A 72,089-nucleotide genomic window follows, 5' to 3' on the forward strand; every position below is an offset into this window, starting at 1 on the left:
ATATCCTGTGAGCATCTAGCCTAAAAGCCTCATAATAGTCATTCAATTGTTTTCCATTTTCATTACTTAAAGCTTGAAGCTTTGTTGAATCATTTCGCTTTTCTTCTATTCAAGTTGTGTTATCTTGCTTTTCATAACAATAGTTCATCAAAATATCTTGTAAATCATCATTTACCCAACCAAAGTTGGTTATACTCATTTGAATCAATCAAATGAGTATAACTTGCTTACCAAGTTATCTTTTTCATATCAAGTTCTTCATGTTTTTCATACCAAAACAACACTTATTTCTATGCTTTCATAATCAAAACAATAATAGCTAGTTCTCAACATTATTATACATCAAAAATCATACCAAAAACAATAGAGGATGAACAACTTCAAAACCCCAACTCACCACTAATCTCAACATTTCACTAATGCAAGCTCACACGTGCAATCAACCAAGTGTGTTTGCATTCTTTCAATCAATCAAGTTTTTTCCATTCATTCTAAGGCAGCTTCAAACGAAGATGTATTCCATCAAGTGTTTTGCATTCATTCTAATGCAATCTCGCACGTAGATGCATCCAATCAAGTGTTTTGCTTTTATTCTAATGCAAGCTCAAACGTGATGCATTCAATCAAGTGTTTTGCATTCATTCTAATGCAAGCTCGCTTGTTGATGCGTTAATTCAATCAATCAAGTGTTTTGCATTCATTCTAATGCAAGCTCACTAATAGATAGATTCAATCAAGTCTTTTGCATTCATTCATCAGTAAAGTGTTTTGCATTCATTCTAATTAATCAATCCCCAAATATGCATTTTTATCCTCTTATAATGATTCAATCATGTCAAATTATAAAATCAATAATGTACAAAACTCATGTTCTAATCGCTTTTTCAGGATACAAGCCTATTCTGGACCAAGTACAGCAAATGACTTGATCTAGAGCCAAAATGAGCCAAAAAGGGACCTTATGGGACAACTGAGAAAAAGTGTCAAAAAGTCAACGGCCGAAGTCAACTCAAGGGATCAAAAACTCGAAAGCTCAAGAAAAACTCCAAGGCTTCAAGGACCAAGGACCCAACCCTTTGCAAGACAAGGACTCATCACAAAAGTCTCAAAATACCAGAGGATCAAATTCCCATAGACATGGGCTTGGGCCCAAAAGGCTTGACGCTATCCACTCAAAGAAGGAACAAGAAACTTTTACATTAGGTTACTTGTTGGATAAGATTAGAGGAGGGCAGCCATGTATATCTCTACACATATATAAGTGTAGAGATTCTGCCCATAAAATAAGGAAGTTGGTTAACTAATAGCTACACTCTAGCAGGAGTAGGCGATAAGAATTAGTTAATTGTTTTTATTTATTTTTAATTCAATTGTTTTCCATTTTCATTACATAAAGCTTGAAGGTTTGTTGAATCATTTCGTTTTTCTTCCATTCAAGTTGTGTTATCTTGATTTTCATAAAAATAGTTCATCAAAATAGCTTGTAAATCATCATTTACCCAACCAAAGTTGGTTATGCTCATTTGAATCAATCAAATGAGTAAAACTTGCTTACCAAGTTACCTTTTTCATGTCAAGTTCTTCTTGTTTTTCATACCAAAACAACACTTATTTCTATGCTTTCATTATCAAAACTACTAGGTAGTTTCTCAACATCATTATACATCAAAAACCATCCCAAAAACAATAGAGGATGAACAACTTCAAAACCGCAATTCAACACGAATCTCAACATACCACTAATGCAAGATCACACGTAGATGCATTCAACCAAGTGTGTTTGCATTCATTCAATCAATCAAGTGTTTTCTATTCATTCTAATGCAAGCTCAAACGAAGATGCATTCAATCAAGTGTTTTGCATTAATTCTAATGCAAGCTCGCTTGTAGGTGCATTCTAATCAATCAAGTGTTTTGCATTCTTTCTAATGCAATCTCACACGTAGAAGCTTTCAATCAAGTGTTTTGCATTTATTCTAATGCAAGCTCAAATGTAGATGCATTCAATCTAATGCAAGCTCGCTTGTAGATGTGTTAATTCAATCAATCAAGTGTTTTGCATCCATTTTAATGCAAGCACACAAATAGATGAATTCAATAAAGTGTTTTGCAATCATTCAATCAATCAAGAATTTTGCATTCATTATAATTGGTCAGTCCCCAAATATGCATTTTTATCCTCTTATAATGATTCAATTATGTCAATTTATATAATCAATAATGTACAAAACTCATGTTCTTATCGTTTTTTCAGGAAACAAGCTTATTCCTGACCAAGTAGATCTAAATATGTGATCTAGAGCCAAAAGGCGCCTAAGAGGGACCGTATGGGACAACTAAGAAAAAGTGCTGAAAAGTCAACAATCAAAGTCACAGTCAAACTTGTTAATTGTTAATTGTTTTTATTTACTTTTAATCCAATTGTTTTTTTTTTTTTTTTTTTTTTTTTATCAGCAAGCGAGGTTGTTAACGGGACCCTCTACTACTTCTCATTAATAATAAAATATAGTGAATTGTTTTCCATTTTCATTACTTAAAGCTTGAAGCTTTGTTGAATTGTGTAGCTTTTCTTTCATTCAAGTTGTGTTATCTTGCTTTTCAAAACAATAATTCTTCAAAACATCTTCTAAATCATCATTTACCCAAGCAGAGTTAGTTATACTCATTTGAATCAATCAAATGAGTATAACTTGCTAACCAAGTTACCTTTTTCATATCAAGTTCTTCATGTGTTTTCATACCAAAACAACATTTATTTCTAAGTTTTCATTATCAAAACAATAATAGCTTGTTCTAAACATCATTATATATCAAAAACCATAGAGGATGAACAACTTCAAAACCCCAACTCACCACTAATCTCAACATGTCACTAATGCAAGCTCACACGTAGATGCATTCAACCAAATGTGTTAACATTCATTCAATCAATCAAGTTTTTTCCATTCATTCTAAGGAAAGTTCAAACAAAGATGCATTCAATCAAGTGTTTTGCATTCATTCTAATGCAATCTCGCATGTAGATGCATCCAATCAAGTGTTTTGCTTCTATTCTAATGCAAGCTCAAATGTGATGCATTCAATCAAGTGTTTTGCATTCGTTCTAATGCAAGCTCGCTTGTTGATGCATTAATTCAATCAATCAAGTGTTTTGCATTCATTCTAATGCAAGCTCACAAATAGATACATTCAATAAAGTGTTTTGCATTCATTCATTAGTAAAGTGTTTTGCATTCATTCTAATTAATTTTTTTTTATAGGTATTCATTCTAATTAATCAATCCCCAAATATGCATTTTTATCCTCTTTTAATGATTCAACTGTGTCAAATTAACTTATTTTTATTATTAATAAAATGGGTAGGGGGACCTCTATTAAAACCTCGCTTACCGATAAAAAAAAAACTATGTTAAATTATATAATCAATAATGTACAAAACTCATGTTCTTATCGCTTTTTCAGGATACAAGCCTATTCTGAACCAAGTACATCAAATGACGTGATCTAGAGCCAAAAGGAGCCTTAAAGGGACATTATGGGACAACTGAGAAAAAGTGCCAAAAGGTCAACGTTTGAAGTCAACTCAATGGATCAAAAACTCGAAAGCTCAAGAAAAACTCCAAGGCTTCAAGGACCAAGGACTCAACCCTTTGCAAGACAAGGACTCATCACAAAAGTCTCAAAATACCAATTAATCAAATTCCCAAAGACATGGGCTTGGGCCCAAAAGGCTTGACACTATCCACTCAATGAAGGAACAAGAAACTTTTAGATTAGGTTACTTGTTGGATAAGATTAGAGGAGGGTAGACATGTATATCTCTACACATATATAAGTGTAGAGATTCTGCCCACAAAATAAGGGAGCTGGTTAACTAATAGCTACACTCTAGCAGGAATAGGCGATAAGAATTAGTTAATTGTTTTTATTTATTTTTATTTTAATTGTTTTCCATTTTCATTACATAAAGCTTGAAGCTTTGTTGAATCATTTCGCTTTCTTCCATTCAAGTTGTGTTATCTTGCTTTTCATAACAATAGTTCATCAAAATATCTTGTAAATCATCATTTACCGAACCAAAGTTGGTTATACTCATTTGAATCAATCATTTGAATAAAACTTGCTTACCAACTTACCTTTTTCATATCAAGTTCTTCATGTTTTTCATACCAAAACAACACTTATTTCTATGCTTTAAATATCAAAACAATAATAGCTAGTTCTCAACATCATTATATATAAAAAACCATCCCAAAAACAATAGAGGACGAATAACTTAAAAACTGCAACTCAACACGAATCTCAACATACCACTAATGCAAGCTCACACGTAGATGCATTCAACCAAGTGTGTTTGCATTCATTCAATCAATTAAGTGTTTTCCATTCATTCTAATACAAGCTCAAACGAAGATGCATTCAATCAAGTGTTTTGCTTTAATTCTAATGCAAGCTCGCTTGTAGGCGCGTTAATTCAATCAATCAAGTATTTTGCATTCTTTCTAATGCAATCTCGCACGTAGAAGCATTCAATCAAGTGTTTTGCATTTATTCTAATGCAAGCTCAAATGTAGATGCATTCAATCTAATGCAAGCTCGCTCGTAGATGCGTTAATTCAATCAATCAAGTGTTTTGCATCCATTCTAATGCAAGCACGCAAGTAGATGCATTCAATAAAGTGTTTCGCATTCATTCAATCAATCAAGTGTTTTACATTCATTATAATTGATCAGTCCCCAAATATGCATTTTTATTCTCTTATAATGATTAAATTATGCCAATTTATATAATCACTAATGTACAAAACTCATGTTCTTATCGCTTTTTCAGGATACAAGCTTATTGTTGACAAAGTAGATCAAATGACGTTATCTAGAGCCAAAAGGAGCCAAAGAGGGACCGTATGGGACAACTGCGAAAAAGTGTCGAAAAGTCAACGCTCAAAGTCATAGTCAAACTTGTTAATTGTTAATTGTTTTTATTTACTTTTAATCCAATTGTTTTCCATTTTCATTACTTAAGGCTTGAAGCTTTGTTGAATCATGTAGCTTTTCTTCCATTCAAGTTGTGTTATCTTTCTTTTCAAAACAATAGTTCTTCAAAACATCTTCGAAATCATCATTTACCGAAGCACAGTTTGTTATACTCATTTGAATCAATCAAATGAGTATAACTTGCTTACCAAGTTACCTTTTTCATATCAAGTTCTTCATGTTTTTCATACCAAAACTACACTTATTTCTATGTTTTCAATATCAAAACAATAATAGCTTATTCTCAAAATCATTATACATCAAAAACCATCCCAAAAACAATAGAGGATGAACAACTTCAAAACCGCAACTCAACACGAATCTCAACATGCCACTAATGCAAGCTCACACGTAGATGCATTCAACCAAGTGTGCTTGCATTCATTCAATCAATCAAGTGTTTTCCATTCATTCTAATGCAAGCTCAATCGAAGATCCATTCAATCAAGTGTTTTGCATTAATTCTAATTCAAGCTCGCTTGTAGGCATGTTCATTCAATCAATCAAGTATTTTGCATTCTTTCTAATGCAATCTCGCACATAGAAACATTCAATCAAGTGTTTTGCATTTATTATAATGCAAGCTCAAATGTAGATGCATTCAATCTAATGCAAGCTCGCTTGTAGATGCGTTAATTCAATCAATTAAGTGTTTTGCATCCATTCTAATGCAAGCACACAAGTACATGCATTCAAGAAAGTGGTTTGCATTCATTCAATCAATCAAGTGTTTTGCATTCATTCTAATTGATCAGTTCTCAAATATGCGCTTTTATCCTCTTATAATGATTCAATTATGTCAATTTATATAATCAATAATGTACAAAACTCATGTTCTTATCGCTTTTTCAGGATATAATTTTATTCTTGACCAAGTAGATCAAATGACGTGATCTAAAGCCAAAAGGAGCCTAAGAGGGACCGTATGGGATAACTGAGAAAAAGTGTAGAAAAGTCAACGATCAAAGTCACAGTCAAACTTGTTAATTGTTAATTGTTTTTATTTACTTTTAATCCAATTTTTTCCGTTTTCATTACTTAAACCTTGAAGCTTTGTTGAATCGTGTAGCTTTTCTTCCATTCAAGTTAAGTTATCTTGCTTTTCAAAACAGTAGTTCTTCAAAACATCTTCTAAATCATCATTTACCCAAGCACAGTCAGTTATACTCATTTGAATCAATCAAATGAATATAACTTGCTAACCAAGTTACTTTTTTCATATCAAGTTCTTCATGTTTTTCATACCAAAACAACACTTATTTCTATGCTTTCATTATCAAAACAATAATAGCTAGTTCTCAGATAATTATACATCAAAAACCATCCCAAAAATAATAGAGGATGAACAACTTCAAAACCGCAACTCAACATGAATCTCAACATACCACTAATGCAAGCTCACACGTACATGCATTCAAACAAGTGTGTTTGCATTCATTCAATCAATCAAGTGTTTTCCATTCATTCTAATGCAAGCTCAAATGAAAATGCAAGTAATCAAGTGTTTTGCATTCTTTCTAATGCAATATTGCACGTAGAAGCATTCAATCAAGTGTTTTGCATTTATTCTAATGCAAACTCAAATGTAGATGCATTCAATCTAATACAAGCTCACTTGTAGATGCATTCAATTTAATACAAGCTCGCTTGTAGATGCATTAATTCAATCAATCAAGTGTTTTGCATCCATTTCTAATGCAAGCACACAAGTAGATGCATTCAATAGAGTGTTTTGCATTCATTCAATCAATAAAGTGTTTTGCATTCATTATAATTGATCGGACCCCACCCCAAATATGCGTTTTTATCCTTTTATAATGATTCAATTATGTCAATTTATATAATCAATAATGTACAAAACTCATGTTCTTATCGCTTTTTCAGGACACAAGCTTATTCTTAACCAAGTAGATCTAAAGACGTGATCTAGAGCCAAAAGGATCCTAAGAGGGGCCGTACGGGACAATTGAGAAAATGTGCCAAAAAGTCAACAATAAAAGTCACAGTCAAAATTGTTAATTGTTAATTGTTAATTGTTTTTATTTACTTTTAATCCAATTGTTTTCCGTTTTCATTACTTAAAGCTTGAAGCTTTGTTGAATCGTGTAGCTTTTCTTCCATTCAAGTTGTGTTTTCTTACTTTTCAAAACAATAGTTCTTCAAAACATCTTTTTATAAATCATCATTTACCCAAGCACAGTTAGTTATACTCATTTGAATCAATCAAATAAGTATAACTTCATAACCAAGTTACCTTTTTCATATCAAGCTCTTCATGTTTTTCATACCAAAACAACATTTATTTCTATGTTTTCATTATGAAAACAATAATAGCATGTTCTTGATTATACATCAAAAACCATCCCAAAAACAATAGAGGGAGAACAACTTCAAAACCCCAACTCACCACTAATCTCAGCATGTCACTAATGCAAGCTCAGACGTAGATACATTCAACCAGCTGTGTTTCCATTCATTCAATCAATCAAGTTTTTTCCATTCATTCTAAGGCAACTTCAAACGAAGATGCATTCAATCAAGTGTTTTGCATTCATTCTAATGCAATCTCGCACGTAGATGCATCCAATCAAGTGTTTTGCTTTTATTCTAATGCAAGCTCAAATGTGATGCATTCAATCAAGTGTTTTGCATTCATTCTAATGCAAGCTTGCTTGTTGATGCGTTAATTCAACCAATCAAGTGTTTTGCATTCATTCTAATGCAAGCTCACAAATAGATACATTCAATCAAGTGTTTTGCATTCATTCATCAGTAAAGTGTTTTGCATTCTTTCTAATTAATCAGTCCCTAAATATGCATATTTATCCTCTTATAATGATTTAATTATGTTAAATTATATAATCAATAATGTACAAAACTCATGTTTTTATCGCTTTTTCAGGATACAAGCCTATTCTGGACCAAGTATATCAAATGACGTGATCTAGAGCCAAAAGGAGCCTAAAAGGGACCTTATGGGACAACTGAGAAAAAGTGCCAAAAAGTCAACGGTTGAAGTCAACTCAAGGGATAAAAAACTCGAAAGCTCATGAAAAACTCCAAGGCTTCAAGGACCAAAGACTCAACCCTTTGCAAGACAAGGACTCATCACAAAAGTCTCAAAATACCAAAGGATCAAATTCCCAAACACATGGGCTTGGGCCCAAAAGGCTTTACGCTATCCACTCAAAGAAGGAACAAGAAACTTTTGGATTAGGTTACTTGTTAGATAAGATTAGAGGAGGGCAGACATGTATATCTCTACATATATATAAGTGTAGAGATTCTGCCCACAAAATAAGGGAGCTGGTTAACTAATAGCTACACTCTAACAGGAGTAGGCGATAAGAATTAGTTAATTGTTTTTATTTATTTTTAATTCAATTGTTTTCCATTTTCATTAAATAAAGCTTGAAGCTTTGTTGAATCATTTCGCTTTTTTTCCATTCAAGTTGTGTTATCTTGCTTTTCATAACAGTAGTTCATTAAAATATCTTGTAAATCATCATTTACCCAATCAAAGTTGGTTATACTCATTTGAATCAATCAAATGAGTAAAACTTGCTTACCAAGTTACCTTTTTCATATCAACTTCTTCATGTTTTTCATACCAAAATAACACTTATTTCTATGCTTTCATTATCCAAACGATAATAGCTAATTCTCTACATCATTATACATAAAAAAAACCATCCCAAAAACAATAGAGGATGAACAACTTCAAAACCGCAACTCAACATGAATCTCAACATACCAGTAATGCAAGCTCACACGTAGATGCATTCAACCAAGTGTGTTTGCATTCATTCAATAAATCTAGTGTTTTCCATTCATTTTAATGCAAGCTCAAACGAAGATGCATTCAATCAAGTGTTTTGCATTAATTCTAAAGCAAGCTCGCTTGTAGGCGCTTTCATTCAATCAATCAAGTGTTTTGCATTCTTTCTAATACAATCTCGCACGTAGAAGCATTCAATCAAGTGTTTTGCATTTATTCTAATGTAAGCTGATAAGAGCCCAAAACTGTAGTTTTAACTCATTAACAATAATACTTTTAGACCAATTATGTGAGTAATACATAAGAGTTAATGCTAATTACGGACTTTTATGTATTCCAGGCCTTGAAGTCAATTATGTGCAGAAATGTGCCACTTTGGCGATATAAAGGAGCAAGGGTTGGTTGCTAAGAAGTTTTGTGATTAAAGGCCAAAATTCAAGGAGAAAAAGCCTTTGTAAAGCCCGGTCAGAAGCTGAAACGTCAGAGTCATTGCGGGCAGAAACAACACACAAAAGTTAGCAGAACTTCCGAAGATTGTATCTTTGGACTCAGGCCTTGGAGTTGGGTGTACCTTATGTCAAAACGACCAGCTCGGAAAGAGATTTCCAATGGTCCTAACTTTGACCCAATCAGAGGAGCAGAATTGGATGAAAAGCCTGTTGAAGTCAAATCCAGCAGAAAAGGGCCCTATAGACTGAAGAAATTGGGCTTTGGGCTCGATTTTCCGGCCCAAAACATGGACCCTCAGCCCATGCACGAAAATGTGGATCTGGTTTTCTCCATTTCCACACATAAGACTGAGCTCTTAAGGATCAATTAGCTTAGGTTAGAAGGGAGCCATTAGAGTAGCCATTAAAAAGTTTAGTTCTAGATCTAGTTTTTTGGATTTAATTAATTAGTTTCCATTCCATTAATTAGTTTCATTCATTGTTTTAGATTAGTTATTTGAATCATTGAATATCATTCATTAGATAAATAAAATAATTAGTTCTTGTTAAATTCGATCTTGTTATTTAATGATTGTTTAGATTAATTTAGATTATTGTTTGGTTAAATTTAATAAAGTTAGAATTTTGATATTATGACTTATTCAATTTCATTTGGAAATGATAGTTTGATGAATCGAGGCTAAACCTCAATTAGAGGGGTTTGATGAAGCCTTGATGAAAACTTGATTTTGTTAGCTTAGAATGGTTGTAAGAGTCTATTCCACTCTAGAAGGTCGTTGATTCTCCATGAGAATGGGTGGACGTCCTCACATGCTAGTTATGAATTGGTAGAGATTCCATGTATAATTAGGGATTAGAACGACCAATTCTTACGTAAGAATTGGATTACAACAATCTATGCTAGTTTCTTAAGTTGGATTCGAGGTGGATTCAATTCCCCCCTAATTCTTATTCTAGATTCAAACCTTAGTATTCCGTAGCATTTCGTAGTATAATTCGTAATTCTCTCATTGACTTTGGTAGGATTGATAGTCGTAGGAAACTTAAATGCTAAAGAACTAAGAATGGAACGGATCTTCTATTCCATCTCTACTTCAATAGTATCGAGAGTAGAAATCTTTGATAAGTCTAGTATAAGTTTAGTTTTAGTTTTACTTGCGTTTAGAGTTTCATCACTTTATTCATTAGTAAAACTATCATTTTTACGATTATCAAATGGCGCCGCTGCCATCTTAGTTGCCTTTAGCATTGTTTTCTTTAGAATTGTAAATTTTCAAAGTCCCATAACCCACCCACCCTTGTTTGATTCTCACTGTGGTTGTCTGTTTCAGAACTGAAAATTTTCCTAAAAAAATTACGCGGAGCGCGACCCGCGTCCTGGATAGGCATAATTGGAGCGCCACCCGCGCCTAAGCGCCTGGAACTCCACTATTTGGTTGAGCGCGACCCGCACCTTGCCAAGGCAAAACACAAGCGCCCCCCGCGCTGAAGCGCCTGGACCTTGAGGTTTTCCCTGAGCGCTACCTGCGCCTTACCAAGGCTAAATTGGAGTGTGCCCTGAGCCCAAGAGCCTGGAACTCCAGCTCGAACCTGAATGCTACCTGCACCCTACTTAGGCCTATTTTGAGCGCTACCTGCGCCCTCTGCTGAAGTTGCCCGATTTCCACAGGTTTGTTTCAATTTCCATTTCTTCATAGTTTTTACTGTTTTAACTTGTTATACACACTGAGCACGCGTAGACAAGACACTATTTATAAGTGAAGCAAGGAGGCATTCAGGTACTCTTTTCTTCCACACCTCGCATCTCCTGTTAGAGGTTCATACTAGCATATCAGGATTGTTTGGAGTGTTGTTGTTTCATTAAGATTATCTTAGCCTTGCATGAAATTAAGGTCAGGCCGAACAAAAACGCCTAACGTAATCAACCGGCAACGTCAACAAACACGCCTTTCTAGTATACCACCGACTACACCTCTAACTAATATACCACACACACCACTTGAAGTAATGGCTGAAGAAAGAGAGTCTCCTCTCTCTGACTTTTACAAAGCCTTGAACGATAGCCCTAAATCTTGCAACGTTCTATCAGACCCAGTGGGGGATTTCCGAATCCCCCCAAATATATTTAATTTGCTACCCGTTTTTCATGGGTTAGACCATGAAAAGCCTTATTAGCACATGCGTAGGATTGACCAAGTCCTTACTACATTCCACCATCCTACAGTTGGTGTTGAATAAATTAAACTGAGGGTATTTCCCTTCACTTTAGCCGATAAGGCGGCGTCTTGGTTAATTGCCCAAGCGCCAAATTCTGTGGACTCGTGGGCTAAACTTGTTCAACTGTTTATGGAACATTTTTACCCACCACAGAAGACCGATGAAATGCTTTCCAAGATTCATTTCTTTCGACAGAATCCTCATGAATCATTTTTAAAGGCTTGGAATCGTTTCACCGATCTACTTATAAAGTGTCCACACTATAACATCGCGAAAGACACATTAGTTCGTGCCTTTTTCAAGGGACTGTTACACCACCACAAGGAGGTGCTTGACATAATGAATGGGGTAGTTTCTTAAGTAAGGGAGCCTCAGAGGCTTATAAATTTTTAGAAGATCAAACTAAGCATAATAATAACTGGGGGGGGGGGGGGGTAGTGACGATATCTCCCACAACACTAGTTCTTCTACAACAGTAAAGGCCGCCAGTATGTTTGAGATGAAACCCGATCCAAAACTTAAAAATTTAATTGAATCTCTAACTAAAAAGGTAGAGGCTATTTCTGTTCAACAAACGCCTATCCCGGTCATGAATGTCAACTCCAATCCATGTAATTTTTGTTTGAGTCAAGAGCATCCCGATTCCTATTGTCCTTTCGCCTATGAACAACAACAATCACAACAAGATAATGTTTGTTCCATTAATAGCGAACCTAACGCAGCTTGGCGACAAAATCCCAACTTCGGTTAGCCAAATAATCAACAACCTCCAAGGTTGTTTAACCTAAATGTTAGGCCAACAAACAATTACAACCAAGGTCCACCAAGGCAAGGACAAGGTCAGGGTAATTATAATTATAACAACCAAGCTCAAACACAACAAGGACAAGGTCAGGGTAATTATAATAATTATAACAATAATAATTATAATATGAATAGAGGTATCGTTCCGGTAAATAATAACTATCAAAATCCACCCATTAATAATCAACGTGACATAGTTCTTGTCACACAACCAGTAGCAAATACTACTCCACAACCGGATCGTTTTGATACCTTTATGCAATCTCAACAACATATTTTACAAGCCATCAAACTTTCCTTACAACAGTTAACTCAAGAGAAAGTGCAACCCAAAGGTGTGTTTCCAGGACAAGCGATACCTAATCCTAAAACACCAAACACAGCCTTTAAGGTAAATGGTAATACTAGTAATGAAAATACAAACGTAGGTGAGATAAATTCCATCACCACTCTCCGTTTAGGCAGAGTGGTGGATAACAAAATAACTATGTCTATAGTTACCCCACCAGTAGTCCCTACACTAGATACCGAAACAGAAATTGAAGATCCTACTCCTGTAGAGGTACCAGTTAAACCACAACCTAAGAAATAGAAAGCAAAGGTTAGACATCCAGTTGATCCATACGCTAAATATAGAGAGAAACCATCGTTTCCTCATAAATTAGCTATGTTAAACAAGGATATAAATTTTGACGAGATTAGGGAAGTTTTTAAAAATCTAACAATAAACTTACCTTTTCTTGAAGCGATTAAAAAGTTACCTCACCATGCTAAGTTTCTTAAAGAGTTGTGCACTACTAGGCGTAAGACAAAGATTCCTAAAGACGCCTTTTTAACCGAACAATTTCCAATTTTAACGGAACACAATAGAATAGTTAAGTACAAGGACCCTGGTCGTCCTACTGTACAATGCACCTTAGGAGATACTCACACGACCACTACTTTATTAGACCTCGGGGCGAGTGTTAATTTATTCCCTTATTATTTATATAAATAAATAAGTCTACATGAAATACAACCTACAACAATGACGTTGCAACTAGCTGATAGGTCTATCAAGTATCCTAAGGGTGTAGTGAAAAACGTGTTGGTTAAGGTTCAGGATTTCTACTATCCTACGGATTTTGTTATCCTCGATACAGAAGTCGCTAACGATTCTGTTCCAATCATTTTAGGATGCCCTTTCTTGGCAACTGCCAACGTGCTTATAAACTGTCGCGATGGTTCGATGTCCTTATCTTTTGGCCATCTTTCCGTTGCGGTTAATGTTTTTAAGTTGATCAAACAATTGCCTTATACAAATATCGATGGAGAGATTAGCATGATCGAGAGCTTAGCTCATGATTATTTCAAAACCACGCTTTCGAATGACCAGATGCACAAATTCCTTTCCTTTGGAAGTTCTAACTTCGACAAATACTCCTTGGACGTAGAGGAAATTGAGGAAGATTTCCTTCAACTTTTTTGCAACTCTTCCCTGCCACCTCGCGAGTCCCACCCTGCCAACATCTATTTATCCCTTGACGCTATGACGAAAGATGAATTTTTCATCCTCTATCCCAGTGATTCTTTTGACCCACCTATTGAGGAATGTTTGACATATCTTAAGGCTTCTAATGATCTAGACCTGAGAGTTCTAGCTGACACTAATTCATCTTCCTTCACCAATATTCCCCACCTTCCACCCTTTCAAAGGAACCTGGAGTTTGCGCTTGTTTCTTCTGTACTTAATGATTTTCTAAATCCTCTTCATACAGAAATAATTCCCAAGGGAAAGTCACTTGCCACCTTCATTTTTCAGAATTGAGACAGTTCCCACCTACACTATAAATGAATTTTGTGCCAAACCTACATTCTCATTTCTTCCATTCTTTACGTCTAAAATTCATCCATATCCATCATATCTTCCACAAACATCCATTTTCTCAAGACCATTCACTTGGACACACTCTCGTTCAAAGGCAAAAAAGAAGGTGCATGCGCGGTTACATTCTAGATCCATCAGATTTCGCTTTCATTACAATAAGTTGGGTCGTAGAGAATCTTGGTGCTTGATTCTATTTGGGGGTTCATTCCATGTTATTTATTTATGGAAAGACCCCCAACTCTTTAGACTGTTGATATATGAAAAACTGAAGTGTATATATATATATCCAGTTATTTGTTAAAGTCTCGAGTATCTGACAATAAACAGCTCATTTTGTTGTTTGGTGTACTTCCTTTCGTTTCCATATATTGGTAAGTGCACCATTTAGGTAACCAGGCTCTCCTTATGGAGTGTGTGGCTATAAGTGCAGGATCCTAAGTCCACGTTAAAAATAATTCATATTTTCCACTCTTGCATGTTTTCTCAGATTTTTAGTCATGTTCTTTTATGGTGTGAATTATGCATTTATTGCTTTATTGTTTTTCTTATATTAAACCTTATTCATAAAAAATAAAAATTGTTAAAATCATACAAAATAGTAATTTAGGAAGTCTTGGGAATCTGACTTTAAAATATCTGTTTTTAAAACAAATTTTCTAAACTTTGTTGCCAAAAATTTGTTTGGGGGTGGAGTGTTCGTTTCTATACTGGATTATTCAACTTTCCATTTGTGTTGCTTAGGCCGTTTAATTGTATTTCGATTTGGGTTGACTTTATCTATGAAATTAGAATTCATTCGTTCGCATACCTTACGTCACGCACGCACTTCGAGGCATTTTCCATCTTCTTATATGTCATCCACGGTCAGAATAGAGTGTTTTATGGGTCATTGGATTGGAAATTCTCTCCTGATCATTTCCATAGCTCATTCGCAAAAATTGGACCGGTAACAAAGCAACAAATTTAGTTTGAAGTTGTGCGAAAAAAAAACGAATAATTCGAAAAATCAAATTGGGCTTGGGCCCAATCCCGCGCACACGTGCATCGCCATCCTCAACACAACAGTCGCGTTCCTCTTCCAAAACCGCCATTACCAAATTCAAAACCATAACCTAAAATAATAATAATAAAAAAAAAAAGAAACCTAAATATAACCACGCCCAAATTCAAAACCTTAACCAAAACACTCCCACCACCATCCCCAACACCGGCAATTACATAAAAACCGAAAAATATTTGAACTGCCGCGCCACAACTGTCCTACCACCATCATTTTTTTTTATTAAGTAGGGTTGTTTCACATCGTTTCATACACCACATACAAACCCCCAAATCAGTTCAAACCTATTAATGGCACTAAGATGAAGAATCCTGCCAGAACAAGCTTTTACGGCCGACCGCTTCGCGCCGTTTTTTCGTGACGAGATGATTAGGAGGAATTGGAATAGGTTGTGGTACTCAACAAATAATTTCTACCACTCCGATTTGGTCGTACAATTCTATAAGAAGAGAGAGTTGGATGGTCGGAAAGTTTTTATGAAGATGGCTGGGGTTATGAGAGAATTATCGAGAGAGAAGTTGGCTGAGATTCTAGGCATTACGCCTGAACACCACCTCGACGCCACCGTGCAGGAATCCCAGTATACTAGAGTTCCTGCATTGATGAACGACACTCTCATGGAAGGTCAATACAATACGAATTCTCATTGTGCTCGACAGTCATCTCTGCTAACCAACCAACTGGCTGTAGCTCAGTGGATTGGTAAGAACATCATTGGGAAAGAGAAAGTGAGCGACATCGGTTTGACATGTCTGCACGTTATCTGGATATTGCAAGAGAAGAGGTATGAATTCTGTATCCTCGAGTTCTTGATAAATATGATTAGAGGAGTTGGGAAAAGTATTGCACCATTCCCTGCTTTAATTACGAAGATAATGTTGTCTTGGGGGGGGGGGGGAAACCAAGAACTGAGAGGACTATGTTAAAATTGCATTCAAACGAAATTATTTATACAGAGTGTATCCAAAAGACTTGGATATTGTCGGAGGACAGGATGGTTGATTCAGATGAGGAAAGGGAGGACATGACATGTTTGGAAGAAGATGCCTTGGAGAAGTGTATGTCTGATTCAGAACGCATGTCAGTGTTGCATACTGGCGTGCATTGCATTTATGCTATTTGTGAAGATATACGAGATAGGCAGATTAAAATCCGAACGAAACAAAATACCCTTTAGACGAATTTTGAAATGCTCGACAAGAGCCAGTCGGATCTCCATTATAACATGGAGACAGTCCTACAACGCCAGGTTGCGAATTATACAGAGATGAAGGGAGAAATGGAAGCACAGCGCCTGTTCCGAGTAGAGATTCTACGACGCATGCCACCCCTGGAGGTTTCTGTTTCAGATGAGTATGAGAGGCATGAGCGTCGTCGTCAAAGGACGGATGGCTCGGGCCCTTCTTAATCCCAGGCCCAATCTCCATCTCAGGGTCCATCTTCATCACGTGGCTAGGTTTTCTAAAAATATGTGGTTCCGAGGTTATTTAGTTGTTTTAATTGTTTTCCTTAGTTCGGATATTAAGTTATTTAAATTCAGTAGTTAAATTTAAATTCGGTAGTTAATTGTATTTGAATTTCCGTTTTAATATAATCCGGTTCTTTTTAAATTGTGCATTGTTTTTATCATTAATCCCACCTTTCCGAATTGTTTGGGGGTGGTATTATGTATTCTAGCATGATTTTTGATATGATCCTCCGGTTTAGAATTTGTGTTGGAGTGAGGGTTGAGAATATTGCTGATATGGGCATCACTATGAATAGATATTGTAATAGGATGAAATCTCGATGAATTAGGCAGTATCTATCCTAAATTCAACCTAAAAGATATTAGGTTTGTTTTAGAATAGAGAATATGGGTTGTTTCCGTTTTCGGGTTTGAATTTTTTTTTGTTTCCGGCAATTGCCTTAAAACTTTTTGGTAACTTCCCGATTCGTTTTAGCAACTTAAAACCTATAAAAACTTCATTCATTCTACACTCACAACCCACACTACACCTCACTTTCATCTCTCACCTTTCACTCCCACTATTCCTATCTTCTTATCCATTTTAGCACTATCAGCAGCTCAGAGCGCGCCTGCGCCCCAGTGGAGCGCGACCTGCGCCCTAGACACTCTCTGACAGAATTTCATCAGAGCGCGACCTGTGCCCTACCAAGCCCTGAGTGGAGCGCGACCTGCGCCCATCCCAGGCATAAAGTGAGCGCGCCCTGCGCCCAAGTGCCTGGAACTCGAAAATCACCAAGGCGCACCCCGCGCCCTATCCAAGCATAGGTGGAGCGCACCCTGCGCCCAGAACCCTGTGGGCAAGAAAAATTCCAATTTTCTGTGGGTTGTTCCAGGATCGTTGCAGCAGTTCTAAACAGTAGTTTTGTGATCTCCTATAGTAATACCGGAGCAGCCTTTCAAACACTTGTTGGGGAGCGAGACTTATGGACATTGGTTCCGCGAAAGGATCATGCAGTTCGGATGGAGGCATCTTCTGGTAAGTGAAGACGACTCGTATTCACCTAAGCTTACTGAATTTTTTTACAATAATGTTAAGTTCTATTGTAACCAAGATGGAGAACAAGAATTCTCTGTCACGGTTAATGACACACCACTAGAATTCAATAAGTATGTAGTAGCATTAGTTTCGGGAATACAAATACATGATCCTATTCACACGTGAGGATATATGACCGACAATGCATACCTCTATGACTATACATATTTCCATGAGTATTATGGGGGAAGGGTATTTCGTATAATGGACCAAGGGCGTTACAACATAGCCCTTGGTAGCCTGTCCCTAAATGTAGGCACCACTATGTTATTCATCCCGATGAATATTTTAGGGATTGCGGTTTAGCTCGAAAATAAATAGTACCCACGTGAGGTTTTCCTTGCTTTAGCTGAGGGACGTCGCCGATATGACATTCCCCGAGTATTAGTGGCTTGTCTTAAGAGAGCCCAAAGCATGCGACATAAGTATCTTCTTATGCCTATTTTTGGTTTGCCGCATCATGCTCAGTTGTCTACCTGAATTCTGTACCCAATTCACGGATTGGAAAAGGGTTGAAGTCATGAGACCCACCAATTGGGTGGTTCACTCATTTCGAGTAATGACTTGGCCGGGATGGAAGGTGCAACCTCATTTGGTTGCTCCTTACAACCTATCAGACATAGTAACACTAGACAGGTTAGCACAAGTTGACGACACACGGCGGCGGGCTTGGCAAGTTATCATGGCATGGCAGGATGTGAAGGAACCTCCTCTCTTTGGAGAGGGAAATGAGGAAATTGCTTAAACGGGAGTTAAGGTTAGTTTTTATTTTAGTTAGTGTCTGCTTATGTCCCAAGCAATCTATTTCTCATTAACCCCATAACGAGTGGAACTCTTATAGAGTTGCGTTAGTTTTTCTTTTCTATATTAGTATGTTTAACCTTATTTTGCAGATGCTCCAGAATTTCACGCGTTTCAATGGTATTTCTCTACCCTAGTTATTTAAATACTTTATGGACAAAACATGCTTCTTGTCTGAGGGGGGGGGGGCATAGAAACACGTGCAATTAAGACATCTGTTAGGATGTAGATATGTATAATATGCACTTGTTTTCTAGTTAATTTTTTTTTTTAAAATATAAATAAAAAGTATGATATACACTTAGGAATATTGGTATTGTTTTCTTTCTCTATGCTCTAAATAATCTAGAACTCTCACGTAGCTTTTGCATTAGAATAGTTTTTAGAAACTTAGGCTAATATGTAGGTAATAATCCTTGCATCTATCTATAAATATGTTACATGAGTATCTATGATTTTTGGTAGTAAGTTTTTGAAATCTAGGTTAGAGTACTTATTCTACAAATCCTGTGAGAATATAGCCTAAAGCCTCATATGAGTGAACATTTGAGAAATGACACAGGGAGAAGTGAAATCCGGATAGAGAAATCACACGTCCACTTGCTTGATTACTATACCATATCCTAAGCGAGAATTTAGGACTTCTTTAGATCGATATAGCCAGAAATTCAAACCTATGAATTATTTTCCGCTAGTCGCCCCTCTGAGCCTTTCTTGAGCCTTTCATAAACCGCAAATCCTTTACCCTGTTACAAAACAAAACAAAATAAAAAATCAACCTACCCAATTCTTTGAATAAGTCTGAGAATAGAGATGAAGAATAGAAAAGAGAAGAACCTTTGAAATCAAGAATTCGTTAGTCGCTTCAGATGAGAAAACTAAGTTTCCATCCAAATAAAAAAGAAAATAAAATAAAAAATAAAAGAAAATAAAGAGTTAGAACTCCAAAAATAGAATCAAGGAGTCAAAAGCCAAAGAAAAAGAAAAAAAATATGGCTAAGGATGGAAACAAAGTGTAGAAGCACAAGTAAAGAATAAGGGTTTTTCTAGTTGCATAATATGAAGCCTATATTATCTCAGACTTGTTCTCTTTGAATATCCATTTCCTTCCTTCTTAAACCATCTCCTAATCCCCGCAACACCTAATAAAGACCTCTAGCTTAATTAGGAATAGGTTAGTGTAATAGTGAGTGGAAGTTGTGTTTGATCGACTCCGGCTTCCTTGTGTGTCATTGAGATTGTAAGGTAAAGTGTGCCCATTGCACACTGGAGTAGCGAAACTTGAGCGGAAAAATCAGAGTGGTTTTTGTCTTGACATTTATGTGAGGACCTACTTAAGGACGCTATTCCGAGTTTTCAGAAACAGACCTGCTATTTCATCTTATAGTATTACTCATTGTATATATGTTTATTCGTAGATAATTGATTATTATACATATATTAGCTTAGGTTTCGACTGGATTATTCTATATTCATTGCTAGTGAGATGTATAGATAATTGAGACATAGATAAGGAAACAATAGTTTTATGTCTGAGTCGTTGTAGTATAGATGAAGTTTATGAGTACCTTCACTGGAAAACTCTCATGAGGCTATAACTCGTCCACTAGGGAATTCCTAGTGGTTTAAGGCCTTGTTGCATATGGTCAATGCAATCGCACTCGGTGAAACAAGATTAGTTAGAACTCCATTTTTGGTCACTTATGCTAATTTCTCATATTTGTTTGAGGACAAGCAAAATGCTGTTTGGGGGTGGTTTGATAAGAGCGTAAAACTGTAATTTTAACCCCTTAACAATAATACTTTTAGACCAATTATGCGAGTAATAAATAAGAGTTAATGCTAATTACGTGCTTTTATGTATTCCAGGCATTAAAGTCAATTATGTGTAGAAATGTGCCACTTTGGCGATAGAAAGGAGCAAGGGTTGGTTGATAAGAAGTTTTGTGATTAAAGGCCAAGATTCAAGGAGAAAAAGCCTTTGTAAAGCCCGGTCAGAGTGAACGCGGGCAGAAACAGCACACAAAAGTCAGCAGAACCTCCAAAGATCGTATCTTTGAACTCAAGCCTCGGAATTGGGTGTACCTTATGTCAAAACGACCAGCTCGGAAAGAGCTTTCCAATGGTCCAAACGTTGATCCAATCAGAGGAGCAGAAGTGGACGAAAAGCCTATTGAAGTCAAAGCCAGCTGAAAAGGGCCCTGTGGACTGAAGAAATCGAGCATTGGGCTCGATTTTCCGGCCCAAAACATGGACCCTCAGCCCATGCACGAAAAAGTGGATCTGGTTTCCTCCATTTCCACACACAAGACTGAGCTCTTAAGGATCAATTAGCTTAGGTTAGAAGGGAGCCATTAGAGTAGCCATTAAAAAGCTTAGTTCTAAATCTAGTTTTTAGGATTTAATTAATTAGTTTCTATTCCATTAATTAGTTTCATTCCTTGTTTTAGATTAGTTATTTGATTCATTGAATATCATTCATTAGATAAATAAAATAGTTAGTTCTTGTTAAATTCGATCTTGTTATTTAATGATTGTTTAGATTAATTTTGATTATTGTTTGGTTAAATTTAATAAAGTTAGAATTTTTATATTATGACTTATTCAATTTCATTTGGAAATGATAGTTTGATGAATCGAGGCTAAACCTCCATTAGAGGGGTTTGATGAAGTCTTGATGAAAACTTGATTTTGTTAGCTTAGAATAGTTGTAAAAGTCTATTCCACTCTAGAAGTTCGTTGATTCGCCATGAGAATGGGTGGACGTCCTCACATGCTAGTTATGAATTGGTAGAGATGTCATGTATAATTAGGGATTAGAACGACTAATTCTTACAATAAGAACGTAAGAATTGGATTACAACAATCTATGTTAGTTTCTTAAGTTGAATTCGAGGTGGATTCAATTCCCCCCTAATTCTTATTTTAGATTCAAACCTTAGTATTCCGTAGCATTTCGTAGTATAATTCGTAATTCTCTCATTGACTTTGGTAGGATTGATAGTCATAGGAAACTTAAATGCTAAAGAACTAAGAGTGGAACGAATCTTCTATTACATCTCTAATTCAATAGTATCAAGAGTAGAAATCTTTGATAAGTCTAGTATAAATTCAGTTTTAGTTTTACTTGCGTTTAGAGTTTCATCGCTTTATTCATTAGTAAAACTATCATTTTTACGATTATCACAAGCTCAAATGTAGATGCATTCAATCTAATGCAAGCTCGCTTGTAGATGTGTTAAATCAATCAATCAAGTATGTTGCATCCATTCTAATACAAGCACACAAGTAGATGCATTCAATAAAGTGTTTTGCATTCATTCAATCAATCAAGTGTTTTGCATTCATTCTAATTGATCGGTCCTCAAATATGCGTTTTTATCCTCTTATAATGATTCAATTATGTCCATTTATATAATCAATAAAGTATAAAACTCATGTTCTTATCGCTTTTTCAGGATACAAGCTTATTCTTGACCAAGTAGATCTAAAGACGTGATCTAGAGCCAAAAGGAGCCTAAGAGGGACCGTATGGGACAACTTAGAAAAAGTGCCGAAAAGTCAACGATCAAAGTCATAGTCAAACTTGTTAATTGTTAATTGTTTTTATTTACTTTTAATCCAATTGTTTTCCCTTTTCATTACTTAAAGCTTGAAGCTTTGTTGAATCGTGTAGCATTTCTTCCATTCAAGTTGTGTTATCTTGCTTTTCAAAACAATAGTTCTTCAAAACATCCTCTAAATCATCATTTACCCAAGCACAGTTAGTTATACTCAATCAAATGAGTATAACTTGCTAACCAAGTTACCTTTTTCATATCAAGTTCTTCATGTTTTTCATACCAAAACAACATTTATTTCTATGTTTTCATCATCAAAACAATAATAGCTTGTTCTCAACATCATTATACATCAAAAACCATCCCAAAAACAATAGAGGATGAACAACTTCAAAACCCCAACTCACCATAAATCTCAACATCTCACTAATGCAGTAGATGCATTCAACCAAGTGTGCTTGCATTCATTCTAATGCAATCTCGGATGTAGATGCATCCAATCAAGTGTTTTGCTTTTATTCTAATGCAAGCTTAAATGTGATGCATTCAATCAAGTGTTTTGAATTCATTCTAATGCAAGCTCACAAATAGATACATTCAGTCGAGCGTTTTGCATTCATTCATCAGTAAAGTGTTTTGCATTCATTCAATCAATCAAGTTTTTTCCATTCATTCTAAGGCAAGTTCAAATGAAGATGCATTCAATCAAGTGTCTTGCATTCATTCTAATGCAATCTCGGACGTAGATGCATCCAATCAAGTGTTTTGCTTTTATTCTAATGCAAGCTTAAATGTGATGCATTCAATCAAGTGTTTTGTATTTATTCTAATGCAAGCTCACAAATAGATACATTCAGTCGAGCGTTTTGCATTCATTCATCAGTAAAGTGTTTTGCATTCATTATAATTAATCAGTCCCCAAATATGCATTTTTATCCTCTTATAATGATTCAATTATGTTAAATTATATAATCAATAATGTACAAAACTCATGTTCTTATGGCTTTTTCAGGATACAAGCCTATTCTGGACAAAGTACATCAAATGACGTGATCTAAAGCCAAAAGGAGCCTAAAAGGGACCTTATGGGACAACTGAGAAAAAGTGCCAAAAAGTCAACGGTCGAAGTCAAATCAAGGGATCAAAAACTCGAAAGCTCGAGAAAAACTCCAAGGCTTCAAGGATCAAGGACTCAACCCTTTGCAAGACAAGGACTCATCACAAAAGTCTCAAAATACCAAAGGATCAAATTCCCAAAGACATGGGATTAGGCCCAAAAGACTTGACGCTATCCACTCAAAGAAGAAACAAGAAACTTTTGGATTAGTGTTACTTGTTGGATAAGATTTGAAGAGGGCAGACATGTATATCTATACACATATATAAGTGTTGAGATTCTGCCCACAAAATAAGGGAGCTGGTTAACTAATAGCTACACTCTAGCGGGAGTAGGCGATAAGAATTAGTTAATTGTTTTTATTTATTTTTAATTCAATTGTTTTCCATTTTCATTAAATAAAGCTTGAAGTTTTGTTGAATCATTTCGCTTTTCTTCCATTCAAGTTGTGTTATCTTGCTTTTCATAACAATAGTTCATCAAAATATCTTGTAAATCATCATTTACCCAACCAAAGTTGGTTATACTCATTTGAATCAATCAAATGAGTAAAACTTGCTTACCAAGTTACCTTTCTCATATCAAGTTCTTCATGTTTTTCATACCAAAACAACACTTATTTCAATGCTTTCATTATCCAAACAATAATAGCTAGTTCTCTGCATCATTCTACATAAAAAAAACCATCCCAAAAATAATAGAGGATGAACAACTTCAAAACCGCAACTCAACACGAATCTCAACATACCACTAATGCAAGCTCACACGTAGATGCATTCAACCAAGTGTGTTTCGATTCATTCAATCAATCAAGTGTTTTCCATTCATTCTAATGCAAGCTCAAACGAAGATGCATTCAATCAATTGTTTTGCATTAATTCTAATACAAGCTCGATTGTAGGCGCATTTATTCAATCAATCAAGTGTTTTGCATTCTTTCTAATGCAAGCTCAAACGTAGATGCATTCAATCTAATACAAGCTCACTTGTAGATGCGTTAATTCAATCAATCAAGTATTTTGCATCCATTCTAATACAAGCACACAAGTAGATGCATTCAATAAAGTGTTTTGCATTCATTCAATCAATCAAGTGTTTTGCAATAATTATAATTGATCGGTCCCCAAATATGCATTTTTACTCTCTTATAATGATTCAATTATGTCAATTTATATAATCAATAATGTACAAAACTCATGTTCTTATCGCTTTTTCAGGATACAAACTTATTCTTGTCCAAGTAGATCTAAAGGTGTGATCTAGAGCCAAAAGGAGCCTAAGAGGGACCGTATGGGACAACTGAGAAAAAGTGCCAAAAAGTCAACAATCAAATTCACAGTCGAACTTGTTAATTGTTTTTATTTACTTTTAATCCAATTGTTTTCCGTTTTCATTACTTAAAGCTTGAAGCTTGTTGAATCGTGTAGCTTTTCTTCCATTCAAGTTATGTTATCTTGCTTTTCAAAACAATAGTTCTTCAAAACATCTTCTAAATCATCATTTACCCAAGCACAGTTAGTCATACTCATTTGAATCAATCAAATGAGTATAACTTGCTAACCAAGTTACCTTTTTCATATCAAAGTTCTTCATGTTTTTCATACCAAAACTACATTTATTTCTATGTTTTCATTATCAAAACAATAATAGGTAGTTCTCAACATCATTATACATAAAAAACCATCCCAAAAACAATAGAGGATTAACAACTTCAAAACCGCAACTCAACATGAATCTCAACATGCCACTAATGCAAGCTCACACGTAGATGCGTTCAACCAAGTGTGTTTGCATTCATTCAATCAATCAAGTGTTTTCCATTCATTCTAATGCAAGCTCAAACAATGATTCATTCAATCATGTGTTTTGCATTAATTCTAATGCAAGCTCGCTTGTAGGTGTGTTCTTTCAATCAATCAAGTGTTTTGCATTCTTTCTAATGCAATCTCGCACGTAGAAGCATTCAATCAAGTGTTTTGCATTTATTCTAATGCAAGCTCAAATGTAGATGCATTCAATCTAATGCAAGCTCGCTTGTAGATGCGTTAATTCAATCAATCAAGTGTTTTGCATCCATTCTAATGCAAGCACACAAGTAGATGCATTCAATAAAGTGTTTTGCATTCATTCAATCAATCAAGTATTTTGCATTCATTCTAATTGATCTGTTCTCAAATATGCGTTTTTATCCTCTTATAATGATTCAATTATGTCAATTTATATAATCAATAATGTACAAAACTCTTGTTCTTATCACTTTTTCAGGATACAAGCTTATTCTTGACCAAGTAGATCTAAAGACGTGATCTAGAGCCAAAAGGCGCCTAAGAGGGACCGTGTGGGACAACTGAGAAAAAATACCGAAAAGTCAACGATCAAAGTCATAGTCAAACTTGTTAATTGTTAATTATTAATTGTTTTTATTTACTTTTAATCCAATTGTTTTCCGTTTTCATTACTTAAAGGTTGAAGCTTTGTTGAATTGTGTAGCTTTTCATCCATTCAAGTTGTGTTATCTTGCTTGTTAAAACAATAGTTCTTCAAAACATCTTCTAAATCATCATTTACCCAAGCACAGTTAGTTATACTCATTTGAATAAATTAAATGAGTATAACTTGCTAACCAAGTTACCTTTTTCGTATCAAGTTCTTCCTATTTTTCATACCAAAACAACATTTATTTCTATATATTCATTATCAAAACAATAATAGCTTGTTCTCAACATCATTATACATAAAAAACCATCCCAAAAACAATAGAGAATGAACAACTTCAAAACCCCAACTCACCACTAATCTCAACATGTCACTAATGCAAGCTTTTTTTTATTTATCATGAAGCGAGGTTGTTAACGGGCCCCCTACCCTTTCTCATTAATAAAAAAATATGGTGAGTTATAATCGAATATAAGTTTTTCCCATAGCATCGTCGTATACAATTTTCTTTATATCCTCAGAAAATGAGCTAGGGATAACTTCTATGAAATTAACTGAAGGAATATTATAAGCTAAAGCATCCGCTAACTTATTACATTCGCTATAGGTATGCTTTATAGGAAACATTTCCAAACGGTCTATTATTTCGAACACATCTGCTAACAGCTTCCTTCCTGGCCACGACACTTTACTTCGCTTTTGTATAAGCGAAATAACATTAGTCGAGTTTGTCCTAGCTTCCACCTTGCTACAGTGATGCTGCCTCGCTAGCTTTAGTCCCTTGTAAACTCCCTCTAGTTCTATAAGAACAATGGTATTGAACCTTTATTGCCTGCCCTTTTGTTGCTACCCTGACATTGCCCTAATGATCTCGAAGTGTTGCTGCCCACCCTCCGTTAATCCCCTGAAGCGTACCATCAGAGTTCAGCGCTGTAACGCCTTCACAAGGGCGTTCCCACTTGCACCTTATCAGTTCCTTCGACTGACTTGGACATGCAGAATCCACTATTCTATAAACCTGATTCTATCGGCCCCATCCTCCATTACCAGTTCCAAGCTTTGCAGCTTCACCTTAACATCGCACACTATCAGCACCACAAGCTGCTGACCAATTCTGTACTTGTTCTCAAAGATTCGCGCATTGCGCTCATTCCAAACCCAATAAAAAAACGCATTTATACACAACCGGATCGCATCTTTTTTACATCCCTTTCCTTTACTCAATCCCATTATCCATTCCAACTCATCCTCCCATTCAACAGCCACCATTCTACAACATCCAGCTCTCTTCAACATTTTGTTCCACACATAGCACGCGAACCAACATTCGTAGAACAGATGACGTTCAGTTTCATCCTTCTGTCCACAAATTCCACACAAAGCCGACTCAACAACCTTATACCTCTTTAATTTAACCAAAGTCTTTATCCCATCTTGGAACAACATCTAGCTAATAAAAGAGTGCCTAGGTATATTGTTAGGGAACCATACCAGTTTTGTCCACAATAAGGTTTGGTGCTTTCTCCTGAGACAGTGATAAGTTTCCTTTAGTTCGAATTCTCCATGGACTGTAGGAGTCCAAACCACTCTGTCTTCTCCCCCCATTACTTCGACTTCATCTTCTGCCTGTTTTATAATCTCTGGCATATGTCTCTGCAGTGTGTTCGGCACTTGCCATTCCCCATTTTGTATCAGTCCCTGAAGATTTGCACTTAGACTCACATTAGAAACATAAGTGAGCCCAGCAGAGAAATAAGGTTTCAGAATTCCTACTGGATGCCAAGGGTCCATCCATAAGTTTATATCTCTGCCGGTCCCAACTTGATAACAAACTAACTCCTTAGCATCCTCTCTCCCTAACAGTATACTCTTCCAGCTCCACGAGCAATCGTTAGGAATACTCATGTCCCAAAAAAACTTATTTTTGATCAAGTTCTTCCACACCCACTTAGTCCATAGGGTATCTTTCCTACTCACTATATTCCAAACATGCTTCATATTTGTTGCTCTGTTCATTACCTCCAGATTCCTTATTCCTAGTCCTCCCTCGTCATATGGATAGCATAAATCATTCCACCCAATCAGAGCATGTGTTGTAGTACAATCCGGCCCTTTCCACAAGAAGTTTCGCAACAACTTTTGAATCTCGTCCACAATTCCTTTAGGCAGCCTAAAGGATGATATCCTGTAAATATTCAAGTTACTCAACACAGCCTTGATCAACTAGACTCTTCCCACATATGACAAACTTTTCCCTTTCCAACTCTGTATTTTTTTTTTTGATGGGTAAGCTGGGTTTTTTAATTAAGAGGTCCCCTACCCCTTCCTCATAAAGGAAAAAAAAATTGAGTTATTACAATCTTAGATACTGTTTACCACTAGCATCTTCAAATATAATTTTCTTTACATCCTCAGAAAATGAACTTGGAACTAAATCTATATAACTAACAGTAGGGATGTTCCTAGCTAATGCATCCGCTAACTGCTTCGCTTTCCTCAGATACATGAGTAATGTGAAAGTGCTCGAACCGTTCCTTCAAGTTTTGATACTCCGGATCATTGCTTCTGCTGCCCAAGGGTACTTACTATTCCTGTTTAGAAATGATATTACATTTGTGGAATCAGTTTGTATCTCAATCTTATTGATGCCCTTTCGTCTTTTGCCATTCCCACTTTTTTGGGATGACTTGTAGCTCTATCGGTTGCAATCTCTTTCATACTTGACTTGCCGTGACTTGTAGCTATGACATCTCCTTGATCATTTCAGTAATGCTTTCTGCCCAACCAGCTTCATTTCCTTGCAGAGTCCCGGCCCGTGTTGAGGTTCCATATATCAAGACTGCTTGCACCCACTTACAATATTCAAATTTTTTCTGTTTGGCGCCAATATCTATATTCCACTTTTCCATGAAGTTTTGAGCCTCAGGTTCTGTCTCCATTTGAATGTTCATCCCCAACAATTTGGTTCTAGTGTCTCTGAACACTTCGTCAATCACTTGATGTGCATCAGCGTATTTGTTGTTGAAGATGCGGTCATTTCTTGCCTTCCAAATCTTATACATGAACGCATTCCACAACAATCTATATCCATCTTGTTCCTAACCTTTACCTCGTGTTATAGATTCCACCCACTAAATCTCACCTTGCCATGTATTCATAACCACTCTCACAAAACCCATTTTCTGAATTATCGCAATCCATACTATACGCGTGAAGCTGCAGCTGTGAAAGAGGTGCTCCTCTGTTTCAATGCCTTGCCAACAGAGTACACATGTGTCTGTTGGCACTTTGTTCCATTCCTTCAGTCTCTGCAGAGTCTTTAGTCCCCCCTTTAAGGCCATCCAACTGATAAAAGAGTGCCTAGGAACTCTATTAGGGGACCAGACTAACTTACCCCATCGAACTATTGGCTTGACACTCCTCAGGCTTTCATAAGTCTCTTTCATGCAATATTCTCCATGTAATGATGCCGTCCAAACCATTTTATCTTCCATCCCTATAATTTCCACCTGCTGTATTTCCCTACTAAACTTCAAGAAAGTGTTCGAGAATATCTTTGTGGAATACTCCATTTCCTCCCTCTATGAAATCGATACCCCATTTGTTCACATGACATGTGTTGTCATACAATAAGGCCTGCGGAAATTTTGCTCTTAGAATCCCAGACGCACACCATGGTTCATTCTAGAAGCTTGTCTCACGTCCATTCCCAATTTGATGGCTAACTATTTTCGCTGCCTCCTTTCTTATCTTTAGGATATTGCGCCAACTCCACGAACAATCTTGTGGTATTTTTATTAGCCAGAAGCTTCTATCCTTGATGAAGTTCTTATAAACCCACTTCACCCATAAGTTTTCTGCCCTTGTAACTATCTTCCAGACATGTTTCATAGATGCTGCTTTACTCACCGTGGCTAAGTTTCGAATACCCAAACCTCCCTCTTCATAAGGATGGCAGAGGTTATCCCACCCTATCAGTGCATGAGATTGCACAAGACAATCTGGTCCTGTCCATAGGAAATTCCTACACAACCTATTAATATCATCAAAGGTCTTCTGGGGTATAGTGAACGAGGCCAGCCAATATACACTCAGGTTGTTTAACACTGCCTTAATTAGCTGTAGCCTTCCTGCATAAGAGAGCAGCTTTCCCTTCCAGCTCTGGATTCTTTTAGCCACTTTCATAAGTAAAGGACAACAGTCAGTCGACCTTAGCCTTGTAGTGATTAAGGGTAAGCCCAAGTATTTCACCGGCAAGTCCCCTCTTTCGAACTGCAAGATTTGCTCAATTTCCATGCAGGTGGCATCATCCACTCCCGCATAGAAAATATTACTCTTTTATAGATTAACTTCTAGCCTTGACGCTATCTTAAAAACTTGAAGATTCTGCTTTAGCTGAGTAGCAGCCAAAACATTTCCATGCATAAATGTCATCAGATCATCTGCAAAGGACAAGTGTGTAATAATGGGATCTACACACTTGTAATGTAGTTTGTACTGGCCATGGCTCACACTATGCATCATGATATCAGAAAATAAGTCCATGACGAGTAAAAAAATGTAAGGGGAGATGGGGTCACCTTGTCGAATCCCTCTGCTTCCTCTGAAATATCCATAAGATGATCCATTTATCATGATGGAATACGACGCTGTTTCCACACAAGTTTTAACCCAGGCAATGAATCTCTCTGGTATACCCACTCTTCTCATGGCAAATTCTACTGCTTCCCATCTCACCGAATCATAGGCCTTTTTCAAATCCACTTTTACAGCACATCTTGGTGGGTGGTGATCACGATGATAATTGTGCATAATTTCATGAGATAACAAGATATTGTCCTGTATGCTCCTCCCAGTAATAAAGGCTGATTTGGTTTGGATTAATCACCTTAGGCATCATTTCTTTCATTCTTTTTGTCATAACCTTGGTGATACATTTATACATCACACCACAAAGAAGCAATGGGTCCGACTCTCCCCGAAGTAGGTATATGCACTTTCGAATAAGAGTAATACCGGTGGAGTTTACCTCATTCAAAGATTTGGTTAGAGTGGAAGAAATTCTTTGCTTCCCTTATAAAATCTTCGCCAATGATTCTCCAGGTGCATTTATAGAAAAAGGATGAGAAACCATCACTTCCCGGTGCCTTATCATTGCCAATGTCTGCAAGGGCTTCTATAATCACATCTCGAGTCACCTCTTTCTGTAATTGTTCACACTCTGCTGTTTCAAGCTGTTGCTTAGGTTCCATCTGTTGAAAAACATTGAAATCCACTTCTTGCATGTTATTTGGACTATATAGCGCTGTATAGAAGGCCACACATGCATCCCCAATAGCATTACTATCCTGGACCACATCCCCATTGCCGTCTTTTATGCATGATATCTTGTTTGTTACTCTTCTGGCTTGCATCGATTTGAAAAAATATTTTGTGTTGTTATCTCCCAACACAATGACTTGATCCCTCGATTTCTGCCTATACATATCCTCCTCTGAGATAACTGCTTTGACATGTGTTGTGATAGCTTCTTTTTCTTTTCTTATAAGTGCTCGATCTAGTGGTTGCGCTTGTAAATCAGTTTGCACCAAGTCCATTGCTTCCTTTGAGTCTTTAACTCTATTGACCACGTTTCCTACTCTTTCTCTGTTCCATTGTATGAGTGCAGTCTTAGTTAGCTTGAGTTTCTTCATGAAAACGAACATTGGGTTACCCATCACTGCACTTTGCCATGCTCTATCTACTGTACGCATAAAGTCTCTCTCCTTGTACCAGAAATTGAAGAACCTGAACGCCTTCCTTTTCTGATTTCTTTGAGCTATCGATCTCACAACTACAGCCAAGTGGTCTAACACTGCTCCTGGGTTCAAAAACTCAGCCTCATAATCCCCATATTCACCTACCCACTTCGCATTAGCCATCACTCTATCGAGTTTGCTACTAATTCTGACCTCTTGTTTGTTAGACCATGTAAGGAAATTACCCTTACTTTTGATATCCACCAATCCCGTGACACTAACACAATCGAAAAGATATGCAAAGTGATATGGTCTGACTTCTATCCCTCCTACCTTTTCTTGGGCACTTAAAATTGAATTAAAGTCACCCATTACTACCCACGGCTTCTGAATGGTGCAAGAGAGTTCAATGATGGTCCTCCATAGCTGCCTCCTTGTGCCCATATCAAGATCGCCATACACTCATCACACTATAAACTCTTCCCCGAATTGTTGCCATTTCCATTGTGATTTGTTGTTCATCTTTTGCCATCAACTTGGCATCACACTCTCTCGGGTTCCAGCATACCCATATATTTCCCAAGTCATCACCATTGTCATTACATTCCATTTTCCATTCTGTAAATATTTTGTTAAAAACTTTATCTCGATTTTTTGGCTTTACTTGTGTTTCAACTAAACCCATTAGACTTATATCAAACTTCCTCACCATATCTCGGACTTCAACCTGCTTAAAAGCTTTGTTTAGTCCCCTCATGTTCCAACATGCTTTACTTATCATTTAAAGGTTTAGGCGAGACTAGAAGACTAGAGATAGCCTTTTCTTTGCTGCTCCTTCCATTCCCCTCACTTTTATATGCTGCCTTGGTTGCCTCTTTTTTCATTTCTTTGATCTCTTGTATAACTGTTGTGTGTTCTCCACTGAGTTCATTTTCAAAAAGTTGTTTGAATCATTGTCTCCCTCGCCAGAATGAGAATGGCCTCCTTTTAATGTTCTCTTCAGTTTCTGAAAACTTGTTTTGTACCTCTCGATCAGCTTGATGACTACTCTCCTCTGAACCCCTCATGCCATCGCTCTCTGAACTGTTCATGGCCTCATTGCTTTTAGCCTTGCATCTGTGTTTCTTTCCTGGTGATTCCCAGCCCCCTTCATCTGTTACTTGCTCGACCTCTTGCACTTCTGCTTCTTCTGCTGCCGTGCTCTCTTTGCTGTTTTCTGCTATTGCTATTATCTTACTTTGTTCAGCCTTTCCTTCTAACTCTTTGGTAACCTCATTCATCTTTGAATCCTTTTTCAGCCAAACTGTTTTCCCTCCACTCTCTGTCTTTGGGTTATCTGCCTTGTGCTTTTTTGGGCAGCTCTGTATCGTGTGGCCAAACACCTTGCATGCCTGAGAACTTGGAGGTTTCCAGTTGTATTCAAAATCCACCTTGTATGCCCTTCTTTGGTCTAAAACCACAGGAATGTTATCTGGGTATGGGCATTGTGTATCGATCTCTACACATACTCTTGCGTAGGATGTTCTTGACATGTTTTCTGTTAATCGGTCCGTGAACATGGGTATTCCAACCACGCTTCCTACTTGACTGAATCCATCTGTCACAACCCGAATTTCTAAACAATTAAAAAAAATGAATAATTGAAATATAAATATCTCAACCATCACTTGGTTCAATTGTCTAAAAACCCAGGCTATGACGGGGGGATACAACACATGTCAAAACCTAAAACCCACATCACAACAGGATCAACTTAACAACAAAAATCTCCAAATTCCTCAACTATCACTTTATTAAAAACTTTCTTCCATCCCAATACAAACATAAACAAACTTTAAGAATAACAGGTCTTCAACATCGTATTCTCATGTCATATAAAAAATGTAACCTACGTTATTACATCCGTCCAATAAAAATAAACTCCCGGACTGCTCCAGGCAAGAATCCAAATCACACGCCGCGGTTCCACTGCCTTCCACCTATGTTCCCAAGAACACACCCACGTTGCCAAAACAAAGCAAACATGAGTCAGCAAATTGAATTTGCTGGTATGAGTAGACTAACCACATAAAACCATTATCATACTTTTCTTATCCAACTAACACTTTAACTCTATCATAACCTAATCATTCACAGCTTGGAAGACAGGTAGTTCCGTCATTTCAACCGGCATAGCTTCTTCCCAAGCAAAACTTCCATTATATAACTCATTATAATAACTCGTTTTAATATCTAAACCATTGAATTTAAAACTTACCGATATCCACTGCTGTATAAGGGTAGGACCGCGTCCCTGCACAAAAATATTATTAAGTCCTACCCTCCTGCAAAAGAAAGTTAGCAATTTTATATAAGATGTGTAGATATCCTATAGGTATTCCAATGCAAGCCCAAATACACTCGCATAATCAAATTAATTTATCTTATTAATTAATCAATTACTTTTCTTATACACATATTTCACAACCTATGTACCTTAGGTCATTCCCGCCACATTCAAGGAATACCCAACCTTACATTCCCGTACACTCAAGGAATACAACTAACCCGCAAGGCGAATACCTTAGTTCCTCTCTAGGGTAGTCCAAACAATCTGGTCATTCATGGCACATTCAATGAATACCCGGGTCATTCATGGCACATTCAATGAATACCCATAGATAACGCTAACGGGCCATTTATGGCACATTCAATAAATGCCCACCTAACATATGACATCAACAGTCATAAAACTTAATTCTAAAAATTGAGACGTGGAGAGTTCTAAAAGAGTGCGGTAAATTTATTTACGCATTATTGAACTTTATTTTATATATCATTTCAGAGAACGAATGAGTAGCTTAATAAATGTATTTTTGGTTTACGCGTTATTAGTTTCATGGATGTCTAAGTGTCAACGTTGTATATCATAAAATACTGCACAATCACATATTAGTTAATACCCGTACACACGTTAATAGTCCATGAAAGGTCTTAGCCTAAAGCCAAGCACGTTAATAGTCCTAGACTTATCCTATTAGACCGAATCATAATTTTAGGAAAAAGTCAAATTTTCGGGTCAACTGGTCAAAGTCAACCCTAGTCAAAGTCAAAGTCAACTCTGGTCAAAGTCGAGTCCACTCTCATCAATAGTCAAAGTCAGAGTCCACAAACTCTTCTAACCCAAAGGCCCAAAGTCTAAAGCCCATAGTCTAACTTAAGCCCAAAAACTAAAATCCAAAAGTAAAAAGATAAAAGCCCATCCCGATTTGGCCCAAGCCCAAATCAGAAGGCACCGCTTCATCTCCTTCCTCACCACAACTTCCACCAGCCGACCACCCAAACCCACCAATCCATCTCCAATTTAAATCCCACGGTTGGATTCATCACAAAACCCAATCCACCGATACCCTCAAATCTCAATTCCATTATATTTGCGAAAAATCGCGTTTCTACGCCATTAATGGCTTCTCTTGAGCTTCAACAGACCCCAACCCCTATGAAATCAATTCTCATTTCACCAACACAGTTCTATACTAAAACCACAGTATAACCCATCAAAACACACAACAAAATTAAATAGTATGGATTCCGGATCGCTACTCCATTAACGCCATTAACCACCATCCGACCGCTTCACAAGATCCAAACAAACCACCAACCTCTACCCATCACTTTCGATATCAAGTGACCACCCCTTCAACCAACCAAAAGGGTTGGTTCTCCCAACCAAAACAACCGGCGAGATAAAACATGTGGAAAACTCACTCACTATAATCTAACAATTTTCGACAAGATGTAATCATGTGATTAGAGTTAATACTTCAATTATTATAAACACACTTTGTTCAATCAAGCAAAACAAATTGATTGCGCATAATTTTTCTGTTGTTAAAATCAATTGCATAAACATATAGCGCATAAGTTTTTCTGTTGTTCAATCATCTGCGTAGACATATCAGCCTTGACAAGTTTACAGAGCATGCATAGAACGCACGTAACCGGCAGATGACGGAAGTTTATAAAATTTAGAAAGACAATAGTAACGAAGAAAATCCATGAGTTAAACAAAAATATCTACTCACCCGTGATTAGCTCCCCACCGTCGACTAGCTATCCGTAGATTTCTATAAAAACTTCCTTTTCCTCTCTCAAGAAAATTCTCCCTTTTTCTCGCTTTTAAAACTCTCGTGTTTTCCTAACTCTCCGCGTGCAAACTCCTTTTTGTTTTAAACCCCCGCGAAAAACAAGGAAGGAAGGTTTATCTCCTAACCTACGGGGTTTCCTATCCTTAACAGAGTTTATCCTATTTTTTTGTTTTAATTATTATTATTATTATTATTATTTTATACTAGGAAAACAAAAGAAAAAGCCGGGGTGTTATACCATCCTTATTCCACATTTCCATTGGTAGTCCCTTTACCACTACCCAAATAGGAATCGTTCGTAACTCTCGCGTTTCTGCCTCCACAAAGAGTCTCCACGGCCTAACAACAAACAACTTGCTCGCAATATGAAAAGACCCAATATCTAGAGCTGCCTTTCGATCATCATCTTTCTCAAACTGAAATGTAAACATCGTATCTCCATAAGGCTTCATTATAAAAAATTTCAACCGCCATGTCCTACTAACTATCTCCTTAACATAGTTGTAGTTCATCCTCTTCCCCACAAAAGAACCCACAATCAGATTTTCAAATTTCTTGTTAAACCCCCCAAACTGCGAGCTTTGTACATGGATTATCGGTTTGCCGTTAACAAAGGTTGGCGGCACATATCGCAATTCCTCTTTCCCTGCTGCCGTCTTTCCAATCACTTCTGCCCAAGTGCTTTTTGGCATTTCGACACCATTGTTCAGTTTTTGAGTCTCAGTAGAAGCAAATGTTCCTCGCTTTTTCCGTATTACTTGCATGGTTTGTAATGCGTTTTTTCCTCGATCCTTTGCTTTGGTTCCGTAGTATTCAACATCTTGCTGGAGTTTGAGCATTGTCTCTTGATTGCTTGTTGAGTGACCCCCACTTCCGAAGTCTTCAACTGTTTTCCTTTCTCACGCATGATTTTTGTTTCGGGCTCAAAGTTTTCTTTGCATCAACACTTCCTTCTTTCTCGAAGTTCGTTTCTCTCTTTCTAAGTCATTCAAAGTCTTGTTACCTTGTATATCACCTAACATTGCAATACTGGGCTGGATGGCAATCAGAGCCCTCGTGGCTTTAAAATATCGCTCCACTTCATTCTGTAGATTTACAAGTTTTTCTTTGTTAAATGGCGATGCAGTATCCAGTGCTTCACTTTCACTACCTTCCTCTGCATGGATCTTCAATGCTATATCCAAAGCAAAATCATCTATCTTGCTGCTTTCATTATATCTAGATCCATAATTTTCGCGATTCAATCTTTGCCTATACCTCTCCAACGAACCCACTCCATACCTTTTTCTGAGCACAGAAGTCATTAGCTCCATGTCTGCTTCCTCATTCTGCAGTGTTTCTTGGTCATAATCATCTTCTTCCTTACGAACCTTAGTTGGTGTACTAGGGTTTACTGCCTCTAAACTACCTAAACCATGTGGTTTTTGCATGATTTTCTAAAATTTAATGTAAATGTCCTAAATACCCCTAAGGTGTAAAATCACCCCTTAGAAGTCCCCATTATTATTTCCCTTCCCTTTCTTTTTGTTTTGTACATTAACTCTGTATTCTCTTAGCCACTTTAGTGACCAGTGGTAAACAATCAGCATATGACAACTTCGTTGTTATAAGGGGTAACCCAAGGTACTTCACTGCTAAAGTACCTACTAATACTGTAGCACTCCCTTAACTTCCTCACTCACCTCCTCACTCATTCCTGCCAAAAACAGCTGACTCTTGCCCACATTGACTTCAAGCCCTGAACAAGCTCTGAACTTCCCCAGAGAATTTACTAGACTTGTAACAGTAGCTACATCCCCATTCATAAACGCAATCAGGTCATCCGCAAATGAATGATGTGTTATAACCGGCTCCTTACACTTATAATGCAATCTAAACTCACCCCTTATAGCAGCCTGCCTCATAATGTCAGAAAACAATTCCATTACGAAGACAAACAAGTAAGGAGATATAGGGTCCCCCTACCTTATTTCTCTCTTCCCCTTAAAATACCCATACGGAGTACCATTCACCATAATCGAAAAGGAAGCAGTTCCTATACATTCTTTCACCCAGCCTATAAATTTCTTCGGTAACCCAATTCTTCTCGTTTTAAATTCAACTACCTCCCATCTCACTGAGTCATATGCCTTTTTTAGATCAATCTTAGCCGCACATCGTGGTGGATAAGCATCTCTGTGATAATTGTGAAGCAATTCCTAAGACAATAATATATTATCCTGAATGCTCCTACCTGGTATAAAAGCTAACTGATTAAGCGACACCACCTCATGCATGATAGGTTTCAATCTCAGCGTCATAATCTTAGTGATACACTTGTACATCACATTGCAACAAGAAATAGGCCTATAATCATTCAAACTTGTCGGGGTCTGTATCTTAGGCACTAGTGATATACAAGTAGAATTTACTTCTTTGAGCATCCCTACACGCCCTGAAGTAATTCTGTACCGCCCTAACAAAATCATCTCCTACAATTCGCCAGGCAGCCTTAAAGAACAATGAGGAGAATCCATCATTCCCTGAGGACTTATCACTATCTATACACGACAAAGCCTCAATAATCTCATCTCTAGAAATCACTGCTACCAACCGTTCCCTAGTGTCATTACTGATAACTTTTTGCGGTTGTATAGAATCAAAGCAACTAAAGTCTAGTTCTTGTAGGTTATCTGGCGCATAGAGTTCCTTGTAAAATTGCACACATTCAGCTCCTATCTCATCCAAATCCTCTTTTATACTTCCAAGCCCATCCCTCAGACATGTTATCTTATTCACTGCCCTCTTAGCTCGAACTGACTTATAAAAATACTCTGTATTATTGTCCCCCACTATAATCACCTGATCTCGCGACTTCTGCCTCACACACTCTTCTTCTGATTTCGCACACTTGCCATACTCTTTGATACATATCCTCTCTTCATCAATCCATTCTCTGTTCAAAGGCCCTGTTTGCAGTTTTGTTTGAATAAGATCCATCTCTTCCTTTTTCGTTTGTGCTCTTGTCTTGACATTCCCAGTCCTTTCTCTATTCCATTCAATCAAAGCCCCCTTCACAATTTTCAGTTTTCTCATAAATATATACATCGGATTTCCTACAACCTCAATCCCCCAAGCTTGTTGGACTATTTCCACAAACCCATCCTCACGAGTCCAGAAATTAAAGAACCTAAAGGACTTCTTATTCTGACCCTTTTGTTTTGAAGAATAAGTTACCATAGATGAATGGTCTGATACAGTACCCGAATTCAAGAATTCAGCTTGGACATCCTCAAACTCATCAAGCCATTCTGCATTCACAAGCACTCTGTCAAGCTTTTGCCAAATTCTAACCCCTCTCCTATTGTTCCATGTTAATACATTCCCCTTGTATTTCATATCTGTGAGACCCGCCATAGTAAAACATTGTAGGAAATCAGTGTAATGAATTGGATGTGTTGGTCTCCCTCTAACTCTTTCCTCTGAGCTCAAAACTGAATTGAAATCTCCTAATATCACCCATGGCCCATGATATGCGCACGAGAAGTTAACTAACCTGTTCCACAGCTCTCTCCTTATAACCAAGTCAGTACTCGCATATATAACCGTTACCATGAACACCTTACCACTAGTAAGAGTTACCTCCACCGTTATATACTGCAGGTCCCTCTCTATAACTTTCATCTTGCACATGCTTGCATCCAAGCATACCCAGATCTTTCCTTTATCACTATACATATAGTTATTCTCCACATTCCATCCCTCACAACACTTTCTAACAGTTTTATCTATATTTTTTTGCTGAACTTTTGTCTCCACCAAACCCATAAGACTAAGTTTATGCTTTTTAATTATCTCTCTGACTTCTATCTGTTTAAATCCCACATTTAGCCCCCGCATGTTTCAACATCCAATCCGTATCATTTAAATAAATGATGGTGTATTAATTAGCCAGCCTTTGCCAATTCTTTGCTACCATTCAGTTTTATACCCTTGATACTCTGTACTTCCACCTCCTGAGTCTTGTCTGTACTCCCTGACCCACTGGCATCCAAATTCGTTCTCATAGGAATTTTTCTGTATCTTTTCGCCTTTGGACTCACACTTGTGCTTCCTTTGTTCATATTTCCTTCACTAACATTTTCAATATCAGCCCCACTTGCTCATGCTCTTACATTGTGTCTCCGTGAAGGTGTTTCCCAACCTTCTTTTTCTCCATCTTGAACGATAACCACTTCTTGCACATCTTGAATAGCCCCCACTTTTTGCACATCTTCAGTTCTTTTATTGCTCTCTTCTATATGATCTTGTAATTGTTTAATCTTAGTATTCTCCTCCCTTTCCGTTTCTGTTTTATCATCAGCCCCTATCTTTTCCTTACCCTTATTCACACTCTTCTTATCAACAACAGCCACTTCCTTCTTCTGAATCCACACCCCTTGTTTTGGATCTATTTCCTTTTTTACATTATAAGAGCATGTCGTGTCTGTATGACCAAACACTTGACAGTGGGAACATTTGGCAGGCCTCCAATTATACTCGAACTTTACTTCAAAAGCTCTTCTTTGGTCAAGTACTACAGGCACACTCTCTGGGTACTTACAAGTCGCTTTAATCTCAATACACACCCTGGCATAAGATGTTCGCGATATATTCTCTATTGGTTTGTCCGTAAACAGGGGGTTACCAACAACACTTGCAACTTGACTAAACCCTTCTTTTGTCCACATCTCCATTGGAAAATTCTTCATGATCACCCAAATAGGAATTGTCTTCAGTTCTCTCGTCTCTGATTCAACAAAGAGTTTCCATGGCCTGACTACAGAAAGATGACTGGCAATATGGAATGAGCCAATGTTCAGCACTGTATGCCTATCATCCTCATTGCTTATCTGAAACATAAACATGTTATCTCCATATGGCTTCATTATGAACTAATTCTTCAGCCTCCAAGTCCTTGACACCATCTCCTTAACATAAGGGAAACTCAGTTTCTTCCCGACAAAGCAGCCCACAATGACATTCTCAAACTTTTCCTTTATCTTTGCAAATTGGCACGACTTCACATGAATCACAGGCCTGCCATCAGCAATGGTGGGTGGCACATAAGATAAGGGCTCTTGTCCTACAACTTTCCAATTCAGCATTGTTGCCCAAGTACCCTTCTTCACCTCTCCTTCTTCAGCAGTATCAGCTTCTTTCCCAACTCCCCCCTCAGGCTTCTCACACACCTTATTTAGAATTGCCTGTGGTTTCACACTCTCCATATTCAGCTTTGCCTTTAGTACCGTCTCTTCAAATCCTTCTGTTTTGATACTTCTTCCAGATCCACTTTTTTAGGACTCTCCTTTTTTGAGGACTTATCACTCGCAGTCATAGTAACTTGCTTAAAGATAAATCCACCATCATCACCTACCCTAGCAATCCTTGATCCACCTTGTGTATACTCAGGCCCTTTAAAGTGTACCAAATCAGTACCAGCTTCATGTTCTTGAAGCTCTTTGACCGCCTCCAGTAGTCTTTTAGCCTCTCTAAGCAAACCTTCTTTCGTTTGGCTTGATGTAGAACTCTTTGGTGAACTCTCTGTTGAGTCGTCCCTCACTTCCGGTGCTTTCAGATTGGCTCCAAACTCCTCCAGCAGCTTCCTTTTATATCTTTCAACAAATCCCTCTCCAAACCTTGCCTTTATTTCACTCTCAAAACTCTTAACCTCTAACTCTAACTCTTCTGATGATGATTCCGCAGCATCACCAGTTGGTGTGCTAGGGTTCGCGACTTCTAAAACTCTAAACTCTTGCATATTTTGCATGTTTTTTTTTCTAATTTATGTAAAAAGACTAAAATACCCCTAAAGGAAAAATCGCCCCTTAGAAGTCCCCATTTTTTCTAAATGGCAAGCCTATTTTAATGCAAGTTTCACTAATGCAAGCTCACACGTAGATGCATTCAACCAAGTGTGTTTGCATTCATTCAATCAATCAAGTTTTTTTTATTCATTCTAAGGCAAGTTCAAATGAAGATGCATTCAATCAAGTGTTTTGCATTCATTCTAAAGCAATCTCGCACGTAGATGCATCCAATCAAGTGTTTTGCTTTTATTCTAATGCAATCTCAAACGTGATGCATTCAATCAAGTCTTTTGCATTCATTCTAATGCAAGCTCGCTTGTTGATGCGTTAATTCAATCAATCAAGTGTTTTGCATTCATTCTAATGCAAGCTCACAAATAGATACATTCAATCAAGTGTTTTGTGTTCATTCATCAGTAACGTATTTTGCATTCATTCTAATTAATCAGTCCCCAAATATGCATTTTTATCCTCTTATAATGATTCAATTATATCAAATTATATAATCAATAATGTACAAAACTCATGTTCTTATCGCTTTTTCAGGATACAAGTCTATTCTGGACCAAGTACATCAAATGACGTGATCTAGAGCCTGATAAGAGCCCAAAATTGTAGTTTTAACCCCTTAAAAATACTGCTGTTAGACCAATTATGTGATTAATAATATAGGTTTATCACTAATTAGGTGCTTTTGAGTATTCCAAGCTTTGAAGTTGAATAAATATAAATTCGTTACTAATTAGGCGCTAAAAGGAGCTAAAGGGATTTCTATGAAAGTTCTATGAAGAAAGCCCAAGTTTCATGGAGAAAAATCCCTTAAAAAGCCCAAGTTAAAGCTGTTAAGTGAAAGTCAAACTGGATTAGAAAGCTAAAGAAAAGTCAACAGAACTTTAAAAGGCCATATCTTTGAACTCAGACCTCGGATTTGGGCCCATTTTATATCAAAATGACCGGCTCAGAAATCTCTTTCCAATGGTCTAGACTTTGTCTCGATCATAGTAGTATAAGTTGGTGAAAACTCGTGCTATAGTAACACGACCAGAATGGGAAGTCTTGGATTCAACAAATTGAGTTTTGGGCTCGATTTTTCGGCCCAAAACATGACTCCTCAACCCATGCACGAATTTGGTGATCTAGCTCTTCTATATCAAGAGACAAAAGCTTAGCTCTTAAGCTATCTAGATCTAAACCTAGTTCTAGTTCATAAAATTTAGTTTTTTGTAATATAGAATTAGTTTTAATTCATTAAATTAGTTTATATATATTAATCTAGTTAGTTGTCAATTTTATTAGTTGTTAGAACAAGTTTTGAATCTTAAAATAAAATAGTTAGTTTATATTTCAATCTTTAATTTCAAATTCAATCTTGCATTCATAGATTTAGTTGTTTTAAATTGATAATTAGTATTCATAATTTTAGTTCTAAATTATTTTAAATTTCAATTGTAATCCATTTTTGAATCTAGATTATTGTTAATTTAGATTAACAAAGTTTAATTAGTTATTCAATAATGACTTGTTTTTACTGTTCTTGGTTTAGAAATCATAGTATGATGATTCAAGGCTAAAACCTCCATTAGAGGGGTTTGAGGAAGCCTTGATGAAAACTTGATTTTGTTAGCTTAGAAATCGTCGTGATAATCTATTCAATTCTAAAAAGTAATTAGTTCACCATGAGAATGGATTTGATTGCTTCATATGCTAGTTATTATTTGGTAGAGATTGTCATGAATAACTAGGGATTAGAATGCTAGTTGTTATGCGAAAGCATTGACATTTGGATTATGACATTTCTTTGTTAGTTGATTAAGTCGAATTAAGGTGGAATCGAATTCCCCTAATTCATTCTCTATTGTCAAGTTAGTATTTGAATTCCATCATTTCGTTTTTGCATATTGTTTTCTAGTTTCCCATCATAGTATAAATTCAAATCTATAAATATTGCTCTCACCATTGTTTCCTTGTGTTGATTAATTGATTTCTTTATGTTTTGGTAGTTTAGGAGTAGAACGATTCCGTACTCTATATATTGCATTAATCTATATGTGAGAGTAGGAAATAAATAATTGATACCATAAGAATAATGTTAGAGTAATCTCATTGAGTTTTTATGGGTTATCAGAGCCTAAAAGGAACCTTATGGGACAATTGAGAAAAAGTGACGAAACGTCAACGGTCGAAGTCAACTCAAGGGATCAAAAACTCGAAAGCTCAAGAAAAACTCCAAGGCTTCAAGGACCAAGGACTCAACCCTTTGCAAGACAATGACTCATCACAAAAGTCTCAAAATACCAAAGGATCAAATTCCCAAAGACATGGGCTTGGGCCCTTTGGCTTGACGTTATCCACTCAAAGAAGGAACAAGAAACTTTTAGATTAGGTTACTTGTTGGATAAGATTAGAGGAGGGCAGACATGTATATCTCTACACATATAAGTGTAGAGATTCTGCCCACAAAATAAGGGAGCTGGTTAACTAATAGCTACACTCTAGCAGGAGTAGGCGATAAGAATTAGTTAATTGTTTTTATTTATTTTCAATTCAATTGTTTTCCATTTTCATTACATAAAGCTTGAAGCTTTGTTAAATATTTCGCTTTTCTTCCATTCAAGTTGTGTTATCTTGCTTTTCATAACAATAGTTCATCAAAATATCTTGTAAATCACCATTTACCTAACCAAAGTTGGTTATACTCATTTGAATCAATCAAATGAGTAAAACTTGCTTACCAAGTTACCTTTTTCATATCAAGTTCTTCATGTTTTTCATACTAAAACAACACTTATTTCTATGCTTTCATTATCAAAACAATAATAGCTAGTTCTCAACATCATTATACATCAAAAACCATCCCAAAAAAATAGAGGATGAACTACTTCAAAACCGCAACTCAATACGAATCTCAACATGCCACTAATGCAAGCTCACACGTAGATGCATTCAACCAAGCATGTTTGCATTCATTCAATCAATAAAGTGTTTTCCATTCATTCTAATGCAAGCGCAAATGAAGATACATTCAATCAAGTGTTTTGCATTAATTCTAATGCAAACTCGCTTGTAGGCGCGTTCATTCAATTAATCAAGTGTTTTGCATTCTTTCTAATGCAATCTTGCACATAGAAACATTCAATTAAGTGTTTTTCATTTATTCTAATGCAAGCTCAAATGTAGATGCATTCAATCTAATGCAAGCTCGTTTGTAGATGCGTTAATTCAATCAATCAAGTATTTTGCATCCATTCTAATGCAAGCACACAAGTAGATGCATTCAATAAAGTGTTTTGCATTCATTCAATCAATCAAGTGTTTTGCATTCATTATAATTGATCAGGCCCCAAATATGCGTTTTTATCCTCTTATAATGATTCAATTATGTCAATTTATATAATCAATAATGTACAAAACTCATGTTCTTATCGCTTTTTCAGGATACAAGCTTATTCTTGACCAAGTAGATCAAATGACGTGATCTAGAGCAAAAAGGAGCCTAAGAGGGACTGTATAGGACAACTGAGAAAAAGTGCCGAAAAGTCAACAATCAAAGTCACAATCAAACTTGTTAATTGGTAATTGGTAATTGTTTTTATTTACTTTTAATCCAATTGTTTTCCGTTTTCATTACTTAAAGCTTGAAGCTTTGTTGAATCATATAGCTTTTCTTCCATTCAAGTTATGTTATCTTGCTTTTCAAAGCAATAGTTCTTCAAAACATCTTCCAAATCATCATTTACCCAAGCATAGTTAGTTATACTCATTTGAATCAATCAAATTAGTATAACTTGCTAACCAAGTTACCATTTTTATATCAAGTTCTTCATGTTTTTCATACCAAAACAACATTTATTTTAATGTTTTCATTATCAAAACAATAATAGCTTGTCCTCAACATCATTATACATCAAAAACCATCCCAAAAACAATAGAGGATGAACAACTTCAAAACTCCAACTCACCACTAATCTCAACATGTCACTAATGCAAGCTTACACGTAGATGCATTCAACCAAGTCTGTTTGCATTCATTCAATCAATGAAGTTTTTTCCATTCATTCTAAGGCAAGTTCAATCGAAGATCCATTCAATCAAGTGTTTTGCATTCATTCTAATGCAATCTCGCAAGTAGATGTATCCAATCAAGTGTTTTTCTTTTATTCTAATGCAAGCTCAAACGTGATGCATTCAATCAAGTGTTTTTTGCATTCATTCTAATGCAAGCTCGCTTGTTGATGCGTTAATTGAATCAATCATGTGTTTTGCATTCATTCTAATGCAAGCTCACAAATAGATACATTCAATCAAGTGTTTTGCATTCATTCTAATTAATCAGTCCCCCAAATATGCATTTTTTTTTCCTCTTATAATGATTCAATTATGTCAAATTATATAATCAATAATGTACAAAACTCATTTTCTTATCGCTTTTTCAGGATACAAGCCTATTCTAGACCAAGTACATCAAATGACGTGATCTAGAGCCAAAAGGAGCCTAAAAGGGACCTTATGGGACAACTGAGAAAAAGTGCCAAAAAGTCAATGGTCGAAGTCAACTCAAGGGATCAAAAACTTGAAAGCTCAAGAAAAACTCCAAGGCTTCAAGGACCAAGGTGTCACACCCCGAATTTCAACAAAATTCGGAAAAACAATATTTGTTCCCGACTCTTCAATTTTCAAGTTGTGATGCACTATCCACTTCCAAAAACCCATAATCTAATTTAATTACTCTAATAATTTGAAACCAATAAATTTTTTAAATAAACAAAAGTCCTCTTCATTACAAAAATTCTCCAATATGATTAAATTACAATTTTCCTTTCAACAACTCTTTAATTATAATTACTACTGAAAATACAAAACAACATTGTATCAACTAAAATCTATTACACTTTAAGGGAAATCAAAACATATCCTGAATGCGACGTTAACACAAACCACAAGCAGCAACCAACCTTCTTCAACACTAATCCTGTCATGACTTATCAACTATGTTCAATTAATGAACACATCCGATAAGCAAACATGCAAATCGGGTCAACATTATAAATAATGCTGGTGTGAGTAGCCCTAAAATTCAAATCATACTAATACATATATATACACAATCCATAAGACAGTTAGTTCCTCCACTGAGATGCCTTAACTTCCATCGACTAATACAACATTCTTAATCATAATAATTAAGGCAGGTAGTTCCTCCACTGAGGCGCCTTAGCTTCCAACCCGTACTAGATCAATTGTATCTAATAATAGAATAACCAAACTAAAACTTACTCTATACTTACACTAGTGTAAGCCAAATCACAGAGTGGGTCACACCTGCATAAATAATCAATTCAACCCACCCTTCTGCAAAACCTTTGTGAATCCAACATAAATTTCAATAAACAAACATATCATACACATAATTCCAATCAACTCATTGAACCAAATTTCACAACCACCATCAATCATTTATTATAGATTTAATGTACACTTTGATATATCATCACAATTATTGTTTATAGTTTCTCCAAGTGTCTCTAGAATCATGTCGTCTCTATGTTTTACCTAGTTTCCCTGGCTACCACAATCGCTACCCAACGCCGAACATGTACATCCACATGCCTCCCCTCACATAATGAACCACTCCGTGCGTAGCTACCCTAAGCGGGATATCGCATACCAGGTAACCCTCACACGAAAGCCATTATATGAGTACTGCCACTATTCGGCATAAAATATCGCGCGACTTGTTCTAATTTTGCGAACGAAATAATCAAGCCACTATTCGCTACGCCAGAAGGGCCAATCATATCACATACGCCCATCACAAGGGCCAAATCACATGAGTTGTGGTAGCTAGGTTCTAGGATTTTCGTTACGTAATTTATTCAAGTGTCATACATTTATATCTCATAATAATTCTTGTTCTATCTCATGCCAATATACTTAATTGTACTGAACCTCAACGTTTCTCGTTATAATACAATCCACATTATCACGTGCCAATACTATTCATTGCACGATATCCAAACATCTTTATATCAAATCTCAAAATTTATTATTTCTCGTGCCAATCATACATTGCACTACACCATATGAAATATCTCAAACCTTCATAAATACTACAATTCATTTAAGTAGCAACTCATATATTGCACTACAATTCAATATATTTATGTGAACTCAATTTCCCATCAAAGGCACCCATTATTTCCATTTGTGCACAATATAAATACTATATAAATAATCAAAATATATGTCCATTCTACCAAATGTCAAAATGAAATGACTTTAAGAAGAAAGAACAAATCAAGTCCAAATATCACGCATAATTATTCGAGTCCAAATCACAAGTTAAGTCAAATTGATCAACCGTCAAAAGCCCAATACTAAAGTCCCTGAATCTAAGTCCGTATGTAGTTTAATTCTCATAAAAACGTATATATCTAAGTCTTATAAGAATTCCCCTCTTGTTATGTGCCAATATTTATATGTTTTACACACTACTCACGTCAATCTTAATTAGATAATGACAAACAAGGTTATGCAATTTTCGACAACATTTTTATTATTACATTTGTCCATAAAATTTACAACATAAAACGTAGCACAATTTAAACAGTCAAAAGTTCACAATCAAAGCCCAAAACCAAAACCCAAAAGTCTAAATATTTACAGACCCCATTTGAATATATTTTAAGTCATATAGACTGGCCCCAAACAAAACAAAAAGAACTGGCCCCCAAAACAACTAATGTGATCTGGCCCAAAACAATTGAAATGAATCCGGCCCAACAACTTAAACCAAACTGGCCCAAAGGAAACTATTCTAAACTGGCCCATCCCAAACAATCTAACTCAGTTCCGACCTAACACACAAGAATAGAATCCGGCCCAACAACTAACTAAAGTTTAGGCCCAAGACCAACCGAAATAGAGTTACACTGGTGAGATGGGGAGCACTGGATCCAAATAGCAGTCATTCCCTCCACCACACCAGCTCGGTTTCCGACCACCACCATCCTCCAAACCTAACCTAAAATACTCCCCATCAAAAACCAACAACATTTAATAAAAGCAAAATCAACAAATCATTCAATATATATTCTTTATCAAAACTAGATCTCGAATTCGCGCCGCCATTAACGCCGGATTCAAAGCTTCAATCTGCCCTACTGTCAAGCACCCAATCATCCCCACTACCACCAAACATCATCCCATCAAAAATCAAAATGTAATTCACAACATCAAGACTTAAAATATATATTACTAATCCTAGACTAGGCGATCTCACCGCCATTAATAGCTATTCAAGCTTTTTCCAAGCTTCAACAGCCCACCCAACTCTCCAATACTCCAACACCCACTACGATTAATCATCCGTCAATCAAAACAACAACAACCACAACAGTATTCAAGTTCAAACTAATGTACAGGACGACTTTGGGATCGCGCCGCCATTAACGGGCCCAAACAAGCTTCGACAGTTCAATATCAAATTTCAGAGTTTCAACAGAATTTTAACAACACGATAGACAGGACGCAGAATAATAACAAGAGAATAAGCATAACTAAAACGGAAACCATGGACAGAAATAAATATCTCTGTATACACGTAAAACAACTATAGATTTAATGAAATAGCAAAATAACTACTCACATTAATTAAAAGCTCCACAAATCCTTCTTAATCCGAATCGTTGTGCTCCAACTCTCTAGCAAACGAGCCGCCTCCATTTTATTTTATTTTTATCTAAAAACACTATTCTCTAGAAAAATATGAATATATACTGGGGTTGGAAATCTAAGCCCAACACAGACTCGGGCCCAGAAATCAGGCCCACCTATCCCAAATCCAGTCCAACAAATTTTAAATAAATAAAAAAATAAATTAATTAATAAATAAATACGGATTACAAATATGCGCGTTACACAAGGACTCAACCCTTTGCACGACAAAGACTCATCACAAAAGTCTCAAAATACAAAAGGATCAAATTCCCAAAGACATGGGCTTGGGCACAAAAGGCTTGACGCTATCCACTCAAAGAAGGAACAAGAAACTTTTAGATTAGGTTACTTGTTGGATAAGATTAGAGGAGGGCAGACATGTATATCTCTACACATATATAAGTGGAGAGATTCTGCCAACAAAATAACAGAGCTGGTTAACTAATAGTTACACTCTAGCAGGAGTAGGTGATAAGAATTAGTTAATTGTTTTTATTTATTTTTAATTCAATTATTTTCCATTTTCATTACATAAAGCTTGAAGCTTTGTTGAATCATTCACTTTTCTTCCATTCAAGTTGTGTTATCTTGCTTTTCATAACAATAGTTCATCAAAATATCTTGTAAATCATTATTTACCCAACCAAAGTTGGTTATACTCATTTGAATCAATCAAATGAGTAAAACTTGCTTACCAAGTTACCTTTTTCATATCAAGTTCTTCATGTTTTTCATACTAAAACAACACTTATTTCTATGCTTTCATTATCAAAACATAAATAGCTAGTTCTCAACATCATTATACATAAAAAAACCATCCCAAAAACAATAGAGGATGAACAACTTCAAAACAGCAACTCAACACGAATCTCAACATGCCAGTAATGCAAGCTCACACGTAGATGCATTCAACCAAGTGTGTTTGCATTCATTCAATCAATCAAGTGTTTTCAATTCATTATAATGGAAGCTCAAACGAAGATGCATTCAATCATGTGTTTTGCATTAATTCTAAGGCAAGCTCGCTTGTAGGCGCGTTCATTCAATCAATCAAGTAGTGTGCATTCTTTCTAATGCAATCTCACACGTAGAAGCATTCAATCAAGTGTTTTGCATTTATTCTACTGCAAGCTCAAATGTAGATGCATTCAATCTAATGCAAGCTCGCTTTTAGATGCGTTAATTCAATCAATCAAGTGTTTTGCATCCATTCTAACGCAAGCACACAAGTAGATGCATTCCATAAAGTGTTTTACATTCATTCACTTTATCAAGTGTTTTGCTTTCAATTTAATTGATCAGTCCCCAAATATGCATTTTTATCCACTTATAATGATTCAATTATGTCAATTTATATAATCAATAATATACAAGACTCATGTTCTTATCACTTTTTCATGATACAAGCTTATTCTTGACCAAGTAGATCAAATGAAGTGATCTAGAGCCAAAAGGAGCCTAAGAGGGACCATATGGGACAACTGAGAAAAACTGCAAAAAAGTCAACGATCAAAGTCACAGTCAAACTTGTTAATTGTTAATTGTTATTATTTGATTTTAATCCAATTGTTTTCCATTTTCATTACTTAAAGCTTGAAGCTTTGTTGAATCGTGTAGCTTTTCTTCTATTCAAGTTGTGTTATCTTGCTTTTCAAAACAATAGTTCTTCAAAACATCTTCTAAATCATCATTTACCCAACCACAGTTTATACACATTTGAATCAATCAAATGAGTATAACTTGCTAACCAAGTTACCTTTTCATATCAAGTTCTTCATATTTTCATACCAAAACAACATTTATTTCTCTGTTTTCAACAGCAAAACAATAATAGCTTGTTCGCAACATCATTTTACATCAAAAACCATCCCAAAAATAATAGAGGTTGAACAACTTCAAAACCCCAACTCAACACAAATCTCAACATGTCACTAATGCAAGCTCACACATAGATGCATTCAACCAAGTGTGTTTGCATTCATTCAATCAATCAAGTTTTTTCCATTCATTCTAAGGCAAGTTCAAATGAAGATGTATTCAATCAAGTGTTTTGCATTCATTCTAATGCAGTCTCGCACCATGCATCCACTCAAGTGTTTTGCTTTTATTCTAATGCAAGCTCAAATGTGATGCATTCAATCAAGTATTTTGCATTAATTCTAATGAAAGCTCACTTGTTGATGTGTTAATTCAATCAATCAAGTGTTTTGCATTCATTCTAATGCAAGCTCACAAATAGATATATTCAATCAAGTGTTTTGCATTCATTCATCAGTAAAGTGGTTTGCATTCATTCGAATTAATCAGTCCCCAAATATGCATTTTTATCCTCTTATAATGATTCAATTATGTCAAATTATATAATCAATAATGCACAAAACTCATGTTCTTACCGCTTTTTCAGGATACAAGCATATTCTGGACCAAGTATACCAAATGACGTGATCTAGAGCCAAAATGAACCTAAAAGGGACCATAAGGAACAACTGAGAAAAAATGCCAAAAAGTCAACGGTCGAAGTCAACTCAAGGGATCAAAAACTTGAAAGCTCAAGAAAAACTCCAAGGCTTCAAAGACCAAGGACTCAACCCTTTGCAAGACAATGACTCATCACAATAGTCTCAAAATACCAAAGGATCAAATTCCCAAAGACATGGGCTTGGGCCCAAAAGGCTTGACGCTATCCACTCAAAGAAGGAACAAAAAACTTTTAGATTAGGTTACTTGTTGGATAATATTAGAGGAGGGCAGACATGTATATCTCTACACATATATAAGTGTAGAGATTCTGCCCACAAAATAAGGGAGCTAGTTAACTAATAGCTACACTCTAGCAGGAGTAGGTGATATGAATTAGTTAATTATTTTTATTTATTTTTAATTCAATTGTTTTCCTTTTTCATTACATAAAGCTTGAAGATTTTTTGAATCATTTCGCTTTTCTTCCATTCAAGTTGTGTTATCTTGCTTTTCATAACAATAGTTTATCAAAATATCTTGTAAATTATCATTTACCCAACCAAAGTTGGTTAGACTCTCATTTGAATCAATCAAATGAGTAAAACTTGCTTATGAAGTTACCTTTCTCATATCAAGTTCTTCATGTTTTTCATACCAAAACAACAGTTATTTCTATGCTTTCATTATCAAAACAATAATAGCTAGTTCTCAACATCATTATACATCAAAAACTATCCCAAAACAATAGAGGATGGACAACTTCAAAACCGCAACTTAATACGAATCTCAACATGCCACTAATGCAAGCTCACACATAGATGTATTCAACCAAGTGTGTTCGCATTCATTCAATCAATCAAGTGCTTTCCATTCATTCTAATGCAAGCGCAAACGAAGATGCATTCAATCAAGTGTTTTGCATTAATTCTAATGCAAGCTCACTTGTAGGCGCGTTCATTCAATCAATCAAGTGTTTTGCATTCTTTTGAATGCAATCTCGCACGTAAAAGCATTCAATCAAGTGTTTTGCATTTATTCTAATGCAAGCTCAAATGTAGATGCATTCAGTCTAATGCAAGCTCGCTTTTAGATGCGTTAATTTAATCAATCAAGTGTTTTACATCCATTCTAATGCAATCACACAAGTAGATGCATTCAATAAAGGTTTTTGCATTCATTCATTCAATCATGTGTCTTGCATTCATTCCAATTGATTAGTCCCCAAATATGCATTTTAATCCACTTACAATGATTCAATTTTGTCAATTTATATAATCAATAATGTACAAAACTCATGTTCTTATCGCATTTTCAAGATACACGCTTATTCTTGACCAAGTAGATCAAATGACGTGATCTAGAGCCAAAAGGAGCCTAAGAGGGACCGTATGGGACAAAGCCCCGAAAAAAAATTTATTTTACGCAAAGTCATAGTTGAAAAGTCAAATTTTTGCCATTTTCTTAGTCGTTCATATAGTTTGATTTTTTTAGGACCACTTACAATTTTGCCTTTTGCTTTGTTAGAGATTTGAATATCTTCTTTGGCCCAAGTGCTTTAAATTTTAACAAAGATTTTCCTTACTCACGATCTTCAAAAACAAATCCTGAGATCAAATTAACGCAAACCCCATTCAAAGATATAGTTTGGAGTAAGGATTCGAACCAACCTAAATTTTAGGACCACTTACAACTTGGTTTTTTACTGTTTTAGGGAACTAGTGAGTAAGTTTAAATATGATTATATTAATACTAAATATTTGATTTCTTTACTACACAAAAATTAAAAATTAAGTTACTTAAATCATGCAACTAAGACACAATAAAATTTTACTAAAATAGAAGTTTAAAAAATACTCTGAGAGTTAATTCTCCTCATGTGAAGATTACTTTTGTTATTTGATTTTTATAAGTGCATTAAAATCTTCCTAGAACTCATAGACAAGTTCTACTAAAAGAAAACTTGATCCCTAACAAATATGACTCATCTCTAAGCTCATATATGCTAGCATGTGGAACCAAGCAATGACTTATCTCTAAACTCATCACTTGATCCCTAACTAGACTCTACACCAACTATCATTTTGGGATAGGATGTAAGTCTAGTTGTTCTTCCTAAACACCTACTAAACCAAATAACAAGACTTTTCCCTCACATAAGTGTTATTAACTCCCCACAAAGGGAAGGTTTAGCTCATGATCCTTGGGCTAAAACTAAAGCAAGTGTGGAATGTAAAAAGAGAGAGAGAGAACAAAAAGAAGAAACTATCTATTTATAAACTCACTTACATGAAGAAGTGAGAATTTTTCAAGAGGAACACAATGTTTCCTCCATTAAAACTATTACAAGCTTTTTTTTCCAAAACCAAAAACTAAAAAAATACTAAAGCTAAAGAACTAAAATAATACATGGTAAAGGAAAAGAAGTCAAGGGAGTAAATGGATTGTCCCCCCCTTGTTTTGTTTTCTTCTCCATTTGAGAGAAATCTCATTTCCTCCCACGTGAAACACCAAACCACATTTACTTCATTTTTATCCACCACATTAAAACAAAGTGACACCTTGCCTTTTTTTTCACTATTAACACCTAATCTAATTAATTACATGCAAGGTGTCAACTTTGCACCAATAATTTGGCATTTTTGTCTTGACATGCTCCATGATTGATGACTCATCAAATCTTGCGGGCCTGTATAGTGGGTCCATGTGCAGTCCAGTGGCGGTTCGGTCTTTTGGCAATTTTACAACTTCCCGCCTATGCGTAGAGTTCATCGCTCTGATTGTCTGAAAGCAGCTCACTTGTCACATTCGGAGTCCTGGTTCAAGTGGTAGGAGCTTCAGAAGTTTGATGCTTCTGTGCGGATTTGTTGGGCTTTACATGGCTGATTTTAAAGAATTCATATATACGTTGTTCCCCGTGCTTTAATGCAGGTTTAACCAATATTTTCATGTTTACTGCAAATTCTTGCAAAAGTATGAAAATATATTTATTTCATGATTATTAAACACATAATTAACCAAATTTATATGTCTCCATGGGGTTTCATATTACAGTTTTGGGTGCTTATCATACTACCCCAAAACAGCACTTTGATTGTCCTCAAGCAAAGAAGAGACATTAAAACAGATAAGTGACCAAAATGTGTAGTCCTAACTAATTCTCGTTTCGCAGAGTGCGGTTACATTGACCATATGCAACAAGCCCTAAAACCACTAGGAATTCCCTAGTGGACGAAGTTATAGCCTCGTGAGAGTTTTCCGTTTTCTTCTCCATTTGAGATACTCACAAACTTCATTTATACTACAACGACTCAGTGACAAAAACTCATTTCCTAAATTAATCTCAGATATCCATACATCTCCTTAGCAGGGAACGAGGATTAATTTCTTTGAAACTCAAGTTAATATGCATTCAATAATTAAAACATCTATATATGATAATGCATACAGTGAACTTTGCATTGAAATGTACTAGCAGGGCCGTTTCTAGGTCCTTTGGAAAGCGTACCTAAATGGGTTCTCACAGGTATGTGTCGAAACACAATTCCACTCAAAATTTTACCACTCAGGTTTTGTTAACTCCAGTGTACAGTGGGCACATGTTTCCTCACATCTCAATGACAGTCAGAGGAGCCGATGTCGATCAATCACGTCTACTACTTATTATCACACCACCCTACTCCTAATTGAGCTAGAGGTCTTTATTAGGTATTGTGGGGGCTTAGGTGATGGTGTATAAGAAAATGGAAATGGATAATCAAAATTTACGAGTATGAGAGAATAGGGTCTTTAAGATATTTATACTAGAGAATTCCTTGTTTTCTTTCCTTCTTCTAACTGAGTTTTCCAACCTTGTTCTTAAGCCTTTGGATACTGATGTTTTTTTTTTTTTTTTTTTTTTTTCATAGATTGCTTAAGAACACGATTATATTTTTCTTTCCTGAAGCAAGTAACTGACTTTTATTTGGAACAAGTCTTTCTCTTTATTTTTTCACATTTCATCCTATTTCTCATACTCATCACTTAGGTAGGTTCTTTTATTTGGTTTAATAGATGGGTAAAGAATTTTTGGTGAAAGTGAAAGGTTTGATGAAAGGTTCAGTGGACTGACTAGCGGTAAAATTTGTAACAGGTAAGAATTTTTAGCTATGTCGATCCAAAGAAGGTCTAAATTCTCGCCTAGGGTCCGGGTGGTGATCAAGTAAGTAGACGCATGATTTTCTTTAATCGGAAAAACTACTCCTCTGTGTCATCACACACAAATCACTCACGTCAAGGCTTTTGGTTAAATTCTCACAGGAATTATAGTTTAAGTAACTAACCGTTGGTTCCAAAAAGTTACTGCTATGTACAATCGATATTACTCAGTGCATGAAAAGATGTATAAACTATTGCATACGTATTATCTTAAGTTTCTTAAAACAAATCATAATTCGGATACTAATGTGAGATTTCTAGAAAATTTTCATCATTGAGAAGGAAACCAGACTTTATCACTAAGTACAATTATTAACAAGAAAATAAAAACTATATACAGTATAAAATATGCCTAATTTTTGCTATAGGTTTAAAAACACCCCCAAACTGAATGATGCTTAGTCCTCGAAGTATCAATAAATAAAGAGAGAAATTACCTGAGAATCGTGAGCAAAATTAGGGCTAGATTGCTGGAACAGAAATGTTGGATAACATAATATATTATTCAGAAAGAAACAATAAAATGTTCAATAACACACGGAATAATGAAAGACAATAGCACACGAAACATAATTTTTAGCTAGATATATGTACAATGACAAGATCAAATTTACCATCCAGTGGGATGTGTAGGTCTGGCGTCCTCAATAAGGAAATACATTTCCTTAGCATCGTGCCAAAAGATAATAGTCTGCCAAATTTCTGCCCATTCTTTGTCTCCGGATTTCCTCAAATGTTTCTTCATATTTTCATCCGTCGGGTAACAATGAACATGCCTCAGGTACCGAGCGGGACGCTTCCATTGCCTAAACCTTAATGAACGAATGATTTTGTTTGCTGGGCACATAGAATCTACCTTGACCAGTCATGAAAAGTAGCTGCAAACTGTGGGAAATGTGTCTTCATGATTCGGCAAGCGATTACAGGTAAAAGAATATACTGATCCTGAAAAGTGTGAGCTCATTTCAGGTTGGAGATAACATAACCTAAGATGTTAAATAATGTATGACCTTGAGCCAGTGCATTGAATACTACGCAGGCAGCCTCATTGGCAGTAGAAAAATGCCAATCTCCCATGATGTTCAGGAGTACAAACAATATCGTAGTCCCCATGTTCATGGTCATGCTTGCTAAGGGAATGGTGATGTCGTGCCATGGCACATGGCCAGCTCCTTCTCGTTTAATCTCAAGACCATCACCATAAGTTTCGCGAAACACTTCCCACTGAAAGGAACGGTAAGAATTATGATAGATGTAATGCCATGATGCGGTTGGTTTGTGATATGGAAGATCCAAAGTTAGGGCAAGCTGTTGTTCAGAAAAAATATGATGTGTGTCACCAACTAGGATTGTGAACCCATCTAAGTAGAAGCCATGTGCATGATTGAATGCTGGTGTGTCCTCCATATTAGCATAAAAGTATGCGGCCAAACTCGGAGAATAAGTTTGGTCAGGTTGAAGAATTAGGGAAGACCACCCAATGTTAGTGATGTAGTCATGGAAGAGATGGTCATAAGTATTGGAATCTATCATAGACTGAAAGGATTGCTCAGGAATGAGTTTTGGAGGTGTCATGTTTGATGAAGATGCAATGTTTGATGAAGATGCCATGGTGGATGAAGTAAAGAAATGGGCAATGAGAAAGGCAACTGGATGGATAAATGAGTATGGAAGAAAATAAACCCTCCTGTAATGACATTGAAAATCACATGTTAAAATTAGTTAGTCACAACGTAAATGATTCTAGCAAGCATTTCTTACAAAAGAAGACACAAAGATAAGAACAAAATTAATAATACGACGAAAAATGTAATAATATATACGATTATTTATTTATTCACTTAGTATTAGTATTCCATTTTTATTCAATAAGAAAATCATGGATTATGATGCTACTGGAGACGCATATTGTGCACCACAGTGTTTAGTTCTTCAATTTGTTGTCTGAGCTGCATCTGAATGTCCCCTTGGCTGGCAGAGAGTGTAGTTTGATTTTCCATTAGGAGAGCGTGATTTTGCAAGGACTGAGAATGATTTTCCAAGATTTCCTCCTGTTCAACATCATGCATTGCTTGACGTTCTTGGAATTCCTTAAGAGTTGTAATGATGATATTCTGACGAGCGTATAGTTCTCGCATGCCGTGATGAAGAAATTGAATGCCTTCCATGGGATTAAAAATGTTTATCATGGCATTTTCATCAAAGAAAAGTTCAGAGTTTGAGCTTGGGTCATTCTGTTCATCTATCAAAGTGTCAGGAGTCCAAAAACCAACGGAGTAGTCTGTTTGGAGCACACTAATATTTGCTCTTTGAAGGGGTGTCTCTGGAGAAATTATTGGATAACCCCAACGCATCATAATCTGTGTGACTAAAGTAGGTAGAGGTGTTGACCTTTTTGTTTTCCTGGTGATCACGTTCCAGAGGTGTTGGATTAGACAAAAATCATCCGTTTGAGTCTGCAAAACCCAAAATAGGTGAAGTTGAGACTTTGTGACTTTTGATTGGTATGATGTACCTACCACATTGTGTCCCAACTAGTGGAGCACAACTCGTTGATTCTGTTTCAAAGAGCGTTGAAGAACAATGTGATGTCTATTTTTGACTTCGCCATGGGATATGGTAGCTCGTAGTAAAGTTTTGACAGAATCAAATGATGACTCTGGAAAAAGGAACTCCTGGGTATTCATTGGGATTTGAAGTATGTCGGAGATAATTTCCTTAGTCAATTCCAATCGTCATCCGTAGGCATTGAAATAGCATTTTTCATTTTCAGTTCCGCTAAATTGGTAGAACATCATAACCAATTCTTGGGAATAACCAGCTGCTAAATGATATAGAAGAGGCATCCATCCTCGACGTACAATTTCAGTGTCAAAATAAGGAGAAAACCGGTCATCTTCAAAAAATTTAAAGTAGTCTTTCTAAGGCGTTATTTTTCTTGGTTGATCCATTTGGAAGTATTACGGAGGGAAGTATAGTGAAGAATGCTTGAAAGAGAATGGCTGAAAAGAAGAGATTTATATGCAATCTATGAGTCTATACCAATCAGGATTCCAAGTTTAGGTAAATCCAAAATTAATATATGAAAACACAAGTGACTCATGTGTTGTTGTGACACCGACCTTTATGAACAGCAACAATGGGTATCCATAGTAACTCTTTTCATGTCAGATTTCCACAAACAATTAATGAGATGTTAAAATGATAAAAAGTATGGGGGAAGGTTTCACATGGCAGTTAGACCTACCCATAATTTCAGAATTTATGATCATGCCTCAGTAATACAATATGGATAGAATAATCGAGTTGCGTGTGTGACAAGTGTTATGTGTACCGTGTAGCGTGTGCGATCTTCTCTGAACACCATGAGTAGAGATAGAATTAGATGGTAATTTCTTTGTTATGATTTTCTTACTTCTTCTTGTTGTTGTTGTTGTTGTTTTTTTTTTTTTTTTTTTTTTAATAGATAAAAATACAACTAATACACACAAATATTTAATACGGACTTCTCCATTTAATACGTAACCCGTACAAATGGTGGAGAATTATTTAACACACCATAGTAATATACAAAGCGACAAAGGGAAAGAAAGATGTCGGTTACATAGATCTAGATATTCTGGAGCATGTTATGCATGAGCGACAGTAGAACAATGATAAACACAGTTATCACGAATATTGTTACAGCCCATTCGTGTTGCTCCTTTTCCCATCGCTCAAGTTGATTCATTATGTTGAAGAAAATGAGAATTTGTGAAAAGTGAGAGAAAGGGATGAGTGAAAGTGGAAGAGGAGAGTTGGATTTATAATTAGAAATCTGACCGTTGGGCATCTGACCGTTTGGATCAGTCCGTTGGGTTTTGACCGTTGGTCTTTGAGAGTAAGCCCAAAGCATCAAGGAACAACTAAAATATTACGAAGTACAATAATTTCATATCATAAACAATTTCTCATTCAAACCATCTGGAGATACAAAATTATGAGAAATCAAATGATATATAATTTTTTTTTTATCACTAGAAAAATAAAAATACAATGTATAAGGGAAATAAATGACATAGTCATTTCTAAACCAAGGAAAATAAACAACTACTAGGAATCCTCAGGGTTAGCAGAGGATGAACCAGGGTTTCTACTTCGTTTGGGCACTCTGACGAACTCCTGGCTGAGCTGACTGGTCTGGAATGTGGCCCAAAGACTCTAGCAGTTGATCTTGGAATTGCTGCTGATTTGCCATCATCATTCTCTGGAAACGGCCTTGGCGATTACTCATTTCTTGCTGGAAGTCATTTTGGGAAGTAAGCATCTCTTCCTGACGAAGAAACATCCTGCGCATGCTAGTGTTCATGTGTCTCAAAGCTTCCATGGGAGTGCTGATTCGGTGCATGATATCCTCATTAAAATAGTTGGGTGGTGAAGGAGGAGGAGGAGGTACGTTATCACGCTCAATATCATCTCTAGCTACTGGGTCCCAGTGGTCCAGAACACAAGTCTCGAAAATTCCAAAATTCTCGAAAGACCTTGTTGGAATGAAAGGAGTAGTAGACTGGAATCCTAAGTTAAGCATAAGCTGAGTAACAAGTACAGCAAGAGGAGCTGACCTGTTTGATTCAGTCGTAAGAACATGGCCCAGGAAATGGACCATACATAAAGTATTCTTCTTCTCCTGGAGGATCCACAGGAGGTGCAAGAATGTCTTGTTCATGTCAGACGTCTTAAAAGTTCCAATGACGTTGTAAGCCAGCCACTGAGTGACGGCTAGTTGGTTTCGTCTGAGTGAGTGCTAGTACACGCAGTTCGAGCCATTATTGTACTCTCCCTCGAGAAGCGTGTCAAACATTAAGTCCATTGTAGTCGGATACTCTGATAACAACAGGGTCGGACTATCTGAGTTTATCGGAATCTGTGTTGTATTCGATATTAACTCCAGCGTGAGTTCACGGTCCATCCCATCCGCCGTAATCCAAAATTCATCACCCCGAAAACCACCATTGTTGTAAAACTTTAAAACCAAATCTTCCGAGTAATTAGCCGGCACCTTGTGCAACAGATACTCCCACTCCCTATTTGCAATTTCTTCATCGAAAAAGGGATGAAACATGCCCAAATCGAATAGATTTTTGAAATTCCTTTTAACTGTGATTCGTCTTCGTGCTGCCATAGAGAGGTCTAGATGATTTTCTGAGGGTGGAAATTGCTAGGAGTGATGGAGGAGATGGTGCTGGAGCAAGGGGGTTTGAATTGGTGGAGTTATTGCTTCGCGTACCGGGTGAAAATCAGCCCGTGGAAGTCGTGGTGCTTGAAGTTGAGTGGGAGGGGGACCAAGATCCGGATTTGGGGGGGGGGGAAGAAAAGTGAGGGGCTGATGCGTGGTGTGGCCCGTGGGTTATGTTTTGTGACCGGATCCGTGATTTTGGATCAGGTCCAATTTTTGGCCCAAGCCCAAATGATTTCCAGAAATTCCCCTTATGTCCCGAAATGTTCTGAAATTTCAAACGTAGAATTTTGATTCGTTTTAACTCGAAATTGAACGAATGAGATATCAAAACGATCGACATTAAAAATGCCATCCACTGGAATATGACATAATCACATTCAAACCTTTTTTTTTTGGGGTGGGGTGGGGGGGGGGGTTTGAATCTTGTAAAAACATAATGCAAACCCCCACTTTTTTTTTTTTTTAAAGGAAGTTTATTTATTTACAAATTATATATATAAATGTACAAGGGGAGATGAACGTGTTAACAACATCGGATTTCAAGAAGAAAATCATTATCAGAATATGAGGCAAATCATCATGTCGGCTCAAAGGCCCGAACCCAATCCAAGCCGTGGCGGCTGGCTTAACCTTTATATTTTGGGGGCCTAAGGTTCAGGACGGTACCATCCCTGACCAATGTGCAATGGTATAATAATAATATTACCCTTAGTATATATGGTATAACCTTAAACCGCCCCGAACTGTCATCAAATAGAAAACTATTCGGGGTTGGCCTGGTTGATAACCCGCAAAAATAGTAAAATCCTAAATATTAATGCTACAAGAACACTAATACGTAATCCTACCGTTCTTATGTTTAAATCAATATTTCTTACTCTCAAAACATAATCATGCAATACAACGAGTAAGGATTTCGTTCCACTCTTAAACCCTCAAGACTTAAATTGAATTCAACTAATCAAACCCAAAAGGAACAATGGTGAGAGTAATGATTTGATGTGAATTTTCTATTCTACCATTCCCAACAATTGAATCTAAACAAGACATAATATAAAGATTTGAACTTTATTTGTTTAAACTCAATTTGAAACTACTCATGCAATAATTGAATTAAACTAATAATGACAAATAAGTAAATCTAAGGATTTAAGCTAATAAATAAATGAAAATGAAACTAGATTATGGAGAACTAATTAACTTTATTTATCTAATAGAACAATAAGAACAAGATATGATTGAATGAATAACAACTATTTTATTTATCTAATGAATGATATTCAATGATTTAAATAACTAAGCTAAAACAAAGAATGAAACTAATTAATGGAATGAAAACTAAGTAATTAACTAATCTAGATCTAACTTTTTCTAACCCTAAACTCCATTAACATTAGCTTCCTAACCTAACTGCCATTAACAAAGAGTCAAGCTTTTGTTTTTATACTTCCAGATCCAAAAATCGTGCATGGGCTTGGAGCCATGTTTTGGGCCTGAAAATCGGGCCCAAAACCCAATTTCTTTAGTCCAAAATGGGCTCCTCAGCTGCAGTTGGCTTCGACAGATGTTTCGTCCACTTCTGCTCCTCTGATTGGGTCAAGGCTTGGTCCATTGGAAAGCTCTTTCCGAGCCGGTCGTTTTGACATAAGGTAGGCCCAATTCAAAGGTCTGAGTCCAAAGATATGGTCTTCGGAAGTTCTCATTGTCTTTGTGCATCAAGTCTGCGTGGACTTTGACTTTTCATCTTTTGACCAGGCTTTACAAAGGCTTTGTCTTCTTGAATCTTGGCCTTTAATCACCCGACTCCTTAGTAACCAACCATTGCTCCTTTATCTCATCAAAGTGGCACATTCCTGCACATAAATTGACTTTGAAGCCCGAAATACATAAAACACGTAATCGGTATTAACTCTTACTTATTACTCACATAATTGGTCTAAAAGTATGACCTCTAAGGGGTTAAAACTACAGTTTTTGGCTCCTATCCAACCACCCCAAACAGCATTTTGCTTGTCCTCAAGCAAAGATGAGAAATTAGAATAAGTGACCAAAAATGGAGTTCTATCTACTCTCGTTTACACTGAAAGTCGCGATTGCATTGACCATATGCAACAAGGCCTTAAACCACTAGGAATTCCCTAGTGGACGAGTTATAGCCTCGTGAGAGTTTTCCAATGAAGGTACTCACAAACTTCATCTATACTACAACGACTAAGAAATAAAACTATTGTTTTCTCATTCATGTCTCAACTATCTATACATCTCACTAGCAAAAACATAAGAATAACCCAAATAACCCTAAGCTAATATATGCATAATAATCAATCATCTAAAATAAACATATAACAATGAGTAATACTATGAAATGTAATAGCAGGTCCGTTTCTGAAAAAACTTCGAATAAGCGTCCTTAGTAGGTCCTCACATAAATGTCAAGACAAAACCACTCTGATTTTTCCACTCAAGTTTATTTACTCCGATTGTGCGGTGGGCACACTTTTACCTTACAATCTCAATGACAAACAGGAAGCGAGTCGATCAAACACATCTGCCACTTACTATCACACTAACCTATTCCTAATTGAGCTAGAGGTCTTTATTAGGTGTTCATGGGATTAGGAGATGGTTTAAGAAGGAAGGAAATGGATATTCAAAAAGGACAAGTCCGAGATAATAGAGTCTTCATATTATGTAACTAGAGAAACCTTGTTATTTACTTTTTGCTTCTACACTTTGTTTCCATCCTTAGCCATTTTTTTTTTTTTTTTCTTTGGCTTTTGACTCCCTTTATTCTATTTTTTTGAGTTTTGATTTATTTCTATTTTTTTTCTTTTTCTTTGGATGGAAACTTCTTTTCTTTATTTCCGAAGCAACTAACTAATTTTTGTTTACACAGTGTTTTCTCTTCTTCTTTCTTCATCATTCTATTCTCAGACTTATTCAAAATTGGGTAGGTTGATTTTTTTTTTTTTTTTGTTTTGTTTTTGTAACAGGGTAAAGGAATTGTGGTTTATGGAAGGCTAATGAAAGGCTCAGAGGGGCGACTAGCGGAAAATAATTCATAGGTTTGAATTTCTGACTATATCGATCCAAAGAGGGCCTAAATTCTCGCTTAGGATATGGCATAGTGATCAAGCAAGTGGACGTGTGATTTCTCTATCCGGATTTTACTTCTCCCTTGTGTCATTTCTCAAATATTTCGCTCATATAAGGCTTTAGGCTATATTCTCACAGGATTTGTAGAATAAGTACTCTAGCCTAGATTTCAGAAACTTACTACTAACAATCATAGATACTCATGGAAAGATTATTACCTACATATTAACCTAAGTTTCTAACAATTATTCTGATGCAAAAGCTACGTGAGACTTCTAGATTGTTAAGAGCATAGAGAAAGAAAACAATACCAATATTCCTAAGTGTATAGCATAAACTTATTTATTTATATTTTTAAAATTTTTAACTTGAAAACAAATGCATATTATACATATCTATATCCTAACAGATGCCTTAATTACACGTGTTTCTATGCCCCCAAAACAAGAAGAATGCTTTGTCCTCAAAGCATTTAAATAAAGAGGGTAGAAAAATACCATGGAAATGCATGAAATTCGAACATCTACAAAACAAGGTTAGAATATACTAATATAGGAAATAAAAAACCGACGCGAACTCTATAAGAGTTCCACCCATTATGGGGTTAAACAGTAATTAAATTGCTTGGGATATAAGCGCATGATGAATGAAACTAAAAACTTACCTCCACTCCAAATAAGCATTACATCCATCCTCCTCTTCTATAAAGAAGTGAGGTTCCTTCGCGATCCCTGCCATGCCATTATAATTTGCCAAGCTTGCCGCCATTTATCATCTACGGATGCTAACCTGTTAAGCGCCACTTGGTCGGATGGGGTGTAAGGTGCAACCTGATGAGGTTGTATCCTCCACCCTTGCCAAGTCATTGCACGGAAAGATCGGATAATACAATTGGTGGGTCTCCCAATTTCGACCCCAACCCAATCCACGAAACGGGCACAAAAAACAGGGAAGAAACATAGCATAATACGGCAAACTAATATAGGCATAAGAAGATACTTATGCCTCATGCTATGGGCTCGTGCTAAACTAGACATTAAGGTCTTAGGAAGGTCATATAGCAGCCATTCCTCAGCTAAAGCAAGGAAAACATCGCAAGTGGCATCATTCATAGAAGAAAAATGTGACCCCCCTAATATGTTTAGCATGATAAAGAATATTACCGTATCACATTAAGGGACAAGCTACCAAGGGCTACATTATATGTCCCTTGGTCCTCTACACGGAAAATGTCGGACCCATAAGCCTCATGCAAAAAGTCATAAGTGTAGACATGCATATTATCTACCCAATAGCATCATGGGTCTTGTATTTCAGCCGGGCATGGCAAGTCCAAGAACAAATGCTTGCAAGAACCATAAGCAGTCCCCAAATTTTCGCGGTGATCACCTCACAAACCAAGCACCATAAGTAGTGTTTTGAAACAAATCTTCAAAGATTGTTCCGGTATCAATGTAGGAGATGTCATCTCAAAATTACGCTCTGGAATAGCTGTGAATGATCTGAAACTACCCGTAGAAAACTGGAATTTTTGGTCCACGGACGTCGAAATGAAAAGCCAACTAACTAGCGTGAGTCGCTCTGTGTATTTAGAATTCCAGTGTTTGAGCCGAAGTCACGCTTTGGTATGAGGGCTGGTCGCTCTAGGTCCAAAGAGCTGAGGGCGGGTCGCTTTCAAGATGAGGGCGGTCGCTCGACAAAGCCTTGACGTAAGTTTCCAAAACCGGAGTTTAGAGCAAGAAGAAGGTAAAACTTGGAGTGGAAAACGTTTTTTTTTTTTCAAGGGAGCGAAAAAGGGTAAGAATAGGAAGTTTAGTGATCAAGCATGGAAAAACCAAACACTTATTCCCCAAACAAATTTTTGAAAACAGGTTTGTAAAAATTTGTTTTAAAACGTAGTCTTTTAAAGTCGATTCCCTAGACTTAAAGTGATATATATGTATTTACATGCGGTTTCCATATATCAATAATCTAAAAAGTTGTGGGTCTTTCCACAAATAATTAACATGGAATGCACCATCAAACGTAATCAAGCACCAAGATTTCTTATGATGTAGCTTAGTGGAATGAGAGTAAAGCCTTGTAGATCTAAAACCTAATCGAGCATACAGTTTCTTCTTTGTCCTCCTACGAAGGGAATGCCAAGTAAATGAACATGAGAAAATTGATGGTTGTGGAAGATAATGTGGGATGTGGATAATTTTGAGAAGGGAAAAATGGAAAAAATGAAAAAGTGTCCGTGGCTTGTCCTTGGGTGTTACTTCTTCACTAGTTGGTTTTAGATAGTTATGAAGCATAGGAGAAACACCAAGGTCAAGTACAAACTCAATGGTTCTTTGAAAAGGTAGAGGGCGAGGAACATTCGTGATGGAAGGTGAATGAGTGACATGAGGATGTGAGGTGGGTGAATGGTGTTCAACTAGTGTTCTTAGGTCTATATCATCGAGGCTTTGAGATATGCAAGACATTCCTCAATAGGTGGGTAAGAAGAATCACCGGGATAGGGCTTAAAAATTCTTCTTCCGGCCATGGCGTCAAGAGATGAATGGATGTCAATAGGAGAGAACTCAAGGAGTCGAAGGAAATCTTCCTCGATGTTATCTACGCCTAGGGAGTAGAAATTGTGATCCTTGTCTTCTTCCATAAGAGGGTATCTACTAGTGTGGGACTAAAGTGTCACCGCACTAATGTGAGGTACAAAACTCTCAATGGACTTCACTTCTCCTTCTATAGGCAAACCTAGTTGTCCCTGTTTTTGTCTAAACATGTTAACTTCTACGTAAAGATTTCCAAAAGAAAGAGTCATTGAGCCATCCCGACAATTGATTTGGGCATTGGCGGTTGCCAAGAAAGGACGCCCTAAGATGATGGGAATGGAATCATGAGCAACTCTCGTGTCGAGAATAACAAAGTCGGCGGGATAGTAAAAATCCTGAACTTTAACAAGAATATTTTCAACTACACCCTTGGGATACTTAATAGAACGATCGGCTAACCGCAAAGTCATTTTGGTTGGTTGAAGTATTGTTAGACCCAGTTGTTTATATAAATAAAAAGGGAGTAAGTTAACACTTCCTCCCGTGTCTAATAAAGCAGGTTGTTATGAAGGTATCACCTAAGGTGCATTGTACAAAGATGGGGCGACCGGGTCCTTGTACTTAACAATTCCGTTATGTTCAGATAAAGAGGGATATTGTTCGATTAAGAATGCTTCGTGGGGTATGTTGGTTTTCCTCTTCTTGGTGCACAACTCTTTTAGAAACTTAAGCGTGTCCGTAGACTTTTTATAGCTTCTAGAAAAGGTAGGTTTATAGTCAAATTTTTAAACACTTCCCTAATCTCATCAAAATTCTCGTCCCTTTTAAACACAACTAGTCTTTGGGGATATGGTGCTTTATCGCTATTTTTAGCGTAAGGGATAAAAGTTTTATTAGTCTTTGCTTTATCTCTAGCCGCTTTCCAACTAGGTGTCCATATTGGAACCTCTACAGTGTGTAGGGTCTTCACTTTCTATTATTGGGTCTTGTAATGTTTTCCCTTTTGGTTGTGGTTTAACCGGTACTTCTACAGTTGGGGTCTTCGGTTTCTATTATAGTATTTGGTATGGTATCATTTTTAGTTTGCGGGTAATCTTTAGGCATAGTCACTTGGTTATCAACTACTCGCCCGAACGGCGGGTAGTGACTGCATCAGTAGGTCCCCTTTGGTTTATATTACCATTACCGTAAATACCGTTTTTATTTCAAAGGCGGTGTTTGTTGACTTAGGATTAGGCAATCGCTTGACTTGGAAACACGCCCGGTTTTGTTATTATTTTGGTTAGAAGACATGTCAATAACCTTTTGGCACAAAAAGCTGCATCATTTGCATCGTTTGTTTCATCATATTAGAGTTTTGATCATCTTTGATCTTTCATCAAGTTGGAGTTTTGTTGCATAATTTGATTTTGTTTCTCCAACAAGGTCACTACTACTTTGTCCGTAGATGGTTGTATTGGAATTAAAAAGCTTGTTGGCGTTCATGTCTTGATGTTGATAGTTCTGGGTTATGGGTACTAAACCTCTATTCAGTCACCTAAGTTCCCTTGTCCTTGATGTTGAGTTAACCGGTTGAAGTGTGATGGTTGTGGTGGTGTTTGTGCATAGACAAGAGGACAATAGAAGTCGGAATGCTCAAGACTACAAATGACATTACAACGAGTAGAGTTAATGTTCATGACTAGATTGGGTTGTTGTTGAGCGAGAGATGGCATCTACCTTTTAGTGAGGGCATCGATAAGAGTTTTTAAGCTTCGGGATCATGTTTAACCTCAAGAGAAGAAGGAGAGGAGCGGGGAGGAATCGTTACCTCCCCAATTGTTGTTCCTCTTAGATTGATCTTCTAAGAATGTATAAGCCTCTAAGGCTCCTTTACTAAGAAAACTACCCCGGACATGATATCTAGAACCTCCTTATGATAATGTGAAAGCCCCTTGAAGAAAGAACGAACAAAGCGTGTCTTTCGCAAAGATTATGATCTTGGGCATTCAATGAGAAGATCGATGAAACGATTCCGTGCCCTCCGAAAAGGATTCATGAGGATTCGGGTGAAGAAATGAATCTTGTGAAGCATTTCATCTGTCTTTAGTGGTGGGTAAAATTGTTCCATGAACAATTGAACAAGTTGAGCCCATGAGTCCACAAAGAGTTTGGCGTTTGGGCAGTTAACCAAACGCCCGCCTTTGTCGGCTAGGGTGAAAGGAAACACCCTAAGTTTAACTTGATCCGGACTTACGCTAGGATGATGGAATGTAGTGAGAACTTGGTCTATCCTACGATGTGCTGGTAAGGCTTCTCGTGGTCTAAACCATGAAAAACCGGTAACAAGTTAAATATATTAGGGGATTCGAAAATCCCCACTAGGTCCGCAAGAAACGATGCACCGACTTAGGGCCATCGTTTAGGGCTTTATAAAAATCGAGAGAGAGTCTCTTGTTCTTTAGTCATTGATGCAAGTGTAGTGTGTGAAATTCTAGATAGGCATATTGTATTTATTTCTACGAAAAACAAGCCCGATTATACTAGAATTAAAACTCCTCGGCGAAGAGGCGAGGAGTGGAAGAAGGAGCACTGAATGCCTCCTTGCTTCTGCAGCGTTTGAATAAGCGTCTTATATCGCAGCGATTTCAGTGTATTTAACAAGTTAGAAACACTAAATAACTTTAAGGAATAAAAATTTGCATTTTTCTGTGAAAATTGGGCTGTTCACAATGAATTTTCCCTTGAGGGCGCGAGTGCCCTCTGTTTTGTCGAATGTCCAGTGTTTTGGGCGCGGGTCGCGCTCGGTTTGGGCGCGGGTCGCGCTCCAGGGTTTTCAAGTTTTAGGCCTTTTATCGTACTCCAAAAAATTTGAAATTTTTACAGTAATTTGATAAGACGTCTATCAAGTAGCCTGTAAAATTTCAGATCAATCGGAGCTGTGAAAGTCCCTCTACAGCCCTTCAAAGTTTACGAAACGGTTTTCGGATACAATACAAACAACCGAATGGTTAACCCATCAAAAAAAATCCAAAAATTTCCAAATTTTTACTGGAGACTCCTGACAGATTCTACTTGTTTCTGTAAAAACTTTAGAGCAATTGGAGTTCTACAACCTCTCCTTATTGGCTGGTGTTTCAGATATTAAGTGTTTGCAACACTGCAGAAACACACTGGAAACACTCTACTATTTAGGAGGTCAAAACAAATCAAAAACTCATCAAATTTTTACTACAAACTCCTTAGTTAGGATAGATACTCCTGTAAAAATTATAGAATTTTTAGAACTCCCTAAGTAACCTTACTCGTCTGTTTTTCAAGAACATACGGTGTGAAAACTGAAATGCAGCACTGTAAAGATCGTATTTTTTTCACAAGGTAAACCAACTTTGAAAAATCTGAAAATATTCCAGTAAATCAACAACACATTCAATAATATGTATGAAAATTTTCAGAATTTTCGAAAATTTATAAATACCTTCACCGCAGTGTTTTTCTCTGTGAATCCGCAGCCCCTATGCCTGAAATAGTGAACAGTTCCGAAAATTCAATAAATAAGAATGAAAAATTAAAAGGGTGGGTGGGTAGAGAATGGGGGATTGCCCCTTGGATTCAAGCAATTGAATTCTTGTCTTGAACGAGATTAAGATGGCAGCGGCACCATTTGATAACCCGCAAAAATAGTAAAATCCTAAATATTAATGCTACAAGAACACTAATACGTAATCCTACCGTTCTTACGTTTAAATCAATATTTCTTACTCTCAAAACATAATCATGCAATACAACGAGTAAGGATTTCGTTCCACTCTTAAACCCTCAAGACTTAAATTAAATTCAACTAATCAAACCCAAAAGGAACAATGGTGAGAGTAATGATTTGATGTGAATTTTCTATTCTACCATTCCCAACAATTGAATCTAAACAAGACATAATATAAAGATTTGAACTTTATTTGTTGAAACTCAATTTGAAACTACTCATGCAATAATTGAATTAAACTAATAATGACAAATAAGTAAATATAAGGATTTAAGCTAATAAATAAATGAAAATGAAACTAGATTATGGAGAACTAATTAACTTTATTTATCTAATAGAACAATAAGAACAAGATATGATTGAATGAATAACAACTATTTTATTTATCTAATGAATGATATTCAATGATTTAAATAACTAAGCTAAAACAAAGAATGAAACTAATTAATGGAATGAAAACTAAGTAATTAACTAATCTAGATCTAACTTTTTCTAACCCTAAACTCCATTAACATTAGCTTCCTAACCTAACTTCCATTAACAAAGAGTCAAGCTTTTGTTTTTATACTTCCAGATCCAAAAATCGTGCATGGGCTTGGAGCCATGTTTTGGGCGGGAAAAATCGGCCCAAAACCCAATTTCTTTAGTCCAAAATGGGCTCCTCAGCTGCAGTTGGCTTCGACAGATGTTTCGTCCACTTCTGCTCCTCTGATTGGGTCAAGGCTTGGTCCATTGGAAAGCTCTTTCCGAGCCGGTCGTTTTGACATAAGGTAGGCCCAATTCCAAGGTCCGAGTCCAAAGATATGGTCTTCGAAGTTCTCTTTGTCTTTGTGCACTATTTCTGCCTGCGTGGACTTTGACTTTTCATCTTTTGACCAGGCTTTACAAAGGCTTTGTCTTCTTGAATCTTGGCCTTTAATCACCGAACTCCTTAGTAACCAACCATTGCTCCTTTATCTCATCAAAGTGGCACATTCCCCGCACATAATTGACTTTGAAGCCTGAAATACATAAAAACACGTAATCAGTATTAACTCTTACTTATTACTCACATAATTGGTCTAAAAGTATGACTGCTAAGGGGTTAAAACTACAGTTTTGGGCTCTTATCACTGGTGAAATCCATTGCCCGTACGAATGAGGGACCATCTGATGTTGCATATCACGACTCTCTTTGTGTACAACACTTAGTGCAAAGGTGAAAATAAAAGACACGAGTATAAACAAGTTGAGTCTTTTAACGTCAGATCCTCAAGACGAATGTGAGTCTTTTAACATCAGATCCTCAAGACGAATCCCAACCTGTGGGAGCAATGGGACGACGATGAAGTTTATCCTGCTGAGCTGGTGTCAGACAATAATATACCTTATACCGGCTCATATCGAATAGTAGATCAAGACCTGGACAGAAAGGTGTTTGACAATTCATACACCACCCCATCCTTTTCACCCATCGCTTTCGAGCAAAAGTACTACGACCATTACCTATTCGAGATGGGTAAAATTTACACCAAATGATGAGCTGAAGTTCGCGAGGAAGAGAATAGAAAAGGGAAGAGAAGGAAGGAGTTGAAATTTTTGGTACCCATTGTTTACCAGAAGGCACGTTTGCTTGATTAACAGAAGACATTTATACTCAGTTCTGAAGTAGAGTTTTTGTGGACTAAGGTTCCGACGCTTGCAACCACACACTCTAGGGATTTTTAGAAAAGAAAATAGAAAAGGGCCCGGCTACCCTAATGGCATACTTTCCCTGTTTATGTC

The 72,089-nt window shown here is 36.6% G+C and overlaps 2 protein-coding genes across 2 annotated transcripts; both read right to left on the minus strand.

The window, feature by feature from the left end:
- Nucleotides 1-26,674: 26,674 nt before the first annotated feature.
- Nucleotides 26,675-27,115, minus strand: LOC147487903 (uncharacterized). The gene has a single exon (XM_086574186.1). The coding sequence runs from the start codon at nucleotides 27,113-27,115 to the stop codon at nucleotides 26,675-26,677; it is 441 nt and encodes a 146-aa protein (XP_086430312.1).
- Nucleotides 27,116-37,913: 10,798 nt separating this feature from the next.
- Nucleotides 37,914-38,930, minus strand: LOC147487904 (uncharacterized). Its single transcript, XM_086574187.1, has one exon. It carries the CDS (start codon nucleotides 38,928-38,930, stop codon nucleotides 37,914-37,916), a length of 1,017 nt encoding a protein of 338 aa, XP_086430313.1.
- Nucleotides 38,931-72,089: the final 33,159 nt, after the last annotated feature.

Source organism: Coptis chinensis, chromosome 7 (assembly GCF_015680905.1).
Source record: "Coptis chinensis isolate HL-2020 chromosome 7, ASM1568090v1, whole genome shotgun sequence".
Classification (NCBI taxonomy): domain Eukaryota; kingdom Viridiplantae; phylum Streptophyta; class Magnoliopsida; order Ranunculales; family Ranunculaceae; genus Coptis; species Coptis chinensis.

Excerpts from the sequence above, each read along its gene's own strand:
- LOC147487904 (XM_086574187.1), bottom strand. The coding sequence starts at position 38,930 with ATGGCGGGTCTCACAGATATGAAATACAAGGGGAATGTATTAACATGG.
- LOC147487903 (XM_086574186.1), bottom strand. The coding sequence starts at position 27,115 with ATGTTGTTCCAAGATGGGATAAAGACTTTGGTTAAATTAAAGAGGTAT.